The following is a 64,770-nucleotide window of genomic DNA, read 5'->3' as shown; positions in this document are numbered from 1 at the left end:
AATCCTGAAGCTGGAGCCTTTGGGGAAAACCAAACCAAACCAAAACACAAACATATAACAGAACAAGCTAACAAGGAACTAAACCAGCTAATGAGGTACTGAGGGGCAATTAATGAACCAGCAACACTGAACAGATTCATAAGGTTGACTATGCTGCAAGACCCAGAAAAGATGACATTTGCTAGAAGAGATTAAAACTGCCTAATAAAATGAAGAGAGTCAATACTCTACACTTTGGATATTAATACATATCAACTCTGCTCAATGTTCCTGGGGAAAAAAAATAACCAACCAAAAAGTCACACCCCAAAAAACAGGCAGGGCTTTTTGTTTGAGGCCAGTTCTCCCAGTCCTGGTTTGCTATGGAGTCAGGATAACAGCTACAGGCAAAAATGGCTCTGCGTAAGACTCATGAAATGTAGTGACTAAACATTATTATAAATTTATTTCATCTTGACACAAAAAACAGCTCTACAGCTGTTTTATGATACTATGAAGGTTAAACTACTACTGAACAAGTACTCCTGCATGCAGCTACTATAAAAGTGTCACTGAATTATTTCTGATTTTAGTGCCCGTTGTTCTAAAAATTGCTTCCCACTGCACTCCAGAAATCAAGAAAAAAAAGATGATTCACATAAACCTAGCAGCTGAGGAACAACGTGGATATAACCAACTGAGCAGAGCATCTATGCAGAGCTAGAGGGCCATGACTGCAGGGAGGCTCACAAGGGGGTTCAAGGAGCCATAGTCCACAATGTTTCAGTCCTGTGGCTGATGTAATGATGCTGCCCCACTATCTAGCAAAGTAAGAAAAATAGGTACTTTTAGAGTACAATGAGTCTCACTTCAGCCATTCTATTTAAGATGATAAGGTGAATCACACCTGAGAATGACCATTTGTCTGCACTAACCATAAAATTAGTTCAGGCAACTAGATATTAAAGTTTTTTTCAGCTGAATCATATCCAAGTGTCCAACAAAAGGTAAACTGGCAGAACAGTACTCAGCTTCAAATACTGCCATACCCCCACCCACTGTGACCCAAATTTGTCACAAAAAACGAGAGAAAGAAACAAGCTCAAGCAGTAGATATAACAACCTTACCGGACAAGTTTATAGAAATCAATGTTTTTAAAGGCACTTCCTTTATTGGTATTCCCAGATACCAGTAAAAAAAACCCAAAACATTATCTGAGAGATGAGCATGTCTAAGAAGATTAAAAAATGACATGAAGCCATGTAAGCTAAAGGGAGATGTACATCACCTGTCTCTATGTCAGACAGAGATAGAACAGAAAGTATTTAATGAGATAAATTACCAGCACTTCTCAGCTACCAATATAAATTGCTGGATACTATGAACTACTTCAAAATGAAAGTAATGGAAATTCTAAAATCAGATTGCTAGACACATTTTTGTTAAAGAAAGGAACCAAAACCAGATCAGCTAGCAAAAAAAACATGCCCTCATTGTAATCAAGCACAGATTTTGTCACCCCATTCATCTCACAGTGATGCTATTAACTGCTGATACAGACAATTAACTGTATTTGGAAAATACATTTTTAAATTCTCCATCATCAGTTTTAAGCACAAAATTATTTGTAGGGAGAAATAATTTCAGTATCTGTGCATGAGCTGGGGTAAATTGGTCTAGCTACACCAAAACAGAACACAATACACCCATTTTTGTGGTCTGAAATTCTGGCAATTTATGGGCAGGAAGTACAGCCACTAATTCATATCATCAGGATAGGAAGTGGACAACATCTTTCCCACCCCAGGTCAAAAAAGCAAATGGTCAGATGAGGCCTAAAAATTTCTGATCCTTCAAGCTGTGGATGTGTGGTCTCTGTGAATGGAAATTGTTGTGTCAATAACATTGCAAGTACCATTCCAGAAGCTATGCATGAACCCTCTGTGAACGTTGACTACTAGAAATACTTTTTTTTTTAATTAGCGTTTCAAAAACCAGATTTTAACTGTTATTTTTAACGATGTATAGATATGCAACTACCTCGTGTTCAACAAGTATAATATCTAAGTATGATATCTGGGATGCCCTGATTACAGCATTGCTCAATAGCTGAGAAGCACCAGTATCCAGATTGCTCCTACACAGAGGGGCATTATTCAGTGTATGACAAAGAAAGAGCAACCCAAAGCACACCTTTCTTAATTCAAACATGAATTTGATTTGAATGCATGCTTTACTAGGTGTTCCTCCCAAATCTCATCCAACACATCCGTGTGTATACTGAAACTAGAAGATGCTGCCAAAGCATTAAGCAGCCTACAGAAAAGGGTGGAGAGGGAGGAATCTGTTTCTACTTCCTGTTCTTGGGCAAAGCAGACAACCTCCTTAGTCCAGGGGTTAGTCCAGAATTAGAAGGCTTACCTATGCTTTCAGTCTGGCCATAATAACTTTGCTATTCATTTTTAAAGCAAACTTAAAACAAACAAACAAAAAACCCAAACAAACAAAACCCAAACCAAACCAAGCAATTAAATATTATCCAAAGGCCAAGATTCCAATGATAAGAAACTGGAGGATTGTCTGAGAGCTAAAGACATACTCTGCAACTGTAGGGCAACATTTGACTAAATTTGGCAGAAGAGTCTCCTCCCTTCATCCCCTCAGGCTTTTTGCTAGCTTAGACAATATCACAAGGAAGGGCTGCTTGCCCAGAGGTTTTCACTGTGTATTTGTTGGGGATTTTGTTTGTTTGTTTGTTCATCCACACGGCTTACTGCCAGTTTATGACAACTACAAGCCTGACATCAGGATTTCACCCAGTCTGAAAGAGGAAAAACAATAGGCAGAAGTTAATCTAATTCCACACCTTTAAAATGTCACAGAATGAAATATACATAAAAGAAACATTCCAGTAATACTGGATCATAATGAAAGATCAGTTTCTGTGAGTAATCAGTAAAGCTTTGTCTTTGCATGGACAATCCAGTACAAGAACATCAAGACCTTGTCTTTGCATAAGCAGAACCTCCCCCACAGGTTTGTTCTTCCAGAATGACTGACACTATCCTTAAAAAAAAATACTGAACTCTTTTCTTACCCCTATCAGAGATATTTCTTTCATACTTTTCAAGGGCACACTGCACTCAAACACAGGAAAATATACACTACATTATCTTGAACTGTACTGAGAAAAGCAAAGAAGCAGGAAACTCTGCTTCATACATATTTCCACTTCATACATATTTCCACCAAAGCCATCAGACAGCTTGGATACAGCTAGCTGAGGAGATCTGACTTACCAACTGAAGATGGGGCAAGAGAGAAAAAACACTGGGTCAAACCCCAGCTGGTGTAAATCAGTGTAGCTCCGCTGAAGTTAACAGGGCTTTGCCGATTCAAGCCAGCTGTGGATCTAACACACAGTATGTTTTGCAAGTCTGTTTTCAACTCTTTAGGGCTTTGCTCTGCTGTGTTTAAACATTCACAACACCCACTGAAATTAATGAGAACTGCATGTGCAGAACACTAGTGTTAATTTTTTAAATATTTGGGAGGTGCTCAAAGACACTGATAATGAGTGCCATTTATTAGGTCCCAGAACCAACAGTATTGAATTGTCACACCCTAGGTAGGACAGGTTGGTTCATTTTTTTCTTGGGAGACCATTTTCATTATTGCCTTGGCAAATGAGCAATCATCATTAATAGATGTAGGGGTTCTACCTTTGCCAAGTCCCAGACAAAGTGTGTTTTTCCATTTGCTTTGGGCTTGTGTAAGCTTGCCCAAGGAGGCCAGCCTTGCAGTTTGAGAAACACTGTAAGCAGCCACCATACCCTCATTCCCAGCTAAATTAAACCCTATTATGCTGTAATTAACCTTGCCTAACTTGTTCTAAGTTACAGCAGTAGGTAAAATTCATGCTTTTCCTAGGCCGCCCCCAAAAAGCATTTTTACATATCAGGCTCGCCTACGCTTCAAATATTTCCAGCTTCTCCTGGAAGCTCTTCTGAAGATCACAGCTGTATTACAGGGAACACCAGAACTCTTCTTGACTTCAGCCAGGCAAGAATCACCTGAAAACATACTCATGCACCCTCTGTTTGTGCCAGATGGTGTATTTTTGGAGCAAACAGCACCACAGAAATGATGTTGAGAATATATATATACACCTTGCCACTTTTTATGGTTTAAAACACAGACATAGGCAGGCTCATTGAGTTTCCTTGATCAAATTTAAAGTCGTAAAATTCCATTTACGAATTAGTCTAGTTCCATTTGACACCTGGGGTAAGTATGAGAAAAAAGCACAACGTAGGATGAACTTCTCATTTACAAAGCTATCCTTTTACAAAAATTAATTGTTGGTAGAATTGCTGTTTCTGGAATATTTTTTTTCTCTTAAAAAATGCAAATTCTTCAGCTGTATTTTGAAAGATCCAGCATTTTAGCTAAGGTCCATCCAACTTACATCCACGGACCTTCAAACCAGGCCATCAATGCAGCAGTCTTAGAAGCAAACACCTGCTAAACTCGTTCTGATGAGGGTAGGAGAGAAAGTCCATATAATCCTTTAACCACCTGCAGTAAGTCTGTATATGTTAAATGCAATATGAAGAGCATCCAAAGGAAAAATTAAGTAAATTAAGTGCTATTACCAAATACATGTTGCACATATTACCAGCGGTAAGGTGGCAAGCCTCTGAAGAACGAAGCCTGGAGAGTCAAAACGCAATCCGATTTATTTAAAAAAAAAAAAAATCTGTGCATCTGAACGTACGAGGGGAATAAAGAACAAAATACACGGTCACACAGTAACAGCCCGCCGCTAACAGACCAGCCAACAGCAGCTGCAGCAGGATTTATCCTACCTGTTCTTCTTAAGGTATTACGCTCCTCAGTTTCCACAGTACACGCAAGAACTTGTTTTAGTCGCTTACACCGGCACTGCTCTTTCTGCCATCCCCCAAGAGGGAACCCCAGCAAGCGCCGGCTCTTGCGGCTCGCCACCCTTCTGCCACACCGGGCCCTCCTCCTCCCTCTCGCCGCCCGTCCCAGGTGCTCCGGGCTCCCGGCACTGCGAGGCCGGGCAACTCCCGCCGGCCTCTGATCCGCCGTACGCTTCCACCTTCCCCAGGGCCACCCCTCTGCCCGCGGCTGGGCCGGCGGCTCCCCTATTTACGCGGGTCGCTCCGGCAGGGAGCTGGGACCGTCTCTGCTGCCGGCACTGCAGGTCTCCGGCGGCGCCAAACGGCTCACTCGTCCGCCACTGCCGGCCCGATGCCCGGGCCTCGCTGGTCAAGTGGTCCTAAACATTTCACAATTATGATAGAGAACTGTTGAACTGTTAAGAACCACTGCACCAAGGAGGCTGAGGAGCCGCGGTGCGCGGGGGGAGCGGGCTGGGGAACGCGCCTCCCCCTCGCTCCTGGCCCGGGCTTGGCTCTTCCTTTCGCCACGGCGGACCTGGGGACGAAACAAAACAGACGGGACTGGCGGCCGGCCGGCCGGCTCCAGCGCCACAGGGAGAGCACCCGGCCCGGCCCGGCCCGGCGCCCCCCTCCCTCCTTCCTTGCCGCCCGCCCTTCTCACGCTCCTCACTCAACGCCGCCACTTACTCATGGGCACCGTCCCGCGAACATCACCCTGGCCTTGCGTGTGGGGCTTTGAAAGCTTGAAGGCAAGAAGCTTTCTTTAAAAAGAGGGGGGAAAAACAAACCAAACAAGTCCCCAAAACTAAGAAGACGGAGGTGGGGGGTAGAAAAAGAAAGAAAGAAAAAGAAGAAAGAAAGAAAAAGTCTAACCAGAAAAACAAGAAAATGCCATTCTCCTCAAAGGCAGCCCGGATCGCTCCCCCACCACCCCACCGCGGCTGCCCCTCTGCCTCGGCTTGACTGTGTGGGGCCCTTTTATATCCGCGCGGCTACCTCGCGGTGGATGAGCCGTCCCCTGCCGCGGCAGCCAGGAATGCAGCCCTCGCCCCTCATACGACCAGTTTTTCCAGGCTGCCTTCGCACTGACGGGGCGGTTTTGTTTCCAGCCATCATCTGGGGCAGCCAAACGTCAGCAGGTAGAAAAGGACAAACCTGTTTCAAGGCGGCGCGTTTCCTCCCGCCCGTCCTCCACCCTGTCACCGAGGCGGAGAAAACTGCTCAACAGGTTTCGCCGAAGCTGGAGGTGGCTCCGGGAGGTGAGTAAGAGACTCCACCCTGCGCCCTCCTGACAGGAGCTGCCGCTGACGGGCCGCCTGCCTTCGGCACCCTCCCTGCTCCCCTCGCCTGGCCCAGAGCTGTGAAAAAACAAATCAACAAAACAAAAAAGCCCTAAACCGGCCCGTCACGTTCTCGGCGGGGGGAGGGGAGGAAGGGGGGGCTGGGGGAGTGGGGTATGTGTTTCATCGCCGCGATGTGAACGCCCGCCTTGGCCCAGTCTCTATGCCTGGCGTGGCACGACGCGGCGCCTGGCTAGGAAAGGTGCTTCCCACCTAGCCTGCCCTCTCACCTCTCCTGAGGTGGAGAGGCCAGTCCCCTGCCTGCTATCCCAGGTGTTCAGAGCCAGGTCATCCCTCCTTCCCCACCGCCAATATTCTTTGAGAGGTGAGGAACTGCCTGTGAAAGGCAAGCTGCAAAAGTCCCCCAACATCCCTGCGAGGGCTGATGGCATTGCCACCCTCTGCCCTCCAGAAGGGTAGCACAGTCTACCTCTCCCTAGCCTGGAAGTGTTCACTGGCGGCTTTACTCTCTTGAATGTCAGGTGGGTTTTTTTTCTCATTAATATGTGAAAAAAAGACCACGATGTCGTCCCTTACTCTTCCCACAGACTGGCTGTTGTTTCCCCAGGTGAGGCATCTGAGGAGTTGCTACTGGGGAGCAGTGTAGGCACTCAGAGCCCGCTTTCTGCTGGGCAATGTTCCTGACCTAGAGAACAACACTCTGCTTGGTTTCAGGAAGTCAGGACAAAGAAACCAAGACAGGAATGTGAAGAAGGGCCTGATGTTTGGAGGTGGTGGGAAGCCAACAGAGAGGATTCCCTGAACTTCCAAGAATCAGGCTGTTGGCTCATTGTCAGTCACACCCTTAGCTGTGACTGAGGAAGCAACCACCTCTGAGTTCAGGCTTCTGCAATTAATTCCTTTCGATTTTACTCCCCTCATTGACGGAATAACAATGAAACCTAATTCACTGAGGCTTACAAGCTGTGCTGGTGGGGTGAGCTTGAAAGGCCTTCATGCCCTGCTACCTCAAGACAGGGTTTATGGTAACCTAAAAGCAGGCTTCCCCATGGTGACAGTGGGGATTCTGGTGTTGGTGGTGCCAGGCTGCCTGCATTGCCTGACCACATGTGACTCTTTCCAGCCAGCCCATCAAAAAGATGTGAATGGTAAACCCTGCTCTGCCAGTGACTCAGCCTGTGGCCTCAGCCAAGTCACTTCACCACACCTTGAGAGGGAGAGATAATGTTTACCTACCTCATCTTATGAGGCTTTGCTAATGTTTATATAGTGCTTTGGATGTTTAAAGAAGCTGTGTATGAATTTTGGTGCTCAAGATCCTATGATCTATGCCCCTTTAAAAATATACAGAAAACTCAAGCTGTTCCAGGAGGAAATGCCCATATAGAGCAGCAAGGGAAGGAGAAGCCCTCGTGGATGTGCAGGAGCTCTTTCAGCACTGCTCGTGTGAATGTGGTGCTTGCACCAGGTTGCTCTAAGAACCTATGCAAACCTCATGCTAAAGACCAGCTCCTGCTCTTCTGCTCTGCCTTCTGAGCCTCAAATCCAGAAATTAATTTTGTGCCCTCTTCCAGACTGCTCAGTCTGTAGGGGTTTTTGGAACCTTCTCTTGCTCCCAAACAGACATTTGCTTGCCTTGGATAGAGGAGGGTGCATTATTGGTGAGTTAATTCAAAAGTGACCTCTGTCCACGGGTGGCAATCTGTGAAAGCAAGGCTGCTCTTCACTTCCTGTATGAAGAGTCACCTGTTTTGTGACACAGTGTCCTAGGTCTCCCACTCTCATGGTGATGTACACAGCATGCACAGCGTGACTGCAGGAGCTGCATTTTGTATATATTTCCTAACTATACCCCCAGCTCTTGCCTGTTCCTGATGAACACAAACCCACACCCATAGCTCCACAATACCACTCAGCTAAATAGTAACCTGACTGTCCATTCTAAGTGTTTTGTTTTGTTTTCAAGGAAGAATATAATAAAAGAAAGTACAGGTCTTTTGTGTTTCTCTGTAAGGAGTAAGAGGTGACTAAAGTGAACTTTATTGGCCTGAAGTGATCCAATTAGTCAATGCATAAATTCCCTTAGATCAGTAGTACGAAAAAAAATGTTAGAGAGCAGTGGGCAATTGAACATTTCTTTTCTTTATGTAATTAGTTCATAAATTCTGTTTCTCACCTGTATACTCCCAATTGTAAAAGAAGGCTAACATCCTGCTACCTTCATTAGCTAGGCAGTCTCACAGCATAAACTGAAGGCTTTAAAAAGTAGAAATGGCAGCAGAAATGGCAGACAGCATCATGCAAGGGGTAAGATGTGTGTTAATGGTTTGGTTCTTCCTCTGTGAAGGTACAATAGAATTGGTTCAGTAATTCTATAAAGGGGAAAATGTAGTCGTATAAGAAGGAATAGTAATTAGTCCTAAATTTCTGTGGATGGTTGAACTACGTATTGTTTATATCCTGCTCTTTTCAGATGCATGTGTGTGAGTACAATAGTTCTGTGCTTGGTTTTTAAGGGATCACAGTACAATAAATGGCCCTGTTAAGCAAGCAGCAGGTGTATCTTCCATGTGTTGGCAGTCCAGGAGCACAAACCCAGTGAGAAGGACAATGCTGTTCACCAGTGTGGACTCATTGCTCTGTGTTGAGAGCTCTCCAATCGCACTGACACTCCTGTAACATGGAGGAGCAGCACGATGTAAGGTGGAAAGTGGTGTCTCAAGCACTGTGTACAGCAGGCAGAATTAACATGGAAAAGGGAAACAAATACCAATCACCTGATAGTGTTAAAGAGGGTAGCACAAAAGGAGACCTAATGCCAGGGGTGATTTTAAGAGACAAAGAGCTGGCCAGGGAGGAAGTGAAGATGAAGGGTAAGTTTGTGGGAGGACATAAAAGGATGTGATGTTTGCATGGCAGAATATGGAAGATCATGAATGCTGTGGCAGCAAGAGGAAGATTATATTTCAAGGAAGTTCTGCTTTGGAAAAAATACATGAAAAATGACCGGGAGTTGTTATCATTATTATCCATCAATATCCCCACGCTCATTTGGCAAAGGTTCCCAATACTTTACTGCCAATACCTTATTCCACAGGTAATGTCATGGAAGGGCAACCCAAAGTACTATTACTTATACTACAACATGTTTTATCTGACAATTCTTAACTTAAAATGAGTCCAGCACACAAACTAAGCCCAGACATGAAGCTTATAATTTCTTTCCTTATCGTTTTTACTTTCCTCATCGTTTCCCTAACGACTTGCCATTTTTGCTCATTATTGCTCACCTAAAATTAGGTTGGAAGTTTAAGACCCAGAGTCTGACATGCCCTTTAAAGTTCCTGTCATATTCTTGAGCCTGGTAAACAGAAAAAAACCCTGTGCAAGTGGATTTTCTCCCACTCTGGGCAATCGGCATTCCATATGTTCATAGCAAACACTGATGGGGCAACTTCTTGTTTACTTTAGTTGGTTCAAACTCATTTGTCAATATAGCAGCCCACTATGTGTCACATGCAATAATAATAATAGCTTGATAGTAACTTGTCTTGGAGTAATAAACACCTGGAGAGATGGCCTAATGCTTCCTCATAAATAGGAAGCCTTTTGAGATTATTGCCTAAGTAACATCAAGTGATTTATAGAGAAATGGGATGGGGTGGGATGTTTTTCCAGCAGAGAACTTTTAGAAATATTGGGCATTTTCCATGAAGTAGTTAAATTAATAAAGACATGTTAGAAATTAAAATATGATTAATGTCTTCCTACAAAGCTAAGATTTCACATGTTATTGGACAATACCACCCCTGTATGCACAAAATTTTTATTAAATCCAAATTATCAGTTTAGGAGGAGAGGAGTTTGTATCTCATGTTCCCTGTCTAAACAGACAGTTCATTGTCCCTGAGCACTACAAAGTTTACATACCAATTTAGTGTGTAATACCACACTTCGCTATTTTCCTTGTCCTGATTTAACATCTCTTTCATTCCAGGAGTTAACTCTGTAAATTACATTATACAAATTAATGTACTCTTTTCATTTTAGTGAGACTTTTCTCAAGCCGAGCTTTGCCTCTAGCACAACAGCTAGCAGGTCCTGGACCTCAGTTTGGGCAATCCTCAGCATCAGTACAGGCTTGGGGGGGGGGGGGGGGTGATGTGATTGAGAGCAGCCCCGTGGGGAAGGACTTGGAGGTGCTGAAGGATGAAAAGCTGGACAGGAGCCAACAATGTGCACTTGCAACCCAGGAGGCTAACAGTATCCTGGGCTGCAGCAAAAGAAGTGCAGCCAACAGGACAAATGAGGTGATTCTGCTGCTTTATCCCACTCTATGAGAAAGACATGGACCTCATGGAGCAGGGCCAGAGGAGACCACAAAAGTGATCAGAGGACTTCTTATGAAGAAACACTGAGAGAGTTGGGGCTGTCCAGCCTGGAGGAGGCTCCAGTGAGACCTTATTGCAAACTTTGGAGTACTCAAAGGAAGCCTCAGCCTTTTTAGCAGAGCCTGTTGCAATATGACAAGGGGTGATGGTTTTAAACTAAACTAGATATAAGAAGGAATTTTTTACAATGAACATGGTGAAACACTGGCACAGGTTGCTTGGAGAGGTAGTAGAAGCCCCATTCCTGGCAACATTCAAGGTCATGTTGGATAGAGCTATGAGCAACCTTACCTAGTTCAAGATGTTCCTGCTCACTGCAGGGGAATTGGACTAGATGAGCTTTAAAGGTCCTTTCCAACCAAGGCATTCTGATGCTGTGATAATTAACAGCATAAATTGCCTATTTTCTACTTCATATTTTAGATTTAATTGTTAGACGTTTCCATTCTTTTAATAACCAGTGTAGAATAAGGAGCTCCCAGGGCTTTGCACACTGATGCTGGATCAGTGGGTACAATTACCTGTGCATCAGCAGTTGGCGGGGGGGGATAGGGAAAGAAAGTGTCAAAACCACTCCTTGTGCTGCAGAAATAGTGCACAAGCTGTCAAGCAGACATTTTCTAGGAAATCCATCAGCCTCTGCACTGAGAGCTCAATATTAATGGGAAGCTTCGACTGCAGCCACAAGAGCCCTAAAAAAGTGCTAGCAGAAGCAAATTGCAAACAATGAGGAGGCACTTCTGCAGGCCCGGGCAGCTCATACTTTGCCTTGACTTTCCACTGGAAGCTTAGGAGCCACAGCAGTGCTGCTGAGATGAGAGTTGGAGATGTGCATATCTGAATGGAATCTACTGAGTTCTGTTTTCTCATCAACTCTGGATAAACAATCCATAGTATTTTTGCCAAATTTCAGGAAAACTTGGTCTCATGGTTACATGCCAGCCATCTTTTATTTTACTGTTCAGGTTCAGGTGAGACCCTGGAAGGTGACACTTGAAATCACTAGCTTTTTCTGAACATGTCAGCCAAGCAATCCATATTTAAGATTAGCTGCACAAAGTGTACTTTAATAGCTTTGTAATTGATTGCAATGCCTAATTGTGATAGCCATCACAAACCACGTAGCAACTTTATTTTTCACGTTCACCATCCAGCTGGTTTTTCAGGGTGAGCAGAATTACATGTCCTGCCCTGTAAAGCCATCAGAAAAGAAGTAATTACTAATGGTTTGACCATGTATTGAGATTTCCTAAATATTTGTTGGTTCAAGCTATCGAAAATAGAATCAGAGTGTGACTTTGCACTGAAGCAGCATGGCAATTTTGAGCAAAATCTTGTATTTCTGTTTTTATGTCCTTGAATGTGGAACTTCCCAAACAACAGTGGTGAATGGCGACATAGTTGTGGGCAGAGAGCTCGGTCAAAGCAGTCCAAATAAACAAACAAACTGATTTATTTCACATCACACTCTCATCAGTCAGCAGGGATAACGCACAGTCACATTTGTCCTGAAGTCCTGGAGCTCTTATGGGATTCAGCAGAGGTCTCTGATGGGTATCTTCCCTCAATGGTGCTAGGAATCATGTCACCCCAAATTGACCCTTCAGTGGGAATCAGAAATTCAGATGTGCCATAGAAAAAATTCAGTGCTTTGAATTCCCACTTTTACGGGGCCCTGGTCACAAAGATCCACAGCAAAATATCACCAGCAAGGAGGTAACACACTCTGAAAGATGCAAGTACAATTATTCATGCACAAGGATCACCTTCAGCGAATCTCCCCAGTGCAGAAGGTTCTTTCATATGATAGGATTAATTTACAACTCTCTGTTCTAATTGTGATTATTCCTTATCTCTCAGCAAAAGATTGCTGTTAAGATTTTTTTGTCTTTATCTTGAAATTATTTTCTTTGCTATATGTGACCATTGTTACAGAATTTTCAGGACTGTCATTCCCCTTCTATGCTAATAATTAATCATTTAATGTTAAATTTTAATTCAAAATCGGGGTGTAGAAATAACCCGCTGACATAAACAAACATCCCTGCCATTTTCTTACCCCTTTTTCATCACCTTTCACTGTGTGGAGGCTCATCTAATTTCACTCATAGGCTCTTAAAACCAGGGTCTGTGACTGTTGAACACTAAGCACAAGAGCCTAATAGTATTTACAACAGTGGCACTACAGAAGAAACACATTTATTATGAACATAAACATGTAATTAACAGGGCTCATCTCTATTCAGAAACGCTGCATATGCTACTAAGCAGGCAGTTCTGGCCAGGTAATATCTCCCTTGGCCACCATTCTTCTGGTCCCATTTTAAAGCCAAAAAAGTGTGAAGGAGTACCATGGCTTGAGACAGTGGTTACTTACTGTGATATTTATTGATGCTGCCGCAAGAGAGAACAATCTCTAGGCCTTTTCCTGTCTTGTTGTGCAACGTGCTGCACATCAGGTCGCACACTGCTGAAGCCTGGCAGCGCCTGTGTCTGGAGGAGGCAGTGGAGCAAAGCTGCAGGATGTTGTTGGTTGGCACCTTCCCATGGATTTGGCTGACATTTCTCTCTGATGTTCAACATCCTGGGGTGGAAGGGAGGTGCCAGTGTGGAGCTCAAAACGCCAGTGGGAGTGCGCAAGATAAGCCCCAGCTGAGCGTGCCTGAACAGGCGAGTCTTGGCAGGGCTGAGTGAGGGGGAAAGGGGCACTGCCTCTTCCCTGCCAACAGAGCCTCCGAGGAGTCCTGGTCCCCATGTGTTATGTCCTCCTGTTACAGCAGCAGTTTTGGACAGGCACTAACATATATTTGGACATCAAGAACCAAATCCTTTCACCCTGAGGTTTGTGTCAACTCTTCCAAACAGAGCCGCATTAAGTAGTGCTATTTTGTGTGGTTTAGGCTAGACATTTCATTTTGTTTCTATGGTTCAGGACACTTGTCTCAGCTGCGTTTTTGAGATGCAGGCTTCTGCCTCTTCCCATTCACCTGATCACAGGTAAACAAATGTGTGTCTAATGAAGTTTCTAATGTAATTTTCAGGAAGACACTTTGCACGAATAATAAATCTGGTAGTACCAGATTTCATTCTGACTCATGGACTATCTGAGGTGGCAACATTTGAGTCTCACAGATTCATTTGTATGGTTCAGGAGAGTATTTTACATATCTTACAAGCTTTCTACATTAGTAACTTTTCTAAGAGTCACTAAAATGAAAGTGGTGTTACAATTATGCAATCAAGCACCACAATGTCATAAAACATTGTTAAAGAATCATGGAAAGACTAGTCTTACTAGTCAGGAAGATGATTATACTGCTGATAGAGTCTACATGGAAGAGACATAAATGTATCAACAATGCTTGTGATGACATATACTGTGCACATTTGATCACTTCTTTATAATTCCTTGTTTTCACCCATCAGACAATTACTTCAGGTATGTATCAGTGATCTAACAAATGGTGATGCTAGAAATTACAAGCATTTTATTCTTACACTGCTGTGGTACGGCCTATGCAGGGATTAGCAGAGGTACCTAGAGAAGAAGATTACATCTATGGCAGAATTTAATCATGCTATGCGTCCATTAATATGTTGTGTTTAGGTGGGACTAGGTGTACTTTAGCTTTTGTGTGAAAGGTATACATCTACCTCCTTAGCAATTTTCCTGCTTGAACCCACCTTAAAAACTGAGGAATCTGCCAAATCAATCACAAGCTTTTTGGAAGAATCCCTGTAAATCGCTCCATTCAGAAAACTGAAAATAAAGAAACTCTGATTCAAGGAGAATAAAAGGGGTTAGTTCCAGATGAGAGATTTCATTATTGCTCATTGCTGAACACCAAAATCCTTGCATAAGACAAGCTACAATATAGTAATTCTAAGTTAAAGATATGCAGAACTGGAGTTATTTAGCAATTTAAGAAGAACAAACAGATACTTCAGCCTTGCTGAACAGCTGATGTAATTCAGCAAGTACTGATCAGACACAGTCAATCTCTCAGTGGGTCAGCCAGCCTTGACAGATGTTAACAGCTTATGAAGATGCCATACAATCAGAGAGCAAGCACATGCTGATTTTTTGAATAATTAAGAATGCCCTTTCTTCAGAAAAAGTTTTATAAGAGCATTTCCAAACAACAACTTAATGTTTTCAAACGTCAGTAAAAAGAAAGTGGTTGCATTCAGGAAAGGAAAGCTGTAACTCAACTCAGACAGGAACTTGGACATGTTAGTTGTGCAAATCTCTTGCTTTCTGCAGTGTTAGGGAAGTGCTGACACAGGCCAAGTAGTCCCTATCCCTTGGCAGTATTAGCTGGACCATTAGGAAAAAGAAACAAAGCGGAAGCTGGGTGTTGGCTTTCAAGTGAAGAAAACTGTAGAATTGATGTAATGTTTGACTTTACAGGAGGCATTCACTGCGTCTCCTCTTTGGAGACATGGCAGAGCCTCCAGCACTAGCATTCATTCCCAGAACACCGCTGCAACTTAAAAGATCCAACACTGGAAACAAGTCCAACATTTGTGCAGCATCTATGAGCCTCATGTTATTGACTATGGCTTATGCTGTTCTATAGTCACTGCTGAAACTGCGTACATCAGGATGGTTGCTGACCTGCAGCCTCTCTGACACTCACACATGAGCAGGCTGTCTCAGGAGCCCATGCACTTTCCTGAAACAGCACTTCATCTGTTGGTGATTTTTTTAGGGCAAGGAAAGCTACCCCCCGAACACCATCATTAGAATGAAGGTTTGTAAAGAATGGGAGCCATTGCCGTTTTCTAATAGAAACCGGAATGTCAGGATTAAAAACTGATATTACAACATATCACAAGGTTTTCTGCACCAAAAAACCCACAAAAATTACTTTATCCATCTTCTACCATGCTATTCTGAAATGTATTGAGTATCAAGCACAGATCTGCAGATGGTCCTTGCAGTATGTGCTAGATGTAACTAGAATTGGATACAGATATGAAAGGGTACATGGACATCATGGGTGACTGGAGTTAAAGCTGTTACAGAGCAAGCTGTTACAAGCATGGACTCGCAGCTTGTCCCAGCAACAGAACGAGCATGTTTTCATTAGTAATGGCCCTGTACTGCTACTTAATCTGAAAAACCATTTATCTAACAATTTCCTGCTTGTTAAAAGCAGAATGTATTTGATCTTTCCAGAGATGATCTGAAGAAGAAAAAACAGGATGTTTAAAAAATTTAAGCTACCCCTGAAATGTCTAGCATACTTTTAACTAATGAAGGACACTCATTTGCTTATAGTAATCAAAACAAATAGGTAGAATTTTCATTCCTTACTAATAACAAGATTTTGCTTTTGATCAATAACTATGTAAAAATTAAAGGCTGCTACACACAAATAGATTCATCATAAGCCTGGGAGTTATCACGGAGAGTATGATTACGATTATTAAATCCACTGTCAATAGCAAAGGGTGTAATAGACTAACAAGACAAACACAATCTCAAAAGTGTTATTTGAAGCTCACCCCCAACACTGAATCATGATCCAAAGTCTTTGGCCTTGATTGGGTGATTTTTACCACTTCTTTAATCCCAGCACCCTACACGCAGTTTCTCTTAATCCTTGTAGACTGTTAACAGTTCTTCATCGAAATTTTGTCTAATGTAAAAGAGATCTGTTCTTTTTCAGATGTTAAGTTTGCATTCACATGTTTGCCACTAACACGTTTGTTAGATACCGGTCCATTTATAAGCCAAAATGGCAATTTTTTTATAAAGTTGCAGGAATAGTATCTTCTGCAAGAATAACAGGATACACATTTCTGTAAATGTTTGACAGAAAGAAGCTAATACTGCTTTATTCTCACTGAAAATGTGACCCAAATAGTTTAATTTTAGCTTTATGAGCTTCTAACTGAAAGTTTTATAACTGGACCACATTTCTAAGTGTTGTCATTTGCAGCTTTACCTGGTTCATATATGCAGGAAGAAAATGGTTGTCTGTTTTCTTCCCTCTCCTACTTCAGTTTTACTGTTAAGACCTATTTCAGCAATTCACACCAGAATACCTTTGTTCAAAAGAAAATAGGGGGGAAAAAAAAGAAAGAAAAAAGAAGCATGTTTTGTACTTTAGATGGGTGTTTTAGAAATACAAGAACATTATTGTTTAGTAAGTTTTCTGTAGATCAAATTACCTTTATTGAAAAGTATAAGTAAACATTGTGTATGCTGTAGTCAGTCATTCTGGTACAGAAATGGATGCTGCTATGGACAAATTATTGCAACTGAGAATCATTAGAAAATAAAAGTTTCTACTCTCAAGAAATTTACTTGCAGATACGTTTATTGGGGATTTTCTAGTTCAATGCATCATCTTTTAGACTATTTAGTAGACAAGAGTTAAGATAGCAGGTCTAAATAGTGCAGGAAGAAGAACCCGTGCGTGGTTTTTCTCCTGATTGTAAAGATTTTCCACAAACATTACTTTGTTACATACATGACCTCTAGTTATTTACAGATAAGACAGCAAAAAGGTGATGAATTTGAAGCCTGCCTTATGTTAGATCTCATTTACTGAAGTATTAATTTTATTCAAAGTATGTTTATTACTATATGAATTATTTAATAATGAGACAGCATAGTTGTAAATTTTTGAAGAGTGATGAGGTGTACTGCCTTCACCTTAAAAAAACACCATACATGTTTATGGTTTTTGTTTTGTTTTTAACTAGAGCATATGCAGCATTTCCTCAGACTACATGCCTAGTTACCTTGTTTTAGGGGGATGTGATACACAACGTACCTTGGGAATCTTTTAATACTAGAAGGCTCAGCACGTAGTCCATGCAACTTTTCTCCACGGTAAGAATAGCTGTGGGAAGGCTGAAGAGTATGAAGAGGAAAAAGAAAAAAACAAGAAAAAAAACCCCAAACCAAAACACATCAACCAAAAAAAAGAAAACAAACCAACAAACCACAAAACTATCTGCACTTCAAAGATACTGTTCAGATGAAGCAGATAGAAAATCCCTTATTGCAGAAGCTGTAAGTGAAATTAAAAGTTGTCATCTTCAATATATGCATTTGCCTGAAGTATTCTTTATGTTTACATATTCTAGGGAAGACAGCTGTAAAGGTAGATACTGCTTTTTTCTTTAGTATGAAAGTGTTTAAATTTGGAGTCTGTTAATACTGAGATCACATTTACAGTGCAAAGGATTATGTGTCCAGCATGTAGCAATCTTGATTGTATTCCGGTCAGGATGTGGGAAAGATGCTATTAGAAACAAAACAATCAATTCACTTAGACAGTCCCACAAACATGCTTTATGGCATCTGCCTCCTACTCATTTTAAGTGAGGTTTTATAGTGACACATTGGTGAAGATTAGTACACAACTGCAGGCAGATGCCCATGACTGATTCAATTGTTTGCACTGACACTCACAATTGCTCTAATTGCAACTGGAGTGATACAAGCCATTGCAAAAACCAGACAAAGTGAAACCAACATTGTTCCTCAGAGATTTTATTACTTGAAACCCAGAAATGCACAATCCACTGTTTTTTCTTGGTATGAATTCACCACAGCATTTCTGTTTGTTATGTCTGAAATACTGTCCTCACTGATTTAACATAAGAAGATTTGAAAGGCCTCCTAAAAACCCAACAAACTTGTACAGTAAAAGCAATACATTACAGTCTCATTTATTTAAAAAAATATTTTTTAAAACGTTACTAAATATAAAGCAGAAAATAATTTCTAGAGAATCAGTAAGAACTTATTGTGATTTTAAATAAAGAATATTTCTAAGCTCTAACTTTCCTGTATGCTCCAGGTGCAGCTACCATTGTTCCTTTTCTCTTTTCCTCCCATAACCACTTAATGTTCAAAGCTGGTATTTCTGAAGAGGAGTGACCATCTTCTGCAGCCTCTGGAGAAACAGAAAATGGATGTTTAGAACTAGACAGTATGAAAAGCTTCCCAAGAGATAAACTTGTAGCTTCCCAAGCAAGTTTTCATGTGGTACTGGAGATTTCCTTCAGACTGCCTACACTACTGGTGGCTCAGTTCAAAGGAATTAAGAGATGATCCATGAAGGAATTGAGGATGAAGCAACTTTTGCAGACATATTTAACTGAAAATGGAAATAACTTTCCAACATCATTCTGAAGGTATTTTTAGCACCTTCATCCCAGACATTGGAAAACTTTCATTTAAATGCTTGAGACTGATTGTATCTAATCTTTCTACTTCAGCTCAAATAAAGAAAGTTCCAAAACTTTACAGGAAAGTAAAACCTCCCTAATGTTAATTTAAACCAGTAAACAACGACTCAAAAATGTTATTCTTCCAGCTGCTGTTTCCCACTTACATATACACGAATTCCTTCACAAGTGGCAAGGTAGCCCTGGATGCAGCAAAACCTTTAATTAAATTTTGTGTTAAGTTTTATTTAATAAAGGAGACCATCTCATCCCAATATTTAAATTTGACAAAGATTTGCCAATATATTGGTGAAGAGATACCTAAATCAACAACGTATTGCATCAGAAAGGAGTTCTGGGAAATGCAAGGGAAGCGTTCTAAATGTCTGCAGTTACAGCACAGCACCAGAGGTCAAACGCCCAGACAAGTTTCCTATGGAGAGGCTTATCAGATCTGATGCTTTGAACAAAAGGCTCACACCTGCCTCATGCACGCTTCTAGGGAAACATACCCTGTGTGTTAGCAGCACAAGAGAGATTTGTGCTGTGAGTCCATGTCAGCGACAACCAGGCAGCTACATCTGAAATCTAAGTAAGACAGAAGCCATGGTACTGCCTTATTCTGTGCCCTGAGGTGCAGCAAACCTTTGGCAGAGCTCTCAGTTGAAAGGGATCCTTCACCTTTGGCAGAGCTCTCAGTTGAAAGGGATCCTTCTGCAGTCCATGTGTGCAGTGTAACTAACTCCTGCCTATTAGAAATCTGCCCCACATTTCCCATGGAGGTTGACTACATCACATCAGAAGGTGGGCTGGTATAGAGCGCTCCCTTAAAAGGCAGAGCGAGAACACAGCTGGAAGTGCTGTACCCCAGTAGCACCTCCTGAGTGGGAGACTGTGCAGCCGAATGGTTGCTATTGCCTCGCAGCCCTACCAGAGAAGGACAGGCTCCTGTACTGTGGGCATGGCACCCTGAAAACCAGGCCTGGCAAAATGCACAATAAAAGGCATTGTGTATCTAATGTACACAACATTGAAGAACAGGTCGTTGCAATGAGCCAAAGGAACAAGACTGCTGCCCTCAATGGCTTTCTTTTAGTATCTTTTAGGTTCCCAACCAAGTTCAGAACCACACTGTGGCCACCATAAATAAGCACTTCCAGGCTCAGGCAGGAGGAGGAATAAACACCAATCATTCTTTGTAGAGTGGGGCTAAAGTCCTCAGAGTTGTGTCAGAAACTATAGCAGGGACAGCAGCTGAACCCACATGCTTTAGGGTGAACTAGGGGTTACATACAAAATCCCCCTTCATACTTGTATGTGCTGACCCATCCATTTCAGAAATCTGGCACTTGAAAACAAGATCTTACCTTCTTTACTGCTTTTGTCTAAAGAAGTCAAGAACTTCCTTATGCCCTGTAGCCTCTGCCTGTAAGTAGAAACATGAATAAATCCTGCCATCCTGTGTACCAGGACATGCAAATATTTACTTGTGGGAAGCAAGAACATGCTACCACAAAATAATTAAAATCCAATTTAAATTTTAATTCCTGTGACACAGATGAGAAAATTCTATCTCCAACAATATATTACTTCGGAATAGCACCAGACTTGAGTTTGTAATACTCTAATCTGGTTTGTAGTCCCCAAAGCAGCATTTACTCTTCCCAAACTAATGCTGCCCAACAGTGTGTGTTGTTACTCACAGCTAGCATGCCATATGGAGTACATCCATGTGCACACTTACTACTTGTAGGGGTTTCCTGCCATCGTAACCAGTTTGCTCCAGGTCTGCACCAGCTAGGTACCAGGCATACAGCCCATCCACATCGCCTTTAGCTGTGAGGCTGGAAAAACAATAATTAATATCGGTTCTGAATCTTTCAGTATATTTTGGTACTTCTGAGTCCTGTCAATTAGCTCAGCAGGCAAACATTGAACCAGAGCAGGCTCAACATGGCTGTCAGGGTAGTAGAGAGGTAAGTAAAGGAACACTGTTACAACAGCTTTGAACAGCTGAGCAAGCAGCACAGCTTGATGAATCAGTTCCTTAAATTAATAGGGCTGTGCTATAAGTACTTACAACAGGCTAGTTTCATATAGTGGGTGTGACTATGACCAAAGGGTAAAAAAAAGTCATGCAGTTTCATATTTCACAACACAATATTTATCTCATGAAATGAGTTGGGGGGAGGGCAATGGCTAAATCAAGATGCACCTGAGTAAGTGAGAGCACACGATGTGCTAGCAATCAGCATGTCTGTCTTAAAACAGCTAAGAAATTCCCTTCACAAGTTTTCATGACTATGCTTGCTATGAGAAGTTATGACAGCATATTTATGTGGTATCATTTGGACAGTCATGTAGCTACATTTCTTTGAGTTTTAAGATAATTTGTAATATTTTAAAGGGGCAGCAAGCAAAACAGAAAGCTTTTCAAAGATGACCTCTATCTGCCATGTACAACAAGCCTTAGAAAGGATCAAAATGAATCATATACAAATAAGCTAGGTAAAGTTTTCAGAGGAATGTACACCAGACTGGAAATTTGCACATCTGCTGGTAGTCTCATCCATAACACCTAAGGCTCATTTTTAACTTCTATTTAGGTAAAAGAAAGGCTAACAACCTGTACACAAGCAAAAGCATGACCATTTGTACCAAGGTTGTGGACAGCAGGCTGGAAGGACTATATTCAGGTTTCTTAAGATACCAACATATGTCATGCTTCAGACCTGAGCTTGCCATGAGCTCACAGATTGTTTCACCAGAACCATGACAATAATCATCAAGTGAGGTTGAATCTCAATAAGAGGGGGAACCCTTCCCAGACCTATTAAGTTCAAAGTTTGCTGCCTTAAACTTTGCTCAGTGTAGGGGAAAGTACACTGCTGGCAGCAGGGATGGGGTATGGTGATGGGCTCCTGGGTATGACAACCAAGCCAGGCAGACCTGCTGAAGAGTGGAGAAGGCTGGAAGATGCAACGGGCAGACAGTTAGGTAAGCTTATGGAAAAATCCCTAAAAGCAGGGCTGTAACATTCACTTCTCTACTAGGCTAAAATCACTTTTGCTGTGGATTGAATCTCCTTAAGTACTTGAAAAAATATTTTCAGGGGAATGGACTCTAATTGCAGAAGTCTGAAGAGAAAGAGTTTGCTTGCAGCAGTCTCAAAGCCTAAGCACAAAAAAGGAGAGCAAACAACCTCTGTGCTCCTCCATGCAATGCCACCGACCCTGAGGCAGGGCAGGAGATCTATAGCTGGGGCCTTTGGGGGGCAGGGAAGTAACAGTGGGGTGCTATGAGGTTTAATAGTCCTTCAGTCTGACATCATGAAGAAAAGGATCAATAAATCATTAATGAAAACTGCCATCACAAAAAAGGTCCCTCACAATCAACAAGGAAACAGATGAAGGCAAGCTCAGGAGGAAATCCTTGAGGAAATTGAAGGAAAACGTAAGCATTAGCAAAGAAAACATGTAAGCATTAGGAAAGAAATTGCTTAGCAGCCACTACTGGAACACAAGACTTATCTTTATTTACAAACACAAGTCTCTTGCCTTTGACACTGGAAGGTTCCAGAATTAAGGAACGAACAAACAAAAAGCCTACCTAGCAAGTGAGACCTTGATAGGCTGGAGAGGTGGGCACAAGCCAACCTCATGAGGTTCAACAAGACCAAGTGCAAGGTCCTGCATCTGGGTCGAGGCAATCCCAAGCACCAATACAGGCTGGGCAGTGACTGTCTGGAAAGCAGCCCTGAGGAGAGGGACTGGGGGCTGCTGGTGGACGAGAAGCTCAACATGAGCTGTCAGTGTGCACTTGCAGCCCAGAAAGCCAACCAGATCCTGGGCTGCATCAGGAGAAGTGTGGCCAGCAGGTCAAGGGAGGTGATCCTCCCCCTCTACTCTGCTCTGGTGAGACCCCACCTGGAGTGCTGCAGCCAGTCTGGAGCTGCTATTACAAGAGGGATATGGACATGCTGGAATGTGTCCAGAGAAGGGCCATGAGGATGATCAGAGGGCTGGAGCACCTCTCCTATAAGTCAGACTGAAAGAGTTGGGGCTGTTCAGTCTGGAGAAGAGAAGGCTCCGAGGTGACCTTATTGTGGCCTTCCAGTATCTGAAGGGGGCCTACAAGAAAGCTGGGGAGGGACTTTTTAGGCTATCAGGTAGTGATAGGACTAGGGGGAATGGAATAAAGCTGGAAGTGGGGAGATTCAGACTGGATGTGAGGAAGTTCTTCACCATGAGAGTGGTGAGACCAAACACATCTGCATTTCCTTTACACACTGTAAGTGTACTTCATATAGACAAATATATATACATAGAACTTCTGAAAATACTCTATAGGGACCTTAGCTCTGAATTTTTCTCAAAGATATTTTTGCCAGCACTTCCAACTACAAGTGCATGTTCTAAGCAGTAAGTCCACTACTTTTATATCATGAAATGGAATTAAAATATCTTCAATCTAAACTTATCAGGATGTTTAAAACCTGCTTTGTTGACAAAGAACTACTTAACACATTTTACTACGGCATCTGACCAAATCCCAGAAGTACTGCCTATCGTCACTCTTGCATTTAGCAAAAAAAAAAAAAAAAGTATCTATTCCACAGTTTCAGCATGGCTAATCTACATTAACCATGATAGTGACAGAGCTAAAATATTTTGGGATTCCTGTCATGATAGCATCAAGCAAACTGAGTCACAGGAGCTGCTGTTTAAGGGGTGCTGTATTATTGTCAAGGTACTGAAGCAAAGCTGCTCAGGTCTCAGAGAATTTAGAAGGACAAAGGACAATCAAGCTCTAGATCTGGGAAGTAACTAGTGCAGTGAAATGACACCTTGGGATTTCCTCCTTTCTCCTCAGGTATTAGGATTTTATCTTTCCCAGGGATGCAAAGGTCTGCCTTTTCAGCAATTCTCCTTTAACGCTGTCTATATAAAGTTATTAGAAAACAAATTATTTTTTTAGGCATATTATTCAGCTTGACAGAAGAGAAATACTTTCTCTTTTTTTTTAAATAATAATTAAAAAAATCAAAATCTGCACACAAAGCAAGTTGAAAGTCCAGCACATGGAATGGTTTATTCTATCTTGAACACATTTGGGAGTGCTGTTCTTAGCTAGTATCTCCACATCTCTCTCAATAGTGACAGACGACTTTGAAAGATATCTTATTCCTAATTCCTGTAGAGGCATATTTATCCTTCCTTCTCCAGCCTTCCCCCTCAAGTTTATGTTAAACTGAAAAGGCACCTTGTTCTCAGAGTTGCTGGTTTTCTAACACTTCACCCATGTATATTATATGATATCGTTTTATGAAATCTAAGACTATCAAAGAGAAAACTGGTTTGGCTTTGTGCCACTATTTAGTTTTGTGAAGTACAGACTTGAACAGAATATCTCAATGCCTTCTATACAGGCATTTGTCTTTTAAAAATCACACACAAAGCAACTGTTTACCAACCCCAGAACTTGACAAGCCTTCAGAATGTCTACATGTCCCAATTTATCTCATCATGGTTTTGTTTTGCAGACAGATGACAATACTACTGCAACATGAGAAGAGATTCTGACATTGTTAACAGATTACCAACACTGAGATCTAAATTCAAAATAAAGCCACGAACCAGATACCAAACATCAACAAAGTGATTCAAAAAAGCAGACTAACATCTCTCACTTCCTAAAGAAAGGCAAAAAATCAGCAAAGGAAGCCATGAAGAATTTATAACTACAGCATCTTGGCTTCACCTATGTGTATCTCCACTTTCTACACAAGAGTTCCTGCTGATACTGTTCAGTGCTCGGTTCCTCATTTGTGGCTGGTATTTCTTTCCCTCTCAAACATCACCAATGCCAAAGGAGCACATTTATTTTATCTCCAAAATCTTCCAACTGAACTATTCTATTCTAAAATCATGAGTCTAAACAGAAGATGAGGAGACAGTATTAAAACACAAAAATCCCTGTTCACAGTCTTTTATGAAAGCCAGTTTGAGGAAGTAAGTAGCAAGGGGGGAAAAATTCAGAGACAATTGTATGGGACAAAAAAGTTGTTAGCTAAGTGCAGGATCTCAGAGATTTTCAGAAAGTAAGTAGCTTTGTCCTTCTAAACCCCAAGAAGTTCATTTATTGCTTTGGTGACAAATTTAGACTGATACAAATTGCAGCTTGAGGCATGTTACAAGATACATGTAGGAAAATAGCCCAAATTAGACAGAGTGAAGATGTCGTAAACAGTGTTCTTTAAACAGCCTGAACATGTGAAACACACTGACTGTCATGAAGGTGCTAGTACCTGCAAACAGAAGGCTTAAAAGGCAGATGTAAGAGGTAGGACAGAGAGGTGAGCCTGAGCATGCTGGAAAAATGAGTGTATCAGTCAGGTCATCTGAGGATACTCCAAAAGTATCTGAGACGTTTTGGCAGGAGGACAAACACCAGTACCTCAGATTTAATAACTTTTAGACAGCTGAATAATGCTCTGTGGAAAAACTCCACTTTGATGCAAAAGACTCAGGCCCTCTAAAATAGCAAGAGGAAAGAAGGCCCTTCAGCTCTGCAGGAGCAGGGTAGGGAAGAGCCACCATTCACAGACACTTAGGTGCTGTCTTGAAGCCTGACTGCTGTCTCAGGCTGGCTGTGCTCCTGGTACATGTCATGCAGTGATGGCTGTCAGTGGGTGTGCCCCCAGCCATTATTCCAGCCACCAGCCAGCAAAGAGCCATTTAGCCCTGGCTCCTGACCTGTGCCAAGGTGGGAGAGCCTCCTAGCCCCTCACCCTGAGTATGTCACTCTGTGCTGAGTCCTCACTCAGCCTCTGGACACAAGTGCACTCCTGCCCTTGATTTGGAAGATCTACATTGTTTTTATACTAAACTTATTACTATCAATGCAAGTTTAAGATATGTTTAACAAAATATCATCTTGGAACAACACGAGAGCATGAATTATAGATGAAGGGTCAATATTCCTCTTTTAAATGACAGAACGAACAGCATTAGAGCCACTTTTTGTTTAAAGGACTCATGTTCTCTTTTTGCCTTTTTAATTTTTTTACATTTATTTTTGGAGGGAACAACACACACATAGTAGTACCAGGTCAGCTAGCCAAACTGGTTCTACATGAGGCAGCAGGGTTAAGTAAGAGGCCAATTTATTTGCAGTGAGTGTCCTTCCCTAAGCCACTCCTCTTGTGTTTTTGGCTGATGGAAACTATGTAAAGCAAGGGGTTTGTTCTATCCTACCACTTGAAGGGCCATGAGGAGGATCACAGGAGCACCTCTCCTATGGAGACAGACTGAGGGAGTTGGGGCTATTCAGTCTGGAGAAGAGAAGGCTCTTTAGGAGACCTTATTGTAGCCTGCCAGTATCTGAAGGAGGCCTACAAGAAAGCTGGGGAGGGACTTTTTTTTTAGGATATCAGGTAGTGATAGGACTAGGGAGAATGGAAAAAAATAGAAATGGGTAGATTCAGACTGGATGTTAGGAAGAAGTTTTTCACCATGAGGGTGGTGAGACACTGGCACAGGTTGCCCAGGGAGGTGGTAGAAGCCTCATCCCTGGAGGTTTTTAAGGCCAGGCAGGATGTGGCTCTGGGCAACCTGATCTAGAGTGAGGTGTCCCTGCCCATGGCAGGGGGGGTTGGAACTGGATGATCCTTGAAGTCCCTTCCAACCCTAAGAATTCTATGATTCTAAGTGTCATGAGCAGGCCATATTTTAACTTCATAGTAGAAGTGTTATTACTCAGTCTCCTCTAAGGGTGTTACAACGGAACACTCCAGATAGTATTTGTTGATTCCAAAACTACTCAAAAGACAGATTCCAGCCACTACAGAGACCACACATTAGCTTTACATTGACCTTATATTTTTGTAGACAATATACAGCACCGGCTATTCTCTATGAGTCTCATGGTTTCCTGTCAAGACCTGATATAAAAGTCAGTACCTCAGGGGTGGTTTTCCTGTTTATTCTTCTTTCCAAAAAAACCCCAAATGAAGTAAAAATTGTAAGTAATTTTAGGAAACACATGAAACCCCTTACAATTTTCAGAGTAATTTAAATTTGGGACCACTATTGGAAAAAAAAATAAAATCAAGTGTTTATTTCTTTTCATAATATATAACCATATAATTAAAACACCGCATATATTAAAAGCAACTGTATGGAAAAATAACTATAACAGAGAATTATATTTAAGGGTATGTAGAAATGTTGAACAGTTGTTCAAAAGTTTTGAGGTTAAACCTATTTGTCTATTTGATTTAGTTATTTTTAGGAACACTGTTATATGCTAATCAGAGTAGAAGCCATTCCCATATAGGCAAAAAGTGGATTTCAAGAAAATAAAAAAGACGTACTGTGTGCAGCTTTAGTTTCAGAGATGCTATTAAATCATACCTTGCACAGCTTCCTCTTCATCCTTCTTCGGTGAAAGTGCTTGGAAAAAATGGGGCATATTTGCTTCCAGTGCAGTTATCCCGACAATATTCTCTACTTTGGAGCTCTCTTGAGTTACTGCTGTTGATTCTTAATTTAATCACTTCACTTGTTTCCTTATTATTAGTCCAGCAGAGAAATAGCTATGTCTTGTGTCAGGGACCCAACGGTTTCTTTGAGGTTGTCTACATGCTGATCTCCATTCTGAGAGTCTCTTCTGAAAAATCACCCCACTCCATCCCAATCTTAGGGCCACCTCACCTTGTATCACATTTACCTGCAGAGTATTGTTCCAATGTTCTCCAAGTCATGGCTTGAAAGGTGTGCTCCTGTTTCTCGTAACAAACTAATCACCTGCATGTGCCTTTATGTAAGAAATAGGGGGGAAAAAAAACAACAAAACCAAAAACAGAAAATATTTTGATCTGTTCCCCTCCCCCCCCCCAAATCCCACACTATGCATATAGATAAGCAGTCAGCATTCACCACTATCACAGAACCAATGAATCTTCTCCAAGGTGACCAATGTAATAAAAAGATCTGCCCTCTCCATCAAAAAAATTATTCACATACTAAGCTCATGAAAGTATTAACTTCGCCTCTGACAGTGATTCCCTTCAAAGAATTTTTGGCTTTACCTTAGTGCTAGCTTAATGCAACACTTGAAACTAGTGATTGAAATATATGCAAATAGTGAGAACATTTATAGCATCATTCTTGCATTTTACAGAATACAATGCTCATACATATCAATCAAATAAAACTAATATCTTGCAGATAAGTGCTGAATCTTTAGGTTAATGTAGAAGCCAATCAGGCTTTTAGGGCTTCAAAACTGTGGCAAGAATCATTATGAACCTCCCATGAAAACACACCTTTTCCCAGCCCATTACCTAAAAATTCATCTATATTAACTAATTATTTCTAAAAATTAAGCTCACATACTTGTTATGCTTAACCACTTGCATTTTCTTGGAGGTACCCATATGCTTTTCCATTTTAGAAGTTATTTCACTATTACTTATATTGAGCCTATGTAAGCTTGTATGTTTTGTGTAAGATCTTAATTTACAAATGAAAAGAACTATATAGATGCTATAGAAATCACCTTGCTTTATCCAACATAGAATAAACCTAATCAGACAGATTTTTTTTTTTAATTGTACTTTGTTTCAGTTGACAGCCAAAACCCCGCAAAATTATTTCATTGCTTCATGGCAAAGCTCTGCTGGAACAGCACATGATGCAAGTTTGTTCAGTTATCTGAAATATTTTCTCAGGAGGGTCCTTTATGACATGGCTAGTCATCCACAAGCATCTCCTTGAACCATCATATAATGGCACAGCTTTCTGGTTTTCAATCTGCGGGGAAGAATGAATTCTGCATCTATAAAATTTTTAGTTCAATCTTAAGCAGGATAGTAATTAGCTGAAAAGAAATTTGACCTAAAAATAGATTAAAGTAGAATGTTTTGGGTCGCTCCAGCTCACATGTGGTATCAGGACTGGATATGGCAAGTGTTTGCTTACTCTCCAACAGCTGTCCTGGAGTATTTATCTTTTCCCACCTTATACTCAAAGTCACAGCATTAAACTAATGCTTTTTAAAATTAAAACCATGCTATAAGACAGCAGTAAAAGACAAAATGAAGTAAAGCATGTAATGTTGAGTAGTATTTTCCCTCAGTCTGTTCCCTCTCTGAAGTCCCTGTCTCCAGCAGTCAGGCTTTCCCCTTTCTGCAACTGTCTACTCCTTTCTGGTAGTAAGATTCCCTTCAGAGCACTTCATGTCCCACTTAGCACACACAGCCGTTACTGCTCTGAGTGGGACCCTTAGAATCTTTCACACAGACAGATTTTGGGGGCATTTACCCCACGTTTAATACAGCAAATTTAAATGAGGAAAGGAGCTGTTTGAAATAAACCTTTAAGCAATGAAACTAACAGTGCTTAAAATAAATGCTTACAATATTCTAAATAGAAGTGCAATGTCCCAATGAATGGGATTAATTAAAAATCATGTTTCTTGGTATAGAGGATGTGTTTTAAGTGTTGTATACCACTGCTTGTTAAGGGAAGGGTAACAGAGTAGAAGAATAGGGACAAATAATGTGTAACTTCAAAGTGTTAAATTTGGTACTGTAAGACCACTTCTCACATTCCCATCACTCAATATGAAAACTATGTGGGACCTAAGTTGCACTACAGCTTGTTCCTACTTGCACCCAAATTATATCTACATTCTGCAGAAACTTAAGCCCTATCCAGAGTACCACTTCTGCTGTCTTGTACCTACCACAAAGAGCATTATTCATATTTCAAGAGGTTGGCTGTGAATTTCTGATACTGTTATGTCTTAGGCACTTGAGAGGTATTTGTCTTCAGAAGTTGTTCCTTTAAGTGCTGCTCTCCTGTGGCTTTACAAAAGCCTCAGAAGGGTCACAGTTTAGCTGATCTGAAGTTCAACTCATGTCATGACCTTGGAAACCTACCTGGAGTGCTATTCCTGTCCCAAGATGACATCGCAAAACCAAGAACAGAGCAATGAAAGTTTAAGGTGAGGAAGGAAGGCCAATACCATCATGTTAGCCTGAGGTGCACAGCTGCTTGTCCAGTTTAGGCCCATCTGATAAGCAAAAACTTGAGGCGCTATTGTCACCTGTGAACTCTTCCTGAGTCTCCCTCTTCTTAGCTCACTCTGTTACCAAACTATGGCTTTTGGTCAGACACAGGCTAAAGAAACAATGCTATTTTGCATGTGTTACTTCAGTTAGCCTTTTGATACCACCATTGTCATTCATCTGCTCTCTGAGTGAAAAATCCAAACAAAGTGTTTCTAGGGTCTCCTCCTTGCTAGATTCCATTACTGATAACACAACATATTGAATCCATATTTTCATGGGCTAAAAGCAAAATTATTCAGTGTGGTCTTCAACATTCACTGCTCTGAGCACAGTCTGAGTTACAGATAAAGACATCTGAACTTTTACCAGTTTGTGAGGGCTCTGGATTCACAGGAATCAAAGTGCTATACAGTACATATCATCCTAGGCCTTGGCAGACACTTACTAAGTGAATCAACTTCAAAAGGGATGAATCATACATGAAATTAACACACATGTAAGAGTCTGCAGGACTGGGGCCTTAGGGTGCACACCTTCCACCACCTCTTTAAAGAAATGCAGGTGTAACGTGTATCCAAACTTGACTGGCTTCATTCTTTTTAATACTTGCTCCTCTAGCAACTGGAATGGTTATGGCAGGATCAGCTTAGTTTCACTTGTTTGGTTTTCTACATGGTTATCAGTGGGAATTTTATGCTCAAATAGTGTACAATCAGGCTTCAGTGCACTTCTAGAGTCAGTGGTTGCTAGATTTTCACTCTGCCTTAGATTTCCTGAAATAATGTAAATGTAACCTTGCGAAATATCAAGTATTTAAATTCGTATTTATGTGGGAGGTAATTTTACTGCCTCTAATCTGATGTTCTCACAGCACTATATGAGCAGCTCCCCATTTTCAACCTTTTACCACTGCTCTACAAGTAAATGGAATTGTTTTTACTGCAAAAAATATACACCATTTTTATTCAAGACATTTTCCTGCTTGGAGAGTTTCTATTATTAAAAAAATATTATTCTATTGTTTTGAAAATGAATTATCCCTTGAGGGCACTCTAAGAAATTAAAGGAATGCTACTAATTTTGATATGTCAAGCAACTGGCCTACATTAACAGTGGTCTGTTTAGCTTCATGCATAAAGTGAATGAGACTGCATACAAGTTGCAGAGTTACAAAGGAAGAAGTGGAAATGCAGTAGTTTATTTCTTATTTAGAAGAGGACTCTACATTTTAACATCTACGCAAACAAAGAAACAGCCACTTAAAGTAAAAAAAAAAAATTAAAAAACTATCATTGACATAGATCAAGTTGCTCGTCCACCAGCTGACAGTGCTATGTTAAGAAGCTTTTATGAAGAGACATAATTCCTCATCATCTTTACAAATTATTAAACAGAGAAGAGAAATCAGTCATCATTATATACATTTTCATGCTAGGTTAAAAGGCAAGCCAATGAGAAATGTGACATAAAAAAATGGAAGAAAGCTATATTTAAGATGAGTGGATACTGTACTGCAGTTAAATGCCAATTAAATACATATTAATTCTCATAAAATGGGATTAGGCTGATGCAATATTCAGTAAAATTGAGAAAGTTACAATACTAAGCAATTTAAATCATTGACTGCTCAATTAAGATCAGTTTTCCCTTTTCCCTCTCTGCCACTTTGTATACTGATTCAGGATAATAATTTTCAGCACACAGATGTTTAATAAATAGAACTTAAATATTTCTGTAGCAGGAATCTTTTTTAGTGCATATCTAATTATGCACATATATGGCTGTCTGATCTTTACCATACCCCTTTATGTGCTTATCAGTCTGAAATGCAGTGTGAGTACACAGCAGATCATAAACACACATTTATGAGTTCTAAGTCAACTCTTGCTCTCATTCCAATGGTAGAAATGAAAAGAGAAACTGAAAATGGTTATGGTGCAGTTTCCTTTTACAATTCCCTCTATCAAAATGGGTGTGCAGTTTTAAAGAGCTTAAGAGTCATAGTAGGAGTCTAATACAGGAGTGGCAATGCTGAGGAATCCAAACAACAAGCTCATGTGAAATTCCTCAGGCGGTAGATGGGTGCGGCAAAAAAAAAGTAGGTGTCTGATTTGCAGGAACATCTAATGGTATCTAATGCTTTAGCATTTTCTCACATTGGACCAGAGCCACCTGTATTCAACTGTGAGGTTATTTGTTTGATTTGCTGTTGGGCTTGTTTTTGCTTTAAGTCTTTCAGGGTTTGCCACTGAAAGGCTTATATATTCCTGAGATAAAGCAACAACTACAAAGCTCTAGAGGAACATGCAGTAGGTACGGCAATAGCACAGTGTGGCCACACAGGACTTGAGGTCTCAAGTGAATAGAGTCTGTTGAGCTTTCTACATCTGGTCTTCGAGAAGGAAAAAGCCTTCAAGTTATTCCTGCAGCCAATGCAAAATCAGACTGTCAGACCTCCCAGGGAGCTAATTCCAGCCTGACAGACCAGGTGAACTTGTCAACATTAGAAAGCTCTGGGAATATCTGGGGACAGGCATCCATGAAGACCATGGAAAAAAAAAAAATCTATGAACTCCAATCTCCTTTACAGAAAAAGGTTCTCTCCTGCCTTCATACAGGCTGAGTATGAGATAAGGAGCTGAAAGTGGATCAAAGAAACAAGGAGAGATTAGGGCATGCAGTTTCTAACATGTTAGAAGACCAATGGCTCTATGACTTCCCAGGCTATATAAAGTAAGTGTTTTTAAATTAAATTTTGATAACTGATAAGTTTTAAGTTCCGTGCTACAATCGTTTGTCAGAACTATACAACATGGAAAAGACAAGTAAATTGAATGTCCATGACCACCACTCAAGAACTGCTGACATAGAGAACAACAGGAAGAGGAAATCCACAAAGCAGGCAGAGCTGTGCAGCTATTCCCTCTAATTATGAGTGGGTGAAAGGGAAAAAAAAAAACACAACACAACAAAACCCAACAATAAATAAATTTAAAAAACCCAGTCACCCAGCAAGAGACTCAGGAAAGCACTGTTGGAAGGGAAAGATTAAAACATGCCAACCTACTGGTATATTTTGTGCCAACTGAAACAGTCTGGTCTTGATGGAAAAAGGGGAAGGTAGAAAGAACAGACAACCTTTGGTCCTGCACTCAGTTCTGACAGTCAAAAGGAGTAATCAGTTTGGCTCTGTTTTATAAGGAAGCCTCATAATAAAGAGCGAAGCCCTGAAATTAGGGAAAAAGTTTTGGTGAGAAGGCAGCCACAAGTTACCTTATGCTAAAACTCTGCATGCATACCAACTTGTTTGCTTTCATTTAATATTATTTTCTTAAAAAAATAATTTAGGTGAGTCACATCCTTTGAAATGAAGCTAACATTTACATATGACTGCTGAGACAAAAAAAGACCAAAACACATGGATGGACTTTAAATCCAAAACGGTTTATAAGCTTTACATAGAGTGGTGTTACCTGAACTTGATCGCGTTCATCAGTGGGGTAGATCCGTATCTGTCTCTAGCATAAACAGTTGCACCAGATGTCAACAAATACTCAACTAATGATAAATGCCCTTCAGAGGCTGCAATGTGAAGTGGAGTTCGGCCATCATAGTCTCCACAGCTCAAGTTTCCACCCTACAAAAGGACAGACCCTTCGCATGCTGAAAAGATAATGACTACACATAGAGTTGTTGGTACAAGCAGACGCACACACTACATTTTAATTCTACCACTAAAGTGTTAAGCTTGCCAAATTTAAAGTTTATCTTGTACTGTTGTTTTAGCACCAATAGAGATATTTATTCTGCCTTCTGCATGTTCCCCTGTACACATATTCTTATTACAGCCCCTTCGGACATACTTTTTTTGCAGTGTGCCGTAGCATAGCTTTGTGCCTGCAGTCTGTCAATTTTAGTTGCTTTCCTTTATTGTTATTTTCAAGATATATTCATCCTTTCTTAAGACTAATTACCCAATTTTCAAGAGTAGGATAAACCAAACAAAGAGGAGGGAAAAAAAAAACAAACCAAAACAAAAAAATTGTGTAGAAGATGATACAGGGAAACGCCTGTTTCTTATTTCAGGTATAACCCAATCTACAGCTATGGGGAGAGACCAAATCCTGAATTAGCACTGCACTGTGTTTTGTATAAATAGAATTTTCAATTATTTTTTTGAATCGTGACAGATTTACACCCAAAAGCTGGATACTGTGAATATGCATAAAGAAAGTAGCACAAAACATTCTGAAGTGTTCCAAAGTTAGAAGATAAGAACTTGCATTTTATTTTACCTGTATTTTCACAGTTCAAAAGAAAACGTAAACAGTTGAGAACCAGGTAGGAGAAAAACATAGCAGTTTTGAAAGGCAAAGACTGAGGAGCCTAGAAACAAACTATATTAGTCAAAGCACCTTGATTATAAGACTTAGGTAGTTGCTTCCCAGTGAGCATAACTTCCTCCTGTCCTACATGTCCCTGTTTAAAAATTACTTATTTTGTACAAACTGTTAATTTTACATTACCATTTCTGCTATGGCTCTTAGTGCATCTATGTCACCCAGTTTAGCTGCAGCACAAGCCAAAGGTGGAATTAAAACATCTCTTACAGCTTCTAACTCCTGAAAAACAAATAAAATTAAACATTTAATATCATCCTTGCCTCTAACTTCAGTGATGTCCAAATCATAAAAAACATTGCCCTAACTTTTATGTAAAGTTTCCAAATTAGTAATTTGTATATTAAAAAATGGTAGCATTTAATTTTTGGAAGGAAAGAAGTCTCATGCTTATTTTAAAGTTTGTTGGTCTCACATCCTCCCTGGCATCACCATAATTACCTGATCTCTATATATACCATTTATGGCACATGCATGAATTGCCATCTCTGTGCTGCCACAGTTACACATCAATACAGTAAGAGAAACAGTACCTGTAGGAGCTGGGAAAAAACATATAGTCCAGTCTCCTCAAGACTGGCTCAACTTTATTTATCTGATTCCTCAAATAACTGTGTAACCTGTACTTCCAAACCTCCACTGACAAGACCTACAGGCCTCCTAAATACTCTTCCATTTCTCACATTTACTAAAGAATCAAACATTCAGTATTCATTAGCTACTAAAATCCCATCTTCCTCGAATCCAAGCCAAAAGAAAAGCAAATGCTTCTACCTTACAACAAATACTGTGTGTTCCAATTTTTCCAGTTGGGAAGGACTAATACTAAACACCACAAATTACACTTATGCAGTGCTTCCTCAGTATCAGCCTTCTGGAAGTGCATGTACAATTAAGCTGTTTTACTCATTATTATTTGGATTGTTCCAAACTGTCAATACATTCGACCACAAAAATACAAAGCACTTTTTTGGATCATTGATACCCTGAATTACAGCAACTGTGTGTCTGAAATTTGTTATTGCAACCAGACAGCCAAGAAAATAAACTCAAGATGGAGCTACAAAGATGGGGGAAAAACTTAGTATGTTTTTAATTAAAACATTTTAATGTTATGTTTGTCATTGTGTCCTTTCTCCCTAACCCAACTGGCTAGCTGTGGCACTGTACTAAAAAAATAATAAAAAAAGTCCAATGTTCCATTTTCTTTTCAGCTTTCTCTTCATCTTTAAGGTACGTTCATTTTACTGACTTCACAGCTTTACATCAATTCCATTTTAAACATTTAAGAATATACCTCCTTGCTGCTGATACTTAGAGATTTGGCAATCACTTGAATAAACTTGCTATCTCTCAGTGAGATCTTGGCTCCTGTAGGTACAACAGTCATTTCTCCTCTTAGATTCTCACTCAGCATCTGAAAAATAAGCAATCAAATCCTTTGTTAGCAGAGGAAAAATATGGTAGTATTCTAATAAAAAAAACTTAGGATCGAGTTAGAAAATTGTGTGTGGGGAATTATGGAAACTAATTGAATGCAGACAAAAGATTAAAGAAATAGTTACTGTCCCATGAAGACTGCAATTTTGAAAAGACAAAAGGAGGGAAAAACAGAGACAGGCAATTAAAACTTTCTTCCAAAGTAAAGAAACCAAAATAAGCACATAACAAAACACCCCAATTTTTAGAGTATGCACACAAAAGTTTCCTAGTGGGGTAAGCTGCAGCCTACTTTAAAAGGCAAAGATAGTGAATAATTTGTAAAGTGAGGCCAAAACCCAGAATATTCAGAAATGCTGCCTTTTCCTAGCATTCCCAAACCTTACAACTCCTACACACAGAGTGTACACAGGCCTCAAAAACAAATCTCAGTGCTGCCTGTGGATGATTTTATATTTTGATAGCTTTTTCAAACAGCTCCATTAGCTGTTCTTAAAATCTGGCCATAAAGCCAGCTTTAAATGCAGAGTCTACAGCAGTACTAGTCATTGAATATTAAACCAAGCATGTAACAGGTTGCAGGATGGGTGCATTCAACGTAAGTAGGAACAAAAAAACCCAAACCAAACAAACCAAAAAGTCAGTCAAATCCTGTAGAAAGTGCTTGAATATGGCAATAAAGAAGTGAAAATATTCCAAAAGACATGTTCTGGGAAACCTGGAGAACAGACAGAAAAGCCAGTCATTAAGAAAAAGGAATTGTTTTCCTGAATTCTGACAATTCTACATACTGGCACTGTTTCACCAGAGGTTGCTGATGCAGCTATAAAGCATGTAGTTATATTTCAATTACAAATTTTAAATGCACGATTGTGAAAGTTTGCAAGAAACAGATGTGATGTTGGAAAGCGGAATGCCCCAGGTTTACTTATGTCTAGGCATGCCCTTTATTTAAAAAAACCAAACCAAACCAAAACAAAAAAACCAACACAACAACAACAAAAAAACCCCAACAACACAAAACTCCCAGTGCTGACAACACTTGTAGCTGTCTGCTGGAATAGTCCCAGATACCTGCAACTCAGAGGATACCAAATGCTTTGGCGCACTTTTAGAGTTTGACAGGTTGAGATCATTGCTTTGTACAGGTTACCTTAGCAATTGGCACCTGTGCTAAATGCACCCAGTGCAAAGCCCTACATGCCTTACTCAGTCCTACCAGCTCTGCAGCCATTTGTATGTGTCTGGGGGCACATTCCTTGCTTCCTCGTGTTGAAAGAGAATCCTAAAATAACCACGCCAGCTTCAGGAGAGCTTTTGTCTCTTGGGAGACTATTGTTTGGTGATATGCTTAGCTGAAGATATTGCCACAGACAACATATTTCCAGGCTTTCTTCTTCTCCTGGTCTCTACCACTCATTCCTGCCCAGGCAATGTAGCGTGCTGCTCCTTTAGTTGTGCCAGCATGATTGTTTGTGGGTCTGTACAATGAGTCAAATGAGAAAACCAGTCCTGCTTAACTCAAAGAAATTGCAAGAGTTATTTTGTTTTTCAAAGCATGTAAGAGAGGTCCCAGCACCACCATCCAAACACTGTGCAGCACGTTCTAAAGGGCAGCACATGAAGATGCAGGAATACCTTGTGTACCTAAAATGTCCTATCACCAAGTCCTCACCTGCTGAGCTCATATCAGCAAACTAGATCTCAAGTTTTAACTCACACATTTAGGCAGGAAGCCAGCTGGGAAAAGTTTCTCCTGTCTCAGGTCAAATAATCCTCTGTGTAAGAAGATTAAAGTCTGCATTAAAAAAAACAGGCTAGCATACATATGATCCAGTGTCAGTGAGTGTATCAAAGGGGCATCAGTGAAGAGCCTGTTTCTAAAACGTATATAAGTAAATGCATGTAATAGCACTACTCTTCACACAGCACTATGTTGCCTGTCAAGCATGTTCTTGTACAGAGTATGTTCTTGCCATCCTCATCAAAGAAACATGCAGCTCTTCCTCCTCTCATTTTTCAGACTTGGGGCTTTAGCAAACAACTGAAAGCTCAGCCTGAAACTCTGAGCTTATGTACTTATGATCATAGGTATCCAAATATGTTTGCCTCAATAACTGACTGGAAGATACTGAGCATGAAATAAAGATCAAATTTCTGTTTTAAGAAAAACAAAACACCATCATAAGATGCACATGCACATGCAGTTCTTAAATCTAGAGAGTGACTCATCATGATGTAATCTCCCAGAGTGTCAGGATCATGATTTCACTACCTACAAGCACAGAAACACATGCATTCCTGCAGATTATTGCTCCCCTATCTAATTCAGTGCTATATTAGTTGTATAAAAGGAACATAACAGATAAACTATATAATTTGAGGGAAAAAAGCCTTAATTAAGCACCAAGGAACAGTTAAAAGGGTTATGATTTTAAAATCATAAACAGTTGGTTCTTATAACAATCCTCCATTTTTTATGTCTGTAAAATGTATCTCCTTCTCAAGAAACAAAAATCTAACACTGCCACGAGTAACGCTGTAAAGGAAGAGGCTCTAGGCAATATTAATTTTCAGAAATAGCTTTATGTGAATGAGTCTTGGATAAAATCTTTACCAAGACAAGATCTTTGCTGACTTCAGTAGAGTTGAGATTCTGTCTTCCATATGAATTTCCACATACAGCGTTTTAGCACAGAAATGTCCACGGTAGACTACTACCATTTAAATATGGCATTTTTGTGGCTCAGTCATGGTCTTCACCTGACTTATGCAGAGAACTCTTCTCTTCTAATCTACATATGTTAATTTGGCTGACAGTACCTTCTTTAAGGAAAAAAACATGTAATGCTCACGTTACAGCTCTGAAACCAACTGTTTCTAAATGCATGGGAGAAGTTCAAGGCATTCAGCTAAGAAGAAGTGTGGTGGGTGGAAAATTCCCCCCAACAGAAAATTGCCAGACCAGCACAGTTGGAAGCAAATGAAGCTGTATTTACAAGCAAAACTACAATCTAAAATGAGTATGTACTAAATATACAATATTTACAGGTATTTACAATTTATAGACAGCACAAGAACCCCTCTGGACAAAACTAGGGGAACTACTAATAGCTTCCCCTTCCCTGATCCCTACCCCCTGCATATGATAGAGGAGACAGAAGAGCAGAGAGTTGTTTGTCAGATATTCTGCCACAACAAGGAACACAAGATCAGCAAAAGCCAGCAGAAGCACCAGCCAGAGCGGAGGAAGTGAAAAGAGAGAAAGTTAGTTTAATCAAACTAACTTTTATGGTAGGTATCTGTCCAATGGGATTGTTTAGAGCTTATCCTTATTTTCCTTTTTACACCCAGTGGTGATTTATTTACATTCTACTATTTTCTGTTCAAGATCTGTGGAAAATTTTCCAGGCACAGCCTGAAACTACCCCAAGAAGTTAGCACAGTGGATGAGAAAGTTAAAGCCTTTCAAGGTCACACTGAAATATTTACCTGCCTTTTCTCCTCCCAGCTAAGCTTACTCTTGCTGAGAGTGTATGACAGTTTTGCTAGGGCTGCCTCTGGTGTCATATCACCTCCAGGAATCACTCCAACATCAGCAAGAGTCTGAATAAAAAAGAATAATGTTTCCAGTTAGCATAGTGTTCTGAAATACCTTCATGAATAAAAAATTTGTAAGAATGATGAGCAGTTACACAGAATGCAGTAAGTACCCATGCCTCCACTCTCTTGCTCCTCCTACTGCCGCTGTAATTTTTTTGTAATTTTAGTTATCGAATACCAAATACTAGAGACTGCAGAATAAAGATGACTTTTACTTTAAATTCCTTTTCATGCAATAACATTGAAGAATTCACTCAAATGCTTTCCATGGTCACTTACTATGCTAAAGGGAAAGGTTACAGTTTCCATATAAGCTATCTGCAGAGCTGTCAGACTCCCTTTATTGAAAAGCTGCAGTTACTCTGCTTTAACCCAGTGGCATATTGAATACTGCCAAGTAGGCTGTTCTCACACAGGCATATTTACCATTCTTTTATGGGGCATTGCTTTGGATGAATTCCAGCACTACATTTTGCCCATAGCAGGAGTGTTTTCAAGATCCTTTCAGGCTGCATTACAAGTGTATGACTTACAATGTACAACTGAAATATGTAATTTATAGAGTTCTGACAAGAACAGCTGAAAAGATGGCCTGTTTATCTTATCATTCTGGTAGTTAAAAAAAACAACCAACCAACCAAAAAAAAAAAAAATCACCACAAAACCCCCAAACCCCAACTATCTGAACCAAAGCTAAAAGCAGAAAGATCTTTGCTACGGTCAGCAAGCCCCCATAAATATAGAGTAAGCAAGAGAGCAAAGACAAAAGAGATTTCAGATCTCTTGTCACTGAATTGTACCTGGGCAAGTACTTGGGCTTCTCTAAACCACAGATCTTCATCTTTGCCATAATATGACGTCTTATGTCTTACACTTAAGCATCCTGCAGTACGTTCTTTACACTGCATTTTACTTTAAATACCTTTTATATAAACTTCAACTTTGAATCTTACTGTATCTTAACTAGTATTTTTAGCAAGACGTAGAGGCTTAATCAGCTCATTAATCACCTCCAAGAGACTCAGACTAACAGTTTTAAGAGTGCCATGAGAAAACACTACAAATACGGTGAGAAATACTTTCTGTACTGCAGAGTTAGCCAAAGAACAGCTAGAGCTCTTTCAGCAGATTTGAGAAAAGAGGAAGAGATTTCCCAGCTTCCTTCCTATACCTAAAGCCCCTCAATTTTAAGGGGGTGCAGATGGATCAGAGGCCAGACATTTAGTTAATTAAAACGAACACTTCAGGGCAACCAGGAACTCAGCTGATCCAGCTGATCCACCTGGCTAGCCTGAATGAGTAAAAAATGGCATAGCCATATGAAAAGATCTGTAAAAGATTTTATTGAAAGAAAAAACAAAGTAAACATTACAGCAATTTGCAAGCTTTTGCCCATGATACACAAGCAGCTTCTTATGAAAGAATAAAGTAATTTTGCAGAACTTGGCTCCGTAAGCATTTTCCTCAAAAGATGCCAAGAAAACAAGGCAGCCTCCATCAATAGATGGTGAAGCAACATAATATGTGCTCCATATAAAAAAAATTGAATGCAAAAGTGCACACATTGCCACACAGCTTTACAGTGGCTCAGTAAGACCTGAACAGAATTTTTCAGTTCTGCATATCAACAGTCTGGATCAGAGCACCAAAAGCCATTTTAGTGGAGTCTACTAGGACAATCTTTTGGCCAGAGTGTAGGAAAAAAAATTTTCTTCTTTCCATGCGTTTTAGCAGTTCACTTTAATGAGAAAAATCAAATTTTTGTGTTGTTTTTCAAATGTTTGATGTCTTCTATTGACTTTACTGCTTTCTTCCTTCTGTGTGAATTCCTCTATATAATCCATGTATTCCTACTGTATTCGCTATGGAGCACAGGATCTTTGTGAGAGTTATTTTTCAAAACATATCCATTATGTTAAGCAAAAGCTCTACCAATATCCAAATGACTGACCAATTCAGAAAACACTGAGTTTGGATACTGAGAGGTGGAAAGAAAAATCTTACAGTCTCCTTTTCTTTCTCCTCAATGCAGACTATGAGTTTCTGAAGCAAATAAAATCTAAAGCAGTGTCAAAACTAATACTAAAGAGACAGGTTTCAGCACCAGACTAGATTATCTAGGTTGCCTTACAGTCAATGAAGAGGCTGGCTTTGCCAGACGGGTGGTTGCTCCAAACAAAGGCAGGTGGCTAAAACAGGGGGATGAGTCATCCTCTGGCAGTGCTGCTTGGCTACTTAGTGGCTAGCCTTTTTATAAAGGCCAGTTAAACCAGCTTCCTTCACACTACTACATGCAACACATACTCCTACATGACTTGGAGTTATTAGTCCCAGCGAAGCCATGTCTCAATACACAATTGAGAAACTCAATATAAAATGCCCTGAATAGTACCTACACAAGGCCTGCTTTAAGCTAGCCTTCATGGGTTGAACACAACTGATTTCCATTCAGCAAGACAGACTCTTCCTTACGTACAGTTCTCCAGTCTCTCACTGAATTTAGGTGTACTTCCAGTCAAATAAAATTGAGATTTGGAATATTCTTGATGTTCTTACATTGTATCTAAGTAACTGCTAGTCTATCAAATACTATTTTAACTGACCCCTAAGCTAGTGTCTATCTCCATGGAATCTCTTTGGGAGAGATACTACCCATCTAGTGCAGAGTATCCTGGAACACTGCATACGACAGGAGCAAGCAATCACTAACTTGGAATTTGGGCTGATTGTTTCCACCATTCAGACTAGGAAAAATACAGTCTTGTTTGGCAATGCATATTTAAGTATTTCCTGGTTAAGATTTTTCAGATATAGTTATTTTATAAGCCATATCTTTGCATTTAATAAATCTGGTTTCATATATTGCGACTACTAGAAGTACACAGTCAAATTGTATCAGTGGGATGATTCTTTTGCACAGAAGTAGAGTCTGAAATCGTTGCACAGTTCTCACCTGCCCTGTTGCATAGACTGTTTTAACAGCCCCTCGTAAGCACTGAGTACAGTTTAGAATCACTACTTTTCGTTCAGCTGCTATCTTCAGTTCTTCCAGCAAGTCTTCTCTGTTGTTTGGGGCATTGCCGCTTCCATAAGTTTCAAGTACAATGCCCTCAATTGGAGGCTGAAGAAATGCTTTTACCTGTTTAATAATAAGATGGGAAGAGGCAGGGGGGAGGGGAAGGAAAGTGTGTTTAAGTCACATTAAGATTTTAATGTATGGCACAGAGTTTAAAATGGTCTCTTCTTGTTCTAGTCTTACATGTTCTCATGCCTTACGGTTTTCTTATGCCCATCTGTGCTGCCTGTTTCCAATAATGTAGCATATTACTGAAGAATAGGAAGAGAGAAAGAAGAAAGATATTGTGTCTCACTGTAAGAGAATGCCTAGCAAAGTCCTCTTCCTAAATAGATGTATTTTAAACAACCTAGATGTTTCCTTGCTCATCACATACGCTAAATGCAATACACTGCAAGTCCCCATGAGGCTAACTGCAGTTGGAGTTTTATTGCAAATATAGCACCTCTCTGCCTTTCCATCTGTTCATATTCACCTAAAAAGAATGATAGTATAATTGAGGAGTGCTGCTTAAACTACTGGATTCAATTTAAGATGGCAACAGCCACATAAGACATGTCAGTTTAATGGAGCTAGTATTAGACAAAAACGTAAAGACAAATTGCCCTAAAACCGCAGTTCTGCAAAATAATTTCAGAAGGCAAAAAAATCCCAATTCTTATTTTCAGCTCTGTATGAATGCTGAGGGCCACGTTCACCATCAGTGTGAGATAAAATGAACCTTAAAAAAGAAGCACGAGTTGCAGAAACAGACTTCTCTCCACCCACCATATTGTGTATTTTTTGACAAGATATCTATTAATATGTCTCAATACACAGCAAGAGAGCATTTCCATGGTCACTCTAGCCTGCTGCACCTGTCTGGAAAAGCACATTTGACCTATTTATGAGTCCTGACAAGAAATGAATTTTAAGTTTCAAAACTCAGTTGGTTTAGACAAACGATCTTGAAAAACTTTTATCAGTAGCTCTGATGGTTTGAAACTGTCTTTTTAATTTTTTACCTTGCAAAGTTCAAAACAGAGAAAGTGAAAGAGTGTAAATAAGTCACTATTGGGTGTAAGAAAGCAAAATACTGATTGTTCTAAACACTTCCATTGGATAGATAGAAATGTTAAGAACTATTACTCAAAACAAAGTGGGGCACTCTGCACATTCTGCGTTCTGCAGTCGGGGCAGTTGCTGGGCTGTCTGGCTGCTGTTTTCTTCTCTTCTGGCTGAAGATAACACACACTGACCTTGGCAGCTAAGTTAACAACTTTCTGCTCTAACTAACTCTGCTTTCTGTCCAAGGGAGGTCTGGGGGGGGAAGCTCCTGGGAGAGGGAGGCCCCTTTGGGAGGGTCCCCTTGGGGGGAAGCAAAGGGAGATTGGTTGTGATTTTCTGTTGATTGTATATATTTATAAATGTTGTGAATTTTGTATATTTGTACATATTCATTGCATTTCATCATAGATTGTAGATTCTGCTTCGTAAATACAGCTTTCGTTTGCTTCCAGACTGGGCTAGCCTGGTTATTGTCGGTGGGGGGGGGATTTCAGCTCACACTGACACAGTAGCTTATGGCATATCAAAAATAGTCTTTGAATGCTCTGATCGTCCAAAAAACATTTATCAGAAGAATACAGATCCTTCCCCTGTCCTCCAAAACCCCAACCACTACTACAAACAATACAGCTACCCTACCTCAAGTCACTAATCAAGTTTTTCAGCATCATCTCACCCACTTCCAAAATGAAGTGGTGAAACTTACAGCAGCAGTGGTGATTCCTGGGAAGATTCTCAGAAGCCCAACATTCCGGTTCATATTGGTGTGAACTTGAAATTTTTTTTTTGTATTGGCTCTCCACACCGTTTCCCAGTTTACTGTTAAGAAAAATGGCCTTTAAAATTTAATATTAAATTATAGTAATAAATACACTTGTAACACTTTGCACTTGCAACATTGTCTTTAAAACTGTTTCTTATGTCGGGCATTCATGAACAGACATGGTATTTTTGAAAAGAGGAAATGAATAAACATTTAAGACAGCAGCCACAGCAGCTGATCCAACACACCTTATTTGTTAGGTGCCCCAAAATATGTCTTCAAAGCTACACTCCAGTCAGGCTCAACTGTGTTATATTTTCACTTTAACTCCAAAATAGTCTAGATTCCAAGATACATCAATATTACTCGCCTGCATTTCTATGTTAGTGCCCTTCAAGGAGATATTTAACATGTATGCTTGCTTCAGTTTAATAGCATTTTATAGCAAAGGCTTCCAAAATAGATACTTTAATTCAGTGACAATTACTGAGCAGGATGATCTATCAGACACAAAACTGTGTACCTCTCTTTGAATCTCTTCAAAAGAGAAGTCTGATGGCTGTGAAAAGCATCTGAGTACTAGACCTGATAAGTTCACACGTGGAACATGTCCTCTTAGTGGCAGCTTTCCCAGTTCAGAGTGCTCAGGGAGTCTCAACCAACAGCATCTCGTGCAGGTCTAGCATAGATGCAATACTTATTGTCACATACTGACCTGAACTTCATTGTTATGTAGCTGCCAGATACCAGTCTGCATTCATGTTTAGAAAACAGACCTTCAACTTCCCAGAGAGAAGAGATGACAAATGCAGTTACTGTTGCTGCTAATCACCTCCAGAGTTTATTAGGTAGTTACTAACAATTAAATAAAATAGCAAGGATTCAATTAACTCCGATTATACATTTAGAGGCAGAAGACAGCTGTTTAACTAATAGTTTGTTTGTGTTGCATTATTAGAAGCCAAGTCATGCATTATTGATTTCAAAATTATACTACTTCAGTGTAGTTGGGCAGCAATGTTTATGCTGATGGCTCCTACAAGGCAGTGGAATATGTTTAACAAACAGCAGCCAAGTGCTCAAAGAGTCATGCTTCAGTGAAAGCAGACCATGCCATAAAGCTACCTGTTTCCCCATCACAATTTAAGCTTTTTAGATTTTGAAGAAAATCCCAAGCAGCAAGACAGATAAAAGATCTGCATGCATAATACTGACTTGATCTCAGCCATGAGGAGAGTTACTCACACCAATTACTGCTGCAATCTCTTGCAATCAGCAGCCGGCCAAAGAGTACATTCAAAAGCCTCCACTGAAACCTGCTCTACTGCCCCACTATAGAGATACTAAAAACTACATAATCCATTAAGTCAGGAGAGAAATAGCAGGCACCTGTAAGACTAACACTCACAGTTAGAATTTATGACTTTCTCATTGTGGTTCCTTCTTAGCAACTAGAGCCTTTGTATGTTCTTTCAAAAAAAAGTACCACACATTGTTAAACAGGCCTCAGGTGGCTTGGCATCACATTTGTCCAATCAACCACGCTTCAGCACACTGATTCCTAATGCCCTGGGAATAGCAGAATAGAAATATAGATAGATTCTGCAATTCCTTTCTTTGTGTTAAGATGGCTTGGATGAAACTTAAATCACCTGACTGGATTTAGTAATTAGCCAAGCAGCTCTTAAAGGCCTCCATTAGGTTTCCAGAGCTAGAGACTTGCAGGAGTTATACAGGTGAGTGCAGAAAGCTGTACATTTGTTCTGTTTAAGTTTCATAAGCCTGGCTAACCATGTCTACTCATGAGCAGTGTGCTTTAAGAAGCAGCAGTGTTCAGCAATAAATCCAATCCTTTCAACCTTCTAACTGAGATTAATTCTTTACAAGCAGCCTCCTCTATAAGAGGGGGTGGCAATAAAATTGTATCAAAGCTTTCTTTCCCTTACCCTCCATAAGCTAGGAGTCCCTGCCAAAACTTCACAAATGCGTATTACTATGCTTGGCATCTATTAGCATCCCTAATGCCTGTAACAAACGTGAAGAATGAACCGAGGACACCTGCCTTGGCATGGACCGCTAAGATAGAAGACCAAGGAGAGAGATTAGAGGATAGGTTCAGAAGTCAGACCTAGACCAGGCATATACCTGTACACTTGGAGCACACAATACCAAATAATGTATCATCTTTGAGATAAATGCAATGCATGCAGACAGTGCAGTGATGTAATTCCAGACTGTATTTTAAAAAAAGAATGAACTAAAGACTGTCCCTGAGTTAACACTCCTTTGGTCATGAACCTTGTCAGCCTACATAAAATGCTTGGTACTGCAGGCTCCACAGATGTCAGTTTTCCATTAGCCAAATGAGTCCAAAAGGCAGAACAAAAGGCAAGTGTGATGCAAGAGCCAAAGACAAACACACATTAGAGGCTGACTTCATCTCAGATTTATTCAGAACTGTTGTAACTGAAGCAGAACACCACAAAGGGGAAAAAAGAAATTTAGAACACACTCTGCATCCTCCATCTCAAAGATTACATCCCTAAACAGGAAGAATATTTATGTCACATAGCTAAGTTCAAGCATCTACACTGTTAATGAATAAAACATCTGTCTTGCAGCTTATGGTCCTACACAGCAATCTTTTTTGTTAAATAAAAAACCAACCAAACAAAATCTTAAGAATCATTAACAGTTCTTAACTCGTACATAAGCAGGTGAATACAGAAAACTGCATATATTGGTGTTCATAAGAGTTTTTTATCCTATAGATAAGAGTGACTAATTAAGGATATTCAGTTTTGGTGCAGGAAAAACAGTAACCTGTTCTGACTTGGATGGCCTCTTGTAAAGAGTTTAACTGTTATGGTGTCCTGCATTATGTAAATATCGATACAAAGCTGAGGAGCAAATGTAAACTAGCTACTCATGTTGCAGACCAGAAAGTTTTTAAAGCAATGTACATCAAATAAAGAGGTAATGGCTATTTATATAGTTTCCAAAGTGGCTTGGGATAGAAAAGATTGCATTCTTGAAGAAGACTGTGTTCAAGCTATTAAGGCCTTTTGTTTATTCCTCCAAACAAAACCATCACAAACAACACTCTGCTATTCTCAATCTCCCCCTCCCTACCAAACACTAGAGCATTTAAAATTACAGCTCTAAACCTACATATTTATCTTATTCAGCTTTATTCTCACACACAGAACTGTGGTGACAGGGTTAGTGCAGAAGAAAACCCCATCAAGCGCACTTAAAATAAAATAAAAAAAATGAGGAGCAGTTCCACACAGTCTAGCAAGCAGCACAACCTCACTATGCCCTATGCCACAATGCAGGTTTTAACTTATAAAGGGAGAGCAGCAACTAAAAGTGACACCTCCCATAGGAGTGGTGGCTGAACTCTGAGTTATGAAATCAAACAAGAAATACAGCTTTTTGTGACTACAGAGCTCCAGACAAACAGCAATGCTTTCTTCTTATCCTTCTCTGCAGGGCTACAGGCAAGCCCTACCATTATATAAGCTGCTTCAGCGTTCATTACAATTCACAGTGGCATCCAAGCGGTGGGGAACACAGGCCACCCTGTAAGTGCAAATTCCTGAAGAAGGGCAGTAAACATAGACCCCCTTTTTTCTTATAAACAATCCAAACACACCTTTTGAAATGAATATTTAAACTGAATGGTGGTGTTGAAAGACTCAACATGCCTACTTGGGGTGGAGGGTAGGCCCAAAAGCACTTCAGTGAAGAGTGCAGACATTTGCCCTAATATATAAATTACTTGAGATTTTAACTATAGATAACCAGAACTGCCAAGCAAGATACAGACATGGCCAGTGACAAATAGCTTCTCTCTAATGAGACTGGTGAGTAGATGCGCCCAAAAAGGCTCATACAGTCCTGTACATGTGCACCACTCCCGGAAGTTACATGCATGTGTGATGAAGAAAGTCCAGCCATAACAACAGTGCAAGTTTCACATTTGCTTCATTAGGACAACTGAGAACAGAGGAGGGTAATCAGTTATGAAATATACTGAGACTCTTCACATGTCAAGAGAAACAGTCCTCCTTGTCTCTTCTGTTTTCAAAATATGGGAGAAATCTTATTTGATATGATTCAAGATTTCTAGAAATATTTTTGTTTATTTTTATATTGTCCATTTCATACAGAGATTGTTTCTCTTGAAAAAAAAAAAAAAACACTGGCATTGGGCTTCATCTCAGGAGAAAGTTACAATTCCTTACTTCTTACAGGAGTTTCTTGCGTTAAACTGAAATTCTTGAGGAAGCTGACTAACTTGCTCATATAAACCTGGATAATGGAACTCTTAGGTGTTTCTAAGTTAAGGATGTGGTCAAGAACACAGTCAGTTAATGGGATCAGACATCCACTCTGGGGGCCTCACCTGAAGAGGCAATAGGGTGAAAAATGGCTAAAATAAATTATGAAGAGAGCTGCATCTAGAGAGGATTAGGAAATATTATGCAAAGTCACATTGGGGGAAAAAACAACAAAAAAACAAACAAAAAGAGTAAAAAGTTAAAAGATGCTAGATTTGTTTGGTTTGTTGATAAAAGCCCAAGTGGTTTCTTGTCTCCCTGAAAGCTTCTTATGAGGATAAGGATCGTACAAGCAAACTCAAGGGAGACAGTAATGTTTCACACAATTACTTTGGACAAAATAAAGCAGCACTAGTACATTGCCCATGCTATAAACTATGTTTTCTCAAAGACAAACAATCCTTCAATGCTGACATTGTCATCTTAAATAAGTGATGCTACTCTAACTGGGTAATCAACTGAAACAAATAAAAAGAGAGCCCATCACACCACTACTGTTTAAGTCAGAAATCCCCACTGATCTCAATGTGGCGTTCTGCTGAAAAGATACTGGGAACCAAAACAGGCAAGGGGAAGTACTTAATTTTCTTCTTTTTCTACTATAGACAAGGAGTCACAAAACAGTTCATTCAAATCCAAGAAAGAAATAGCATGCAATTTGCAGCTTGATTTAATTATTGATCAGCCAGTAAACAGAATTTATTTATACCCTATTTGATGCAGTTATAAAAACCCAAGAAAGAAGATTCTCCCCCATCAACTGCAACAATCAACTGACAGCGCTTCTGTTGATTTCAGATACCATGGCACAGTAACACAACAGTGCTACCTGAGGGATGTCTTACAGACCATGACTGTATTCCCAGACTTTCTCAGTTTATATCTGGCTGCTATAAACGCATCACTCAGATCGTGAAACTTTGCTAAGGAACTCCCACTCATTAGCTGGAAGGGAAAAGTTTATTTTTCCAAATTGTACAATGTCTCTCTACTAGTAGAAACCATTCAGAATGGCACAGAGCTATATCAACTACTGCCATTAATAGCACTTAGGAAAACAATTTGGAAACCTCCTCCTATTCCTTTTTTTTTTTTTTTTGTAATAAAGGAGACTATCACCAAGTTCTATTCCTTTTAAATGTACCCAGCCTATCCAAAAGTAGTTTACACAACTTGTAATATTTTTTAACTGCCTTTTTTCATTTTTTTTTTTTTCTGTCAGCTCCTCATTTGACTAAGTTCCAAATGTGTCTCTTTTCTCCCCTCCCAAAGACAGGTACCATTTATCCAAGAAGAGACATCCATGTGTTAATGACTTGGCAAATAGCTACTGAAATCTTCATGCCATTTCCCCCCTCCTTAAAAATCAAGACACAGAAATTACTGGGAGTCTGAGTAAGTCTGAGGGGAAAAAAAAAAAAAACTTCACACAGCATATATTCTGTTCTTTTCAGTGTGACTGCAATTTAGACAGACCCAAAATATCTGGTGAAAGATCTTAGCAATCCCATGCATCAAACACAGAATCTGTTGAAGCTGCAAGTACTCTGCAATGACTCTTTTGCCTGATTTTGGAATCCAGCATGGTCATTAACAAGATTAAACTCTTTGTTCTTTCAGTCCTCACTCCCTCATTTTGATCTTCAGAGCAAGCACTTTCATGACATGGAGGCAACATTCGCTCTGGTTAGCCTGGATCTTTAGCCACACTAAGTCTAGCTCACATCTATATTCAATAGGTAAATGCAATTGAGTCACAAATTCTCAATCTTACTAATATTTAAACGGTTTCAGAGCAGATAAACTGCAATCAAGCTACAATGCTTTCAAAGATACTTGAGGTCAAAACCAGCATTTCAACTACATAGGCACAGATCCTTTTCAGCTAGAGTTCTATTGCATGAGGCATAAATTACAAGGCTTAAGAGATGATGTTGCTTACTTGTAATATCAACCTCAGCATTTGCAAGTGGAGGCAGGTTAGGTGAGGAAAAGGCATTGAAACTCCCAGCATCCACCTTAGTCACCCTATTTCCCCTGTACAGTTTATTATAAAAATACAGGCACACCTGCAAGACAAGTAAAGAAACAGGTCTATGAATAAGCCAGTAATTAAAAGATTCAGTAGATAAATACTGTAGTCCATCCTTTATAAAGTGTTTTCTAAATCTTTAAAGTAACTTGGAGGCTAGTAGATGTTTACAGATCTTACCCTTTCAAAAAGAGTTGGCACATCTGTCATATTGGTTTAAGAATTCAGAACAAAACAAGTCAAGAGCTAACTAGTTTCATAATCCTCTCAGGAGGCATAGAGGAAAGAAATAGGACTTATTAAAAAGTTCATCAGTTGTATTTAAATTCATATTCCAAAACCTTAACGAAAGGCCTGGTGAAAACAAGAACAACTTTCAAAAGAGTTACCACTCATAAATAACTAAGTTCCTTGTCAAGTCTCTTAAAGTTTGTCAACTGGAATTCAAAGGAAAAGAGACACCTCAAAGCTGTTATTAATTATGAAGACCTTGGTCAGTCAGCTATTGCTGTTGCCTTACAAGAAGCAGCTTTTGGCCCATGGCACAAGTGGTATGAGGTGTAACCTGACCAGTTTTGTCTCCGATTTTTGGGCTGCACAGCAACAATGTTAAAGGCAGGGTGCTGAAACTGTAGAGGTACTTTCATGTGCATTATATATATCATCCTTGACACTTCAGTCTTCAGGAATTAGAACTAGAATACACTTGTTCCACTTCTAGAGAGACTTTTTAACTGCAAGTTACTTTGAAATTCTAAAACTGACTTATGAGTGTTTCAAATTCCACATATTTGCAGGAGAACCTCTGATGTCAAGTCTGCTTCAAGCTACATTTCAGACTGGATAGTCTTTACAGATTGTATATGAGCAAAACAGGATATGGCTTGTGAGAAAACAGCAGGTGCTTTGCCACGTAAGTGCCTGTTACCTCAGTGGAATCCTTTTATCTTCCTGTTTAAGTGCAATTCTTTTCTGCCTACCAGATACTTTGAGTATGTAAGTATATGTCCTGGTTAGAGGAAGAAAAGCAGTTTCTGAGATGTCTTCACAGGCAAACAGACCTCAGGAATCACGAACTGCCCAGCAATCAGCAGTGCCCCCAGAAGGTTGGCTCGGCCATCGTTTTGCAACTCATATATGGGCACCTAGAGAGCAGAGACTGAAATTACACTCTGTCCTTTATGTAAAGCCTACATGGCAGAAAAAATTATATTCAACTTACGTAATAAAAGTACATGAACAATTTAGGTAACAATGATTTACGACAAATAAAGTTTCCTTCTTCAGACCATTTTAGACTACACCAGATGGCAGGATTTCTCCCTGTGCTAAACAGAATTCTATAATTTAAGTGCTTAAAAAGCTAATCAAGAGATGATTCTAGTGTGATTAAGCAGATTAAAAGACTGATTCAGGAAAAATATAAAAATATAAAAAATAGCAGGCACAGAGTAGAAGTGATCACACAGAGAAAAACAGCTCCAGATCACACAAAACTACCATTGCAGGCTTCACAACAGCTCTCTTGCACCATCTTTCCTCACAGAATAGAAAAACTGAGCCAGCAAGTTATTACCAAAAGGACAAGATGAAAAACAGAAATTTGGTCTGCTGACTTCTGTGCCTTTTCAGATTGCCTCTTTATTAAACGAGTCAAAGCTCCTTTTAGCAATGAAAAAAAAAATCCCACGCTCGATTGCTGGATCATATGTCAGGCAGATCTTTAAGCAATAAAGCCAAAAAGAAAGTAAAACTGTGAATATGATGTATCACCACTAGACTGTCCCATTGTCAAAACATTAAGTGCAAGCCTGCTCCTTCCTAGACTTCAAATAGACCACATGTGAAAGGGAAGTTATGAAATGGAGGAGGGGAATTTTATAGTGTGATGTTTCATCTCTCCTTTGTGATTAGAGCTGTATTTTACACTCAAGCATGCTATTCTAGTAAGACAATATGCAAAGGGCTGATCTCCAGCTAAGAGAATGAAAATTAATAAATGTAGTCCTTAAAGGAAACAGACCATGTTGCATGCTCTGTGGAACAGAAATGATCAAAAAGGCATCTAATGCTTAGAGCTTTTAAACAAGCAAAGAAAGAAAGAATGCACGAATGAGTAATATAAAACAGGACAACAACTGATGAAGCAAAAAGCAGTAAGCTTCAGGGCTTTAGAAGAAAAAAAAAAGGCAGCTAACAACCAGCAGCCACCTGAGGCTGGAAAGATGTTTCTCATATAAACCAATTAATACACAATGGCCAATGACAGGCTCTTGTATCTTTCTCTGAAGCATCTGGTCTCAGACATAATGAACTACTGGTCTGACTTGGTACAGAGTTGTAAAGTCATTAATGACAAAAATATGGGGCAGATCCTCAGCTGGTAAGCCCATCAATTCTCACTAATTTTGATCAGCACTGTGCTCACTCATCCTGGCCAGAGACCTGCCCTGTACTAAACTACACAGTGATAACCAGGTTACTACCTAGTTTTGCAAATTAAAAAAAAAACAACAACCCAACCAAACCAAAACCCCCCCAATTCCTCCCCCCCAAAAAACCAAAAGCAAACTTTCAAATTTAACTTCAGATGAAGTCCATTACCTGAGATCCTGTCAGAACAACAGTTTTACCCAGGTTCTCACACATGAAGGATAAAGCTGAAGCTGTGTAGGCCATGGTATCAGTACCGTGAAGGATCACAAAACCATCATACTTTTCATAGTGCTCCTGGAGATGGAGAGGCAGTTTTCACACAGTTAGGGCAATGCACTGGTATCAGCAAGTGGGGTACACAGTGCATTATTTTCGCTGATGCAAGCATCAGCATATTCTTTACAGAGCACCACACACAATGCCTCCCAAAGTTATCCTGTTTTCAGTTTAAGGGTTAATAGGATAGTAGACACTAGAGCCAGTAATTCCAATTATGGAACAGTCAAAGAGATTCTTCTATGTATACATATTAATGCAGCATTTTTAAACCAGAAGACTGCTAATTAAGAAAAGCTTAGCAATGGCTTTAAACGGGAATGTTAACATATGCAAATTAGTCACAGTCTGATTTCTTGTTGCTGCTTTTACTTTAGGGATTACACCATTTACAGGAACAGATTAGGCAAACCAAAGCTATCATAATGTATAGAAAAAAAAGTCAATTTAATCCGGGTGGCAGACAGGCAAATTACGCCAGTGTAAGAGTGCCCTCTCGTGTCGAGAAGTTCTTTCTGCAGCAACATGTGACTTCGGCAGCAGAAAGAGGTGAAGAAGCTTCTTAGTGTTCATTAAGGTACATACACTTGCTGGGTTTTGAGAAGTCCCTTAGACTTTCAGGCATGTACAGACGCAAAAAGGAAATTTATAATAACTTTAATCTACATATAATTCCACACAGGAGTTTTTTTTAATACAAAACCATGAATTACACAGTTCATCTTGCTGGCTTTTGGAGGAAAAAGGGTTTCCTCCCCACATTACTATGCAATGTACACAGTAAACATTCTAGTGAAAGACACTGTCTCTGATGGAGCTTGGTAATATGGAAATGATTACATAGAAGTCAAAGCAGATAGATGAAGTGGCAGCATGAGGAATAAAAGGGGGAGTTGCCATAGAATTAAATTTATTTTTATTTACAATTCTTATGCTACATGCTTGGCATCTCATGATAATAAGGTCACCTCCAAACTAACCTACAGATTTCTATTTGTCCTTTCACTATGTCTTCACTGATATTCATGCCTATATGTTGCTACCTACTAGAAGTTTCAAGCAGAGCAACACCACCGTTGGCTGATCTTTCTGAGGCCAAACTACAGCATGATGCAAGAAGCATGCTGTTAATTATCCACCAATGCAGTAACAAGATTAAGTTTCAAGAAGGGCTGAGATCACAGAAATAGCCCTCTCTAACTCAATCAGTATATTCATGAATATTTTCAGCCCTATGAACCTTATTAGATGCAAAAGAACACAGCTTGGTTTAAGCTTTTTAACATAGAAGATGAGGTTGGCACTTAAGGATATATCCCACAGAAACATGTTAGCACGTTTCAGTCTGGAAAGTCATCAGCGTGTTAACATCTCTGCCAAGTACATGTCCAACACAAAGTGGCAGTGTCTATACTTAAACCAGATGAAGTGAGGTTTGTTCCCCGTTCTCAGCACTTTTCACTTGGATTACACCTACTGCATATTTTTAAATACAGAGAAGCTACACTCTGTGTACAGGAAATAAACACTTTTTGTGTAATAAAACAAATATGCCATTAAGGAGAAAAGGTGAATTCTCTCCTGTTCACTTTGGGATTACTGCCTTTTACTGTTGGCCCTGGGTTTTCCGAGCTGCGTGTGCCTGCTCATCTTAGAGGCTCTCCACCTACACACCAGCTTCGTCTCTTTGACCTGGCAAGATGCATTTGATAGGAGGAGCATCATCCCTGGTTTGGTGGTTTCAGGATTAGAGGACCTAGAGGTGAAGGACTATTAGCTGCATAATTTTACTGTTCACATGCATTCTGACAGCTTGGTCAAAGATGGAAATTTACACTACAAAGCTCACTGTCACAGAGCTAGCAGCAATGGAAGAGAGTATCCTATTACGCCACACTTATTTATTTCCAACAGCTAAATATGAATTCTTGGTGTGAAGTATTTGAAATGTTTTGCATTTCTACTTTCTTAAAAGCAGACAGCTAAGTTCAGACATGGAGACAGAAACAGAAAACTGCTGATGTTTTTAATTTAGACAAGGATACAATGAATGTATCTATATATATGGAAATATTCAGGGCTTTAAACACTTTCCACTGTGGGAAACCTAACCATGACAGCATTTTTTCTACTGACTGTAAAGCCAAAGCTAGTCAAGTCTGTCTTTGTCCAGAATAAGAAAGGCACAAAAATGTGGAATGATTTATGTCAATAGTCAACTATTAGGCTATTTCAACACTAAAATGATGAGTAACCAAGCAACATTCATTTAAAGTTACCTATACCTAAGGATTTTATTCAACATTTTTGGACAGTGATTTTAAGTCAACATTTCAGAACATATCAACCTTCATATTACATTTCATATTCAATCATAGCTGCAACTTTCCTATTTATTTTCTTGTATGGAATTATGATATGGCTTATCATTGGAAGAACTATATTTTAATGAATTTGCAACATTTCTGAAAGGAAAAAAAAAAAATCATCAAGCCTTGCAAGCATAGTACTTGTTACTTTGCAAGTAACTAAGCAAGGTGTATAACATTTATTACATTTTAAACAATCAAATTTATCCATATAGCACTACTGAATTTTTCTATGTCACTAAGTATACTAGATGCACTGATGGTTTTGTTGAAGAAAAAAATTAATTTTTATTCCACACTGTAGTACCTCAAGTTTCTTTGCAATTCTGGCCCAATCATCCGGCGTCATGTTGGAAGAATCAAGAAGTGGTGAGAGCTCCAGGATTGTGTAAAAAATTCTTTTGTTTTGCTTAGAGAGACTATGAAGAAAGAAAATTAGGGGGGGAAAAAGTTTAAATCTTAATGCTAGTATCAGCCCATAGCTTCTGACTTTTTCTTTAAGTCAATAGTTTTCACCCTTTTCCTCCCCATCCCCTAGGTCTGTCAAAAGAAAAGGCCTTGCGTTCAGAACACTAAGTTTGTAAGTTCAAAGACTGATGTGGTTTGAAGCAGAAATCCCTAAATTTAATTTAATAATAATAATAATTTGGGAGGTGGAGAGGAGCCAGAAAAACTAAAGACAGAAAAGAAGACCCCAGATTTTATAAAGTTGGGAACTGAGTTCTAACAAAAGTCGACACAAGGACTCCAGGTTTAAAAAATGCTTCATAAGCTGTCAAGAGGCATCTATAAATCTCCCAGGGGTTATAGGAAGTCAGCAAAAGAGTTGCAATAACCTTTTGATCCTTTGACAAATGGACAAACAGACATTCTTTCCTGACACAAATGGTATCTTCTCTTGAGAGTTGTGACTGGGATTAATTTTTGTGACCTTTAGAAGATCCATTCTTCCTGGTTTCTGTGATCTCAGGTTTCAGACATAACTCTTAGTTAGTTAAGATCTTCAAGTAAACTGTTGCTTTTGCTAGTAAAAGGCTAACTTTGTAAAATTCCAGTCCTAGCCTATTGGGCCTGTTGACACCTTGTTAGGAAAGTTTGCTACATGGTACCAGCCATCTCTTAAGATGTGGAGTTAAAGCTTGTCATAATAGCAAGGATCTTAAAATACTGACATAGGTTGAAAACAGAGACCTCAGGACTATAAACAACTCAGTGGTGATCAATTATTGGCCACTGAACACATGCAACCTTGACAGCAGGGAAAAGACCACTCAAAGTACAATAAAAACAAGACAAAGCAAGTATACAAGGAAAAAAAAAGAAACGCCACAAAACCAAACCAAAATGTCAAGCAATAGGATAAAGTACCTATGAAGCTGAGAAATATACCACTTTCAAACATCATGCAGTGTGCTGCCCAGCAGATGAAGACCAAAGATTAAAAAGTGTCTAGCCACTAAACATCTTACTCCACCCCAAATTTACAGAGGGCTTATCAAAGATGATGATGGCTATGAAATCACATTGGGATTGCTCTGGCTCTAAGCCTGCTGCCTGCCCTCTCTGCCTGCAAAGATCACAAGTCTCCCTTTCTCCATCTGCATATTTCAAGAGATCTGAATCTTCAAGAACCTTTGATCTGCCAGCCAAAGGGACTGCATACAGAGCATGTGTTTCACCCCCCAAAATGTGCTTATTTTTCCACATGAATTTTCTAACCTGTCCAAATAAATTCAACTTGGCAGTTAAGATTTGGAGTAATAAAATAACTCTACTACTACTGTTTTATGCTAACCTCCTGAAGCTTTAAAGAGGATATTCACCATTTTCATCCATGGTGTGGTCAATGAGCTGCTAACAAAGAGCTCCTGGTGGGCCAGCTCTGCCCTTCCTACTTGCTCTTTTCAGGCAATCATCTGGAGCAGGTTGAAACAGGATCATCTTCAGAGCATTCTCAATGCTTTTCCACTGCCTGAGGATGATATAAAGTTCCCTGCCAGCTATAACTATGACAGATATTTCAGCATTACAGATACTACAGTGGAAGACAGTCAAAGGCTATAGAAAAGACCAAGACACTGCATGGATGCATAAAAGTTCCCTAAATAAGGTGTTTACTGTACAGAAAAGTTGATTATCTTCCCCCAGAATACAGAAGAGCATTTTGTTCCCACTTGCTATTCCCGCATATATTTATAGCAATACAAAATACACAAAAAAAGGGTCAGTTATCAGCTCTTCAGCTAATAAAATCTACAGACCCATTCCCCTTATGAGGCATGAAAGACAGCTGCATACAGCAGTCAAAGCATTTAAACAATGTGTAGTTTTCATTCAGTAACAGCTGATAAATGGAACCTAAGAAGTTAAATTTCATATGAAAAATTGCCTTGTTGGATATTACATTTGCATGCTAAGAGTAATGTTTGAAGTCAGTTGAAAAAGATCTGTGAAAACTCCCAAGGATGTGCTGTTTAATTAAAACACCACATACTGGCTCCAGAGACCAGCCTAGTACATAAATTTTGATTCCTCTCTCTAAAAAGAGGCCATGTCATTCCTCTTACATCAAAGTTATCACACAGGCATACAAAGTTCACAAAACCCTCCTATTTTCTCTCCTCAGAAACTCACAATATTTCTTAACTGCCTAGTTAAAATATCACTCAGGTAGCACAAAAGAGAAAATGGCACATTGCCATTACTAACAACAAATAACACTCAGCAGTGCCAGAAAAGAAAAACAAACAAACAAACAAGGATTGTTTTTTAAACCTTGGGTTTTAGGTGAATAATTGTTTTAATCGTTTCTCTTCTTCATGAAAAAGGTGTGTCAGAAGAAGCATATTTAGGACTCGAAAGGGTGTATTAGTATAGTTTCATTGTATTTCAAATCCTTTGAAGTATTTTAAAGTTATTTGGTTACAAGCACAGTACCATAACAGAGCTCCATTTTTCTTAATATCATCATGATTAGGCCAAACTGTATGTTCATATCAACACTCTACCGGGAGTTCACTTCTTTTTCCTCTACCCCTTTCCTGCTATCTGCCTTTTATGAGATTACTTTTAAAAGCTTTACACACAGACCTCAACACAAAATAGAAATAAATTAATGAACCTTGCATTTCTTTGTATATCCTAATTTTCTTCTTAAAGATTAAAGAATATCCAGTTTTATAGCAAAACAACTATAGTCCCATTTATATTTGAATGACTGTAAAATCATCCTTTACGCAAAGGTAACATGTTTACAGGAGTACAGTCATTCATCACAGCTAGGGAATAACCTCAAATTAGCATACTGCCCTCTAAAAAAACCCTATAAGCTTATTAATCATTGCCCAACACTTAAGCAGCAAAGTAAATTGTAAGATCATCACTTATTATCATAATGTTGCATAAATTTGGGAAAGACAATCAGCTCTTACAAGTTGTTTTAAACCAGAAGGTCTGCAGAATTAAAGCCATGAGGCCTGTTCACAGATGCATTAATTAGATACTACTTTTCAGACATATGCCAAAAATAATTCACAAAGAAGTGTATAGACAGTTTAATTTCTATAGAATATTTTAACATTTGCAGAGAAGCAAATAAACATCCAAAAAAAGGAAAACATGCAGGACTAAGTTGCCCCGAATAGTTACCTAAATTAAAAGTTATTTCTTAAGCAGTTGTATGACACTTCATTGCAAATATATCAAAACAGACATTTCCTATCATGCCAGACACAGAAGGCTTTTTCCTTTTAAGTCAATGTCAGCATTTTTGCTAATCTCATAATGTGTTCTTCACATTAAATATGTGGAGATGTAATTAACAAGCTATTTCCTACCCCTCCCTCTCCTCAAGGAAAATACACTTACGGGAGCACCAATGTGTTATCTGGAAATTCATGGAAGTTGTTCAGTTTTGTTTCCTGGGCATATGTCTCATCATGCAGCATTGGCATTGTTTTCAAGCTGCTTACTAATTTCTTGGCCTCAGGAGCAAGTCCTGAAAGATAAAGAATAAAGAAAGTAAATAAAGGAGCACGGATGGAGGAAGTGAGCAACATAGTAAGGAGGGAAGAATCTACTCAGCAGTTTGCTCAGCCTTCAAGTGAAATTTAGTCAATGGCCAGCGCAGGAACATGAAAACCAAATATAAACAATACATCCCTGCAGCTATTATTTTCTTGACTTGAAATAATTCAATCCTTTATTTAAATAATGTTATTAATCTCCTTCATTGCAAAAATTTATGCAACTTTTACAAATGTAGCAAGAAGCCACCACTCTCTTTTAACACTGTCAGTGCCAATAGCATTTCCACAGAGAAAAAGTAAATAAAAGAGAAAGGTAAAGCAAGTCCCACAGTAATTATTGAGCACTGATAGATATACACAAAGATCTCTATGTATACACCAAGACAGAGAATCCTCAGCTTCCCAAAAGAGTCTTAACTAAGCGCTCAAATCACTCACTCCTGAACAGGTCCTTTCCACTAGCAGGTTTATGACTGAACATCTCAATTGACAAGAGGTAGTGAAGTTGCATAAGCAGCTGAATAAAAAAATCCAAAACCACGGGCAGATCTTAAGATCTGTCCCTTCTTGTGATGTTGTCTTTCTCTCTATGGCAGGAGCCTGTTGGGGCTTAAACTATTCTAAGTACCTTTAGCGTTTGCTGAATCTGCAGGCATCCTGGTTGCATCACGTATTTCAAAAAGAATCCACGTGCCATTCTGTTAGAAAGAAAGGCACCTAAATTACTGATGTTACAGTCCTCAGTATCATAGAACTGAGTTCATTTGTGGCTCTTGCAACTCATCTCCCAATACCTTCTTTCAGGATGGACAACAACAGTGCTGGCATTTACCAGCAAAGACCATTCTGGTTTTAAGTTTCACTTTTTGAGATGTTTTTATTCAAGAAACTTCCATTAGAGGTACTTCCTTCTGGACTTCAAGTCTCTTCTGGCATTGCTGTCCAGTTCAGTTTGATCTCAGTGAATGTATTTTATACCACCTGTTCAGAAGGCAAACAAACTCTCAGATCTCTTTATGCTACTCTGCTAGTTCTAGTTATTCCTAATTTGAGGCTACTTCCTAGTTCTGCTCTTTAAATAAATTCTCATCCAATTCAGCATCTGTTCTGTTGGGATTTTTTTGCTTCACTTTCCAACAGCATGTTTATTTAAAATATTTTTAAAAGCCCAGAGAGCATTTTCAATAGTATTTCGCTTTTCCCACTTACTTTCTAAACTGATGGGAAAATCCTTAAGAACTCCCTAACCTCCCTCCTGGCTTGCCTTAAATGAAGCAGGCCGCCTCACAGCCAACTCTCTAACAGGAGGGCACCAGCATTTGAGTGGCTTTGTTTGGATTCCTGCTGTAACACTTTGTTTTACAGAATATACTTAACACGCTTTCAGGTTTCAGATGTTTCATTCATTCAGCTCTAATCACAGCTTTTCCTGTTGAGGATGTTCCTAGTTTAGTCACAAATGGCCACTTCTGCTGCACTTGGGCATAGAATTATTTTGGCTCTGAAATGCAGCCCAGTTTCAAGTGTTTACTCGGTGTTTTCTGACTATTCTTCTGTTTGTCCAATGCTCATCTTGCTCTGAATACTGACAATGGTTAGACTGTTTACTTTTTGTATTTGCCCCAGGAACCAGAGAGCTGATGTAGGTTAATACCTTAAAACCCTTCTTTACAAGTGGCAGTTCCTCAACTGTTAATCACAAACCTGTCGGGATTTTTCTGTAATTACTTGCACTAACTTAAACGTTTATTCTTAAGACATTCTGCAGATGTACCCAACATGACCCACTTACAATCTATGCAGTCCCTTAAATGCATCCACATTTAACAGTCTTTTCTACTTTACAGCTTCAAGAAGCAAATATGGGGGAACTCAAGTGCTACGGTTTTAAGAACACTTCTACTTTATTATGCATGGAAAACATCTTTTGTGAGCCAAGTTTGTTAACCAAGTACTTGAAGCAACTTCACCCCTGCAGAGAAGAGACATGCTGTGCAACTTGTCCAAATAGCTCTCATCAACTTCTGTCCTTTCCTTCTTTAGCTGGCCAATCCCAGCATCACAAAGCAGACAAAGGCAGAACAGCAAACAATCAACTGTGACCGAGGAGAACAAGTATGGTTCTGCGTCCTCTACCACCTAGGACTCTGCTTTTCATTCTGGTGTTGTAGATAACACAGTTATTGCTACTTGCCAATCAAGATAATTCATAACTTACGCTGCAGCAGGGAGCTGAAAAATTCTGATGCAGCTGTGTCAGCACTGTACTCAAGAAACCTCAGGAGCTGAGGTCATAATTCCCAACCCTAACAAACTCCTCATGATGAAGAACACAAAGGACTTCAATAAACCAGTTTTTACCTATAGGAATGTCAACAGAAATGCCATATCCACATATGGTGCCCAAAAGTAACAACTACGTTTTGCAAAGGCTGAGAAGCAGAAAGCGTTTGTCAAAATGTTCATTTCTTCAGCTGTAGTACTTGGAGCTTTTGGAAGTGAGGTGCATAGTTTTCAAACAGAAAAAGCCTTAGACTACAGCAGTCAGTTCTTTGTTGGCCGAGCATATCTACAGAAGACAGATAATTAACTAATTCATCCAGGCAGACTATTCCAAGATAAATAATCCTTCTAATGGGACTCAGCTTAGTTCTACTTGTATTTGCTGGGTGGCTTTATTCTTAATATCTCAGTAAAAGATAGGACAGAGATCCAGTCCACAAGCCCAAGTAAAATATCTCCCCAAAGGTACCAGCCAGGAAGAACATAGGCAAAAGGGTGAAGCAAAGATTAGTATCATAGTAACCTCACTAAGAAGTGCAGTAAGATACTCTTTCTAAAATGAGCTACTGAGAGGCCAGCAAAAAAATGCTGTAGGAAGAATTAAGCAGGAGGAAGTAGAAGAAAGAATTTTTTTAAACTCACTTAAATGGCTTATTTGACAGCAAAAACACGAATACTGAGAGAGTCTGCAGCTGAGTCTGGTTGTCACTCAACTCACATAGACAGAAATACACTATCCATCCTCTGAAGATGACTCCTGCAGAGGTAACCTGCAGGTGTGCAGAAAGTCCAACACAGGTCCAAAAAATGCTGGTGTTGCCACACATGCACAGGTCAACTGCAGAACCTCTGCAGGAGGTTTACGATCAGACACCACAGTGGTAACTGCTCTGCACAGACACAATGAGCCCAGGGAATTTGACTGTATCAGCCTTCTACATGGGGGCAGTTTTGCACAGGAACATACTCCTAGAAAGGCCACAGAAAAGCTTTAATCCTAGACAAAAATGAGTTAGGTATAAACCCAGATGGATCTCTTCACTCTGACCAGCTGCTGCTATGAAAGGTTTTGTGCAGTTCAGGGGGGCTACTCCTGTTCATTTTGCTTGAAATAAAACACTTCTTGTTCTAGGTATGGTTGTAAACAGGCATTTTTCATCCATTGATTAATTAAAAAAAAATAGCATGTATGTTTTTCTCTTTTGAAGCATGCTGCCTTTCCCATGCCCCTTCACCAGCTTCTATCCGAACACTAAAGACTGCCAAATATTATGAAAGAGGTACTCTGGCTGCTCAGCTGCTAGATGTGTGTATGAAAAGCAGGATGAAACCCCTTACCAGGATGCAGCAAGCCAGTATCATTTGCTTTATTATTTGCACGTTATTATGATTTGCACATGCTTCAATGACTGATACTTGCTTAAGCAAAAGTAAAAAAAAAAAAGGCAAACAAGACAAGGAGTTATGGAGTTCATTTATACAAGAATGACATGGGATTTAAAATTATTTGTTTTAAAAAGGTGTTGGGAAGCTGTGAAAACAGAAGTTGGAAATTTTAGTATAGACAACGCAGACAAAGTCACCATATATCATTTGAAGCATGCATTTTTTTTTAACAGCTTTGATAGATTAAACGCAAAGGTGACAGCCTTTAAAAAAAAAAATCTCTTTAAGGAAGTCAAGAGCTGGTAAGACAGCAGCAGAAACCTGAGCAGAAGCAGGTGAGCACAGATGCTGCTGTATCTAATCTCGCTTGTATGACGCTTGGCAGCATGCTTGCTGCCAGACTTGCATCAGCTTCATCTCTCAGGTCACCACTTGAAAATCCTCTACGTGGCCACCAACTCCAAGAGCCCACGCTCTTCCTAGTGGAAACGTGAGGCAGCCTGGGATGGTGGCTCTTTTGGGGCTAAAAAAAGACTGCATGACTAGTATGATTAAGCTGGTTTCATTTTCAGCACATGAAAGAGGCAGAAAGGACTCGTACTTCGAAACACGTTGTCCTCTGCCAAAAACCTGCTCTAACTAGCTATGAGGCTCGCTTGTCACAATGATGCCCATCAGCCAAGCTAACCAGCTGGTAGAAACAGAAAATTAGAGGAAAGTACAGACGGCTCTGGCATCACTCGTACCAGTTTCGAGAAAACCGGAGATGCTGAACTGTAGACCACGCCGGGCAGAGCGGTCACAACGCAAGGCTATCACTTAAAGAAGCGGCAGCTTCAGACGCGTCTCAGCAAGCGGTGCACGCCTAACGCCCTGCCAGCACCCACCCTTACCCGGTTTCGCAGCGCAACCTGAGGGAGAGCCCGCCTCCGTCGCCCGCTCCCCCCCCGCGGCCCCCTCACCCTTCACGTCCTGCACCATGCCGATGGTGCCGCCAGTGTTGATGACTAGCACCCGCGCCTCAGCCTTGGAGCCATTGGTGGAGGCCAGGGGGTAGCCGGGACGCTCCTGGGGACGGATGCCAGCCAGAGCTTTGCCCAGAGAGCGCACCCCGGGAGGATGCTGTCTCGCTGCTGCTGCCGCCGCCGCCTCCATCCCGTTCCTGAGTAACCGCTACCGTCACCCAACCGGCAAAAAGGGAGCTATAGGACGGCTGCTGGGCCGCCCCTTCCCGCCCTGCCGTCCGGGCCGGCAGCGGGGTGGGGCCTACCCGGGCTGCTGTGCTGCCCCTAGAGGCGAGGAGAGCCACCACGGCCGCGCGCAGGAGCGGGCAGCGAGGTGGCGACGGCCGGAGCTCGAGGGCTGTAGGACGGCCGTGAAGTACAGCCGGAGGACGGCGGGGCCCCGGGGGGCGG

The 64,770-nt window shown here is 40.0% G+C and overlaps 1 protein-coding gene across 1 annotated transcript; it reads right to left on the bottom strand.

The window, feature by feature from the left end:
* Positions 1 to 18,493: 18,493 nt before the first annotated feature.
* On the bottom strand, positions 18,494 to 64,510 carry ASPG (asparaginase). The gene is made up of 16 exons (XM_054400667.1): positions 64,318 to 64,510; positions 59,526 to 59,655; positions 55,966 to 56,077; positions 53,182 to 53,307; positions 51,639 to 51,722; positions 50,488 to 50,614; positions 44,143 to 44,255; positions 42,267 to 42,452; positions 39,203 to 39,316; positions 35,568 to 35,687; positions 34,397 to 34,492; positions 33,344 to 33,507; positions 27,524 to 27,610; positions 20,538 to 20,637; positions 20,161 to 20,219; positions 18,494 to 18,519 (listed from the first exon to the last, which is right to left on the bottom strand). The coding sequence occupies exons 1-15, from the start codon at positions 64,508 to 64,510 to the stop codon at positions 20,166 to 20,168; spliced, it is 1,806 nt and encodes a 601-aa protein (XP_054256642.1). The 3' UTR covers positions 18,494 to 18,519; positions 20,161 to 20,165.
* Positions 64,511 to 64,770: the final 260 nt, after the last annotated feature.

This window comes from Indicator indicator, chromosome 4 (genome assembly GCF_027791375.1).
Source record: "Indicator indicator isolate 239-I01 chromosome 4, UM_Iind_1.1, whole genome shotgun sequence".
Taxonomy (NCBI): Eukaryota; Metazoa; Chordata; class Aves; order Piciformes; family Indicatoridae; genus Indicator; species Indicator indicator.
This window is presented reverse-complemented; position numbering and strand designations above follow the sequence as displayed.

Bases quoted from the DNA above. Each gene is read 5' to 3' on its own strand.
- ASPG (XM_054400667.1), bottom strand. From the start codon at position 64,510: ATGGAGGCGGCGGCGGCAGCAGCAGCGAGACAGCATCCTCCCGGGGTG. The intron at 44,256-50,487 runs GTAAGCAACATC...TTTTCTTAACAG, and splicing joins TGCTGAGGTTGATATTACAA to TAAACTGGGAAACGGTGTGG. The intron at 42,453-44,142 runs GTAAGTTTCACC...ATTATTAAACAG, and splicing joins CAGGAATCACCACTGCTGCT to GTAAAAGCATTTCTTCAGCC.